The 53,390-nt window shown below is 38.6% G+C and overlaps 2 protein-coding genes across 2 annotated transcripts; one reads left to right on the top strand and one right to left on the bottom strand.

Annotated features, from left to right (window-relative positions):
- Nucleotides 1-3,629: 3,629 nt before the first annotated feature.
- CHMP5 (Charged multivesicular body protein 5) lies at nt 3,630-16,525 on the top strand (the record flags this gene model as incomplete). Its single annotated transcript, XM_035733080.2, has 4 exons — nt 3,630-3,698; nt 3,736-4,053; nt 9,898-10,140; nt 15,984-16,525. 4 exons carry the CDS (start codon nt 3,630-3,632, stop codon nt 16,026-16,028), a joined length of 675 nt encoding a protein of 224 aa, XP_035589614.2. The 3' UTR covers nt 16,029-16,525.
- A 3,435-nt stretch (nt 16,526-19,960) lies between these two features.
- MS3_00005313 (uncharacterized protein) lies at nt 19,961-50,020 on the bottom strand. The gene is made up of 8 exons (XM_051213355.1): nt 49,947-50,020; nt 40,531-40,613; nt 39,726-40,492; nt 36,166-36,423; nt 30,409-30,493; nt 25,283-25,390; nt 22,953-23,246; nt 19,961-20,502 (listed from the first exon to the last, which is right to left on the bottom strand). The coding sequence occupies exons 2-8, from the start codon at nt 40,585-40,587 to the stop codon at nt 20,257-20,259; spliced, it is 1,815 nt and encodes a 604-aa protein (XP_051069326.1). The 5' UTR covers nt 40,588-40,613; nt 49,947-50,020; the 3' UTR covers nt 19,961-20,256.
- Nucleotides 50,021-53,390: the final 3,370 nt, after the last annotated feature.

The raw sequence follows: 53,390 nt of genomic DNA on the forward strand, positions 1-53,390 counted from the left end.
TGAGTGAAATATCAATATGTATGAGTCATATATGCATAGTGAAGATATAACGGGTCTGAGAATTTAATTTAAGTGTAACACAAGTTATTGTTTTAATTACAAACTTCGTAATCTTAAGAATATTTATTTAGAGGGAAAGAAGAGAGAAAAGAAGTGAACACTTAGTGAAAAGTTTTGATCCATGATAAGAATAATAATTGTGTAATGAATATCAACCTCACAAGGAAACCAGCAATTGAAAAAATAAAATAAAAATCCGTTAAAGCACTCGGATGAATACATTTAGATTTCTGTAATAGTATACAGAGTGAAACCGGATATTAGTACAAATATTTGTGCAATAATAATTAAGATTGATGCTATGAAAGTCAAAATTGATTTTAAAGGACAATCTGGAGTTAAATATGTTTAGAAGGATAAGAAGATACAAAAAGAATATCTAATGTGTCGGGGAACTAATAATGATATTAATAACCGTAATAATGATAAACATGTACATAAGCAGACTTCATATATTAAGATAAAGAGAAATAAAACAAGATAGACGTGGAAAGATTTAAAGGTTTTATTTTGCTTTTCAAGCAATTAAATGGATGATGGACCTTGTTTGTATAAATCATTATTGAATACATTGATATTAAATAGGTGACATAATCCACTTTCGGAAAGAAAATCGTCAAGGAGACTTTTGAACCGGGTTGTAGTTTCACTGCAACGGAGGTTCACTGGCAGTCTGTTCCACATGGTTGAGTAGCGAATAAGGATAAAATTCTGACGTAAGTTTGTATGGGTTCTTGGAAACGCCAGAATATTCTCCTTATTGCGTAGATTGTGGGATGATATCATAAGATATGAAGGGGTGGATACCGAAGAGTAGGAAATACCGTTAATAAGCTGGTAGATAAAGACAAGGTTTAATTTGATACATCTGATCCAAAGAAGTTCTAAGTTGGGTTGATGACATCTTTGGTGATAGTCTTTGTTATCGGAATACCCCAGAACAGCTTTGGTGAACTTTCTTTGAACACCTTCAATTCTAATCAGGTCATTATGTCTACAATTACTGTAAACTAAAATACCATATTCAAGAATGGGTAAGATACATTTTCTGTATAGTAACAATCTCGATTCGATATTATTGATGTTTATCATTATCAATCCGATCAGCTTTCTAGCTTTGGATACTTGAGATATAATGTGTTCAGAAAAGTTCAGACTATTGCTATATGTTAAACCCAGGTCACGAACAGTGTTGAGAGGTTTGAGTGTATGTGTCTGTACAGTCAGATTTAAGTTAAGACAGCGACCAATGTGAATAAATCCACTTTTGTCAACATTAAGTGGCATATTCCACGAAATAGTCCATTCGTACAACTTGTTTATTTCCTCTTGGATTACCGCTGAAATATAGCTTTCTTTCGTGGGAGAAGAGAATGAATAAACTACTTTCAGGTCATCAGCAAAAAGGAAAGGCTTACCATACTAAAAGAGGGAACACACATCATTGATAAAAAGGAGAAAGAGTAATGGACCAACCACACTTCCTTGTATAACCCCACTGGTTACATTCACAGGTTTAGAGTAGCAAGATCCAAAGCGAACGATTTGGCTACGTTCTTCTAAAAAAGAGTTGAGCCAAGATAAATGGGGATCCTGTATACCAAATGAAGAAAGATTTAGAAGAAGAAGTTTGTGTGAGTCTGTCTAAAGCCTTACTAAAATCGAAGTACAGAATTATCACTGACTGACCAACATCTCTTCTCTGGGTAATTTGATCAGAAAATGTCGTGTACGATATAAAGCATTAGTGTTTACTCATAAACCCGTGTTGGGATGGGCTAATCAGACTAGCTGAAAGTAAAAATGATAATAGCTGTTTGTGGATGATTTTTCCATGGTTCTTGAGAGCACGCATGTCAAATTAATTGGCCTATAGTTAACAATATCAGTACGTGATCCCGTTGTGAAGTTACGGGTGATAAGAGATGTTTTCCATACAGATGGATAGGTTCGATATTCCATAGATAGATTGGAAAGTTTCAAACAAAATAGTGGAAATTCTCTACTTCCATATTTCACAAATGATGAAGGGATCCCGTCAGGTCCACCATCATAAGACTTTTTCAGGGCAGCTACGGTTCAATATCACTCCTATTACGTGTATGATTTTAATGTTTTATCGGAACAACTGAACAGTACAGCATTATTGGCTGATCAGTATGCATTTTAAACTGCACTGTTTTGTTAAATAAAGACATTCTAAGCAAGTCGTTATGTATATTATTTTTGTATACTATTGATTCCTGTTTAGATCAGATTATTATTATTATTGTTATTATTATTATCAGCTTTATTCAATATTATATTTTTGGTACAATATAGAATTCTCAGCACAAAGTATTTCAACAAGTTTCCGTTTCTTTCTTCTTGGTCGGTCCTGGCGATAAATATTGAGTGGTCGCCAGTTAGATGTTAGCAGTTCACTGAATGAACATCTGAATAATGTGCATTCTTTCCGTTGTATATTGCCAGCAACCACATTGTCTCTTATTGAGTTTTTTGTAACTCTGACAACAAAAGGTTTTACACTTTTCAGAAACGCAGCAGAATAGGTTATGCGATTAGTAGACATAACGATATATTAAAACAAACAAAAATAGATAACTTGTTGAAATATCTAGATGGCAGGAACAGGTAGCCCAGATGCTCAAGCAGGCACTTCATTAGGAATACATTGAGCACAGTAAACTCCGGTTAATTGCTAATTTGGTCTTTTTCAGTTTACTGTGTTAACCGTTTGTTTTTCTTAACCATCTGAACGTTTCTGTCACTTTTAAAGTTACTCAAAGTTTGCAGAATACTGACCAAAATGTTGATAATTAAACAGTATAACTCCACAGCATTAAATACGAGTGTTGCGACAACCGACAGTGCAGATAGGTTTGTTTACGAAACGGTGATATTTTAAAAAACTTCGCCACTACTGCATTAAATGACGATATTGTGCATATAAGTAATTTGGTTAAGGATCAAGAACAGCCCACACAGCAATAAATTGAACTTCGCAACTGACCATAAAAATTTAAAAAAATAATTACTTGATGCCACTTTGTCTTACCGGACTCCTTAACTGCGGCGTATTATCCCAAATTCCATGTTAATCGTTGTTGGCATCTCTTATATGTCTGTTCAGCAAGAGGACGAGCTACTTCTTATTGTGCCTTGACCTTACTCTAGGCTGGAAGAATGTATGACGTAAATCTTGTTACGAAATCTATATAATACCCGAAGTGCTCATATTCGTAAATAAACCAAAGGACCGATGAGAAAAACATCACCTCATTATAATGGGGAAGCAGTAAGACAACATTATTAGTAAAAGGTGATCATGATGAACATTTTTATGAGACCGGTATCTCGCTACCTAAATATGTGACTGAAAGCTCATCTGTGAACTCTTTTGAAAAGAAGATAAATCAGTTGAGAGAATAGTATTGTCATTAATAACACAGACCACCAAAGAGTCTTGTCATTGCAAAACTGATAGTGGTTTTTGAACTTTTAACTGTCTGCAGTTTTTCTGAATAGTTAAGGTTACCCGCGCAACTCAGTTGTGCCGCGTTAAAGTTATGAACCGGATCTTCGGGCAAGCTAAACCGAAACAGCCCCCTCCAAATCTGACTGATGTGATTTCCAATGTAATTGCGTCAAAATTTGAATATTTAGGTATTTTAGGTAGATAGCCGGGCCGAATCTGTTGATAAAAAAATCGATAAACTGGATGAGGAACTTAAAAAATATAAACTACAAATGCAAAAGATGAGAGACGGTCCTGCTAAAGAGAGCGTCAAAATGAAGGCTTTAAGAATTTTAAAGCAAAAGAAGGTGTATGAAAATCAAAAGGAACAACTTTCCAACCAAAGTTTTAATATGGAACAGACTAATTTTGCTATCCAGACTGTGCGTGATACCAAAGTTACAGTGGATGCCATGAAAGTCGGTGCCAAAGAATTAAAACTGGAGATGAAAAAAATTAACCTAAATAATGTGGAAGTAAGTCCACTAGTGTGGATGTATCTGGTACCATTTGCAATTTTGTAGTCTATAGAAATCTTTGCGGGAAGCAATATCTTTAGGATCATAATTGTGTGTCAATGGTTTATTCATTAATTTTGTACCAGAGGCACTTGCTTGTCTATAAAAGTAAATTTACGCCGTTAGTATCAAACAGTTTTACGTAAGACCATGCTAGTCATACTTCGTTGAAGCTCTCCTTTTCCGTCCATCGAGCTAAATGTAGCTAACACCATATGTGGACCTTTGAGCGACACAACTGACTTTGAGAGTGTTCACCTAATAACTAAGGCCAAATGAGGGTTATAAATTAGTATAAGGAGTTCGAATGATGATTTACGGTTGACGGTTAAGGTTTGAAATTAAATTTAAGGTTTTAATCACGAACTAACATCAGCTATGATGTCATGACTTTATTTAACCAAATGGATGAGCGAATTTCGCGCCAAAATCCGTTTCCTGTTATCGTATACTTGATTGGTTCGTCCATAAATTGTAGTCTCTCCATTCGAACCTGACGTTAACGTTTTGTTTTAACTGTGGGTTGTTACGTGCGGTCAGAGCTTTAGAACACAACACTAATTGATATATGCTTTCAATTCAGCTATGAACTAAATTCTTTATACTTCTGGATGCATGTTCGACTAATATCAAAGTTGTTAAAATATATATACATGTACCATTCGAATAAGACTAGAGATTCAGTCTGGTAAATAGAAATATTGGATCTATCCTAAAGAATTACGAGTATTAATTGCCAAACTTAACATCACACCTAAGAAAAGTCAGCAAGATTATTGTAGAATCATAAAGAGTCAATTAGAAGGGTTATACAATTCAAACAATTCAGGTAACCGAGATACATTTTTCAAGAGCCAAGTCACAAATTACTCGTATGTGTGATCCTCGCTTCATCATCATTTGGCTGAAAAAACAGTGCAGACTGAAACATGCGACCAACTCTTGGAGTTGCTTATTGTTGGTCTTAGAGATGTCAGAAGGTTTAGATTCCATACTAGGTCTTCAAGACGCCCTTGGCCATTGCTGCTACCTTGACGTGGTGGTTGAGTTTGCCTGACGCGATAAACCAATTGGGCTATACTGGCCGGAATTATCGTATCTCAAGGTCCTACCATGCCAGACAGGTCGGTTGGAGTACGGTAAGATTAAAAGCAGCAAACCCTTGGTCGGAGAGCGAAATCATACTGCTGACTGTACCGAGATGTGACGGCTGAAGACGAGAAACAGTCGGTAGCAAAAGATGTAGAGTGATGCTGTGAAAATGAGTGCATTCATACAATATCAGCCGTCTCTGAGCTTTATTACTTAGTTCTTAATAAGTGAATATGGTTGTCTGACACCAACTAAAAATATTACACATGTCAAGACTTAATACTGAGTCCGTTGACTAATTTCCTCTCTTGACCTAATATTTCTCAAGGTTTTGTCTGTTTTACTATCCCTCGTTGTCTTTCATATCTGATATTATAGTGAGAAATATTATAGAGAATTAAATGTAAATATGTCTCCTCTAGCTTTTGCATAGTATGTGGTATGGTCTATAGATCTACCTTGACTAATGTATTCTAACATCAAGTTGAAACTTCTAAATCTCATTAAATGCAACATGACTTAGTGGCTTATGATTAGTCAGGAGCAATTTCATCCAGGAGACTAGTTAGAAAATAACTTATTTATTTATTTATTTGAACACATAAATATTGGTACAAGAGAGCGCCAATATATATGCGCCACACAAAACAATGAGAATTCGAAGAGGAAGAAAAAAAGGTAAGGAGTGCAAAAAAGGAGAACAATAACGAAGAGGTTGGTGCAAGGTAGTGTAGTAATAATAATAATGGGGGAACGGAAAGGTACAATCAGAAGAAATCTTTCAGTTAAGTAAGATACAACCACGTTTTATGAAGAAAGTAAAAGGTTACAGCAGGATCGCCACTGGCTTCTATTCTGAGCCATATCTGATAACGTCTCTAGCCACTGTGTCGCACCATCTCTCGGACCCCAGCCAGGGAGTCGTGAAGGGCCAACACAAGCCAGCCCTTTGCAGCTTACTTTCATACCACGACACCATGTCATACACTGACCACCTCTCCGCTTTTTCCAATTAGTCCCAGAGTCGGCAAATAATGTACGACGTGGAATTCTTTGGGACGACATTCGTAGAACATGTCCAAGCCACCGAAGTCGGTGTTTCAAGATGGTGACATCGATTGCATTATCATCTCTGTGCCCTAACACACGATGCCGAACCTCTGCATTACTGACATGGTGTTGCCACTGGATGTCAGAAATTCTTCGGAGACAGCGGTGATCGAACATAGAGAGTCGTCTAACGTCCTCAACTCGGAGAGGCCAGGTTTCACAAGCATAGAGCAAAACTGCTCTCACCGACGCCTTGTAGATCCGACCTTTTACAGCCAGACTAACACCACGAAGGCACCAAAGGTGTCCAGATTGGCATAAGTCGCTCTGGCTTTCACTATACGTGCATTGATCTCATCACTCACGCAACCACCAGCACTTATGCAGCTACCTAGATACACGAACTTCTCGACTACTTCTATCTGCTCACCATCCAGGGTGAGTACAGGATTAGAATTCTGCCAGTCTTGTAGAAGTAATTTGCAATTCGAAGGTGCAAAGCACATACCATACCTACGGACACTGATTTCCAACTGATTAAGTGCAGATTGCATGCCTTGTACATTCTTACAGAGTAAGACAATATCACCCGCATACTCAAGGTCGAGAATTCCTTCTCCAGGCAACAGATCCACACAACGATTACTTACATCCATCAGAGCTGTTTCCAGAATGTCGTCGATGGCAAAGTTGAAGAGGAATGGTGAGATTCGGCAATCCTGCCTAACCCCACTGCTTGAATGGAACAATGGAGAGAGGTGGTTGTATGCCCTCACTCTGCCTGAGGTGTTTGTATATAGGGCTTTTAGGATGTTAATAAACTTCTCAGGCACACGCTTCTTCAATAGACAATCCCAGAGAACAGTCCTATCCAACGAATCGAAGGCAGACCTGATGTCAAGAAATACTACGATTGTTGGCCTTTGATAAGTATGACGGTGTTCTAACATTTGGCGGAGGGTGAAGATATTATCAATACATCCTCGACCAGAACGAAACCCAGCCTGCTCCTCGCGAGCCAATCTTGCTCGGGTTTTGAACAATCTACCAAGTATGACGGAAGCCAATAGCTTGGACGCAATCGGAAGTAGACTTATTGCCCGATAGTTGTTGCAGGAACGACGTGAACCCTTTTGAAAGATAGGGACAACTATCGACTCATTCCATGACGTTGGTACACTCTCGAGCTCCCAGACCTTTGTAAACAACGTCGTCAGTTCCTTAGTCAGAAAGTCACCACCATCTTTAAAAAGAGCCGGAGGTAAGTCATCTGGGCCAGGTGATTTGTAGCGCTCGAAGAGTTGGAGTTCTTTGCGGACTTCCGCCTCATTTGGTGGATCATTCGTCACCGGCCATGGAGGGCAGGACAGTCTGATCGATGTTGCCGGAGCAGCAGGCCAGTTGAACTGCCCTTCGAAAAATTCCGCCCATCGTCCAAGACGTCGATGGATGTTAGTGATTGGCATCCCATTATCCTCGTAGATTGTTTCGCTCACACCAGACTTCTTGCTGCCAGTGGCTTGGATGAGTTGGAAGAGCTTCCGGTAATTACCAGATGCAGCTACTGCTTCCAACTCATTAGCACGCTTCGACCACCAGGCTTCTCGGTCCTTACGCAAGCTTTGCCCGATTTCATTACGTAACATCCTTCGTTTGTGGTCAAACTCACGGTCACCCGGAGTAGACCGACGGGCTTCAATGAATTGTAAGGAGCCTGAGGAAGGCCAGTGCTTATAAGCGGGACGTTTCGCGAACCCACAACTGACTGTACCCGCCATTTTGATGGGGTCATGCAATTGCAACCAATGCTCATCTATGCTTTTCGGTGGAATGATAGCTAGCCTAGAAACTAGCTCGGTTCGATACTTACTAGCAACAGAAGTTGCAACCAGCTTGCTAACATCAATCCGTTGGTGGCGGTCACTTCGTTGTCCACTGAAAAGTAAGGTAAGATTGGCGCAGACCAAGGCATGGTCAGAGTCCAGATAGGTACTCCAAAAGGAGCTGCATTCTTGTACACAACCACGCCAGCGGTAGCTGATCGCGGTGTGATCAATCTGAGTCCAGACTTGAGATGCAGAGTGAGGACGCCAGGTGGCACATCGGCGATGACTGTGCCGAAAGTTAGTGCTAGCCAGGAACAGGTTGTGGTCTGTGCAGTTGCAGTAGACGGTCCCCGTTATCTGTCCTGCGACCAACATGTCCCCATCGACCACCTAAACAATCCTCTTCTGTGCCTAGACGCCCGACCTGAGCATTCAAGTCTCCGGCTAGTACTACAATATCTGTCGAACGCACTTTCTGGAGAAGAACAGATAACTGGTGGTAAAACTCATCTTTGATTGCATCCGGACTGCAATCTGTCGGGGCATAAGCGGAGATGACGAAAATACATCGTTTCTCACGCCGATTTCTGCTCACTTTGATGGGACTTTCTAATCTAACAGCACATAACCGACTGTTAATGAGAGTCCAATCGATTAGTGCTGCCTCAGCTCTAGCGCTTAGTGCGACACCAACGCCAGCAAGACCAGACGAAGATGCCACAGGGTCCCCGGATAAACGCACGTGAAACAAGCTTTTCGAAGCGACAGATGGAGAGCGAATTTGTAGTACTTCGCCAGAGTCTTGAATACGGGTCTCGGATAGACAGCAAACATCGAAATTAAGACTTTCCAAAGACATAGCCAGCTCTATCTGTTGTCCAACGTGCATAAGTGTGCGAACGTTGAAGGCGGCCAGTTTGAATGGTGCACGTGGTTTCAGAAAAACTCCTTCAGTACTCATATTCAGTGGTAACATACAATTTTCAACCGGACAGTGACTCGAGAACGTTTAGATACAGTGGAATTTCCACCAAAGTCGACCTGCTGTATAAGTCGAAAAAATAATTATAAACAGAGCGGAAATAAAAGAGGGTGAATAATGACGTAGTAAATAATAATAATGCGAGTCACTTGATTGTTATTTGGAGCGAGAGGAATATTTTTCAGAAGTAGACAGTTCATCATGTTTTTGTGTGCGGGCTGAGATACTGCCCGGGTGCCCAGACCGAAGCAGAAAATAGCTATCCTCATACAAGGGCGTCAGAAAATTATAGTACAGTTCACCAATTTCCGATAAACACTCGTATTCAAGTTTGTGAACCACATATCACGTAACGACAAATTCAGTTTGATTGATCAAAGTAAATTATCAGGGCCTATTTTCAGTTTATCAGTTTTTAATCATCTAGTCAAACGATATTCGTGATAAGAATTAGTATTATGAAAGTATATTAATTTCGCTCTCACGTTTCCAGGTACAAAAATATCCACATTAATGCGGAAGTACTATGGGTTTCCTTCAGATTTCTTTGTCTTTTGTTTAAACATACCTCGCATGCCACATTAAACGTACTGGCTGTATGTAAATTAAATGGTGAATGGACGATATCCAAATTAAACGTCAGGCACTATGTAAAATTATTAAATAGCTGGATGATATTTTCATGTTTCGTATAAGTAGTGACCTTTTCAAAGTTCGTTTCGATGTTTATTTTTAAATTATGGCGATTATTTTCGGTATCGTTTACTAGGTAGGTGTTACGTGTTAATCGAAGTTTCTATATTGTTTGGTGCACTTAGGTCTTACATCTTTCCTTTCATTGTTTTTCGATAGGATCTTCAAGACGATTTAGCTGATCTACTCGTCTCAACTGATGAATTACAAAATATTCTCAGTCAGTCCTACGCGACACCCGATATAAATGAAAATGATCTGGAACAAGAATTGATGGGTTTGTGTGATGAGCTAGGTTCTGATACAACGTATTTAAATGAAGACTTTAACGCACCTTCTGTTCCAACGGGGATTCCTGGAGAAAGTTTACCAACTCCAGCCATGGGTACTATGCCGTCTGCTGTAAGTTATCAGATTTAATTCATTGCCAGGGCTTTCGCTTTTCGTTTTTGGACTTAAATGATGTCAGAAAGCACTAGTAATTATGTGTATTTTTAGTTAAACTGCCAAAAGTTTTTTCGCAAGTGATATAACCCAGTTAAATGTTCCAGTGTTCGACAGTTGGACTGATTTAATATGTGGCAGCAGGTAAGGCAACATTGAGAATAATTCAGCAAAACTAAACAGCGTATTTTTCGCCAAATAAATTGGAGACTACTGTACTAGTGTGATTAGTTTTCACCCTTTTGTTAGTTTTTTATGAACAATATCGTGAGGCCATCCGGAAACTCAAGTTGAATGAACACATTCTTATCACTAAACCTGATAAAGGATCGGGCACGGTAATTCTAAACAAGACAGACTACATAGATAAGATGAATTCACTACTGAGTGATCAAACTAAATTCCAAAAGCTTGGGTCATGTAAAGACCTCAATGAAAAGACCGAACGTCAACTAACTGCAGCATTAAAATTCCTAAATCAACACCAACACATCTCTGAGCGTACCTATAATATGCTTAAGCCTTCTGGAACACATACCCCTCGACTATATGGTCTACCTAAGATCCATAAACCTGATATTCCTCTACGCCCGATACTGGATATGGCAAATTCACCATGCCATTCAACAGCAAAATGGTTAGTTAAGTTATTAGAACCATTGCACCAAGAACTTTCTAAGCATAATGTTAAAGACGTCTTTGAATTTGTTGATACAATTAAAAATATGAATATAAATGGAAAAACCATGCTATCACTAGACATAACATCTTTGTTCACTAACATCCCTCTGACTGAAACTATAGATTACATATGTGAACAACTGATAGAAAAGAAAATAGAAATTCCTATCCCAATAAACAAAATGAAAGGACTTCTCTTGAAATGCACTATGAATATCTACTTTAAGTTTAACAATGAATTTTTCCGACAAGTAGATGGGGTAGCAATGGGATCACCTCTAGGCCCGATCCTTGCTAATATTTTTCTGACCAAACTAGAAAATGGACCGCTTAAAGACATCCTAAATAAGCTTGATTATTACTGTCGATACATAGATGACACATTAATCATATGTGACGAAAATATCGACAAACAGGAGATGTTAGACGCTTTCAATAATGTCCCCCCAGCCATTAAATTCACCAGCGAGGAGAAGGACAATAGTATAGCTTTTCTAGATGTCCGACTCTCTAGAAGGATAGATGGTTCCATAAAGCGAAATATGTTTAGAAAGTGTACATGGACGGGTCAGTATACCCATTTCCAAAGCTTCACACCTCTGCAATATAAAACAAATTTGGTTAAGTGTCTCAAACACAGAATCAAGTTATTATGTTCTGAAGACAGTGTGGAGGAAGAAATAGTTATACTAAAGAACACATTACGTAATAATGGCTATCCTGATAATTTCGTCAAAAAATACCTCGTACAAAGTATTAAAAAGAGAAGACATTGCGACACAGTCAGTAAAAAGACCTTATTTCTGAAACTTGACTTTAAAGCCGACATAGCGGGTGATATTCTAACACATCGACTCAAAAGATCTGTCGAAAGGACGTTTCATGCCGCCAAGTTACACATAACTTTCTCGACTAAACCAGTACTCACACAACTAATCAAGGATAAGTTACCGAAGATGGGCTCCTCCATGTGTGTATACCAATTCAACTGCTCCTGTGGAGCTAGTTACATAGGCCGTACTCAGAGGGCTTTATCCTTGCGTGTTCGTGAACATGTACCAGCATGGTTGGGAAAAGGAGTCACCAAATCGATTAACAGCAACATTCTTTCTCACTTGGTAGATAGTGAACATCATATCAAAATAGAGGAAGCTTTCTCTGTTTTATATCAAGTTCCAAAATATCTACCTCAAGGAGCTAGATTACGACTGCTTTACACAGCCGAAGCCATCTGGATCAACTCCAGAAGACCTAATTTATGCATCCAGAAAAAATATATTCAGCCTCTTTGTTTACCTTGGCCTACGACTGTATCACCGAATACCTAGACTGAATATTATAAACCTCTTACCCCTTCCTTCATTTTTATTTATTTTCCTTATTATCATTATTTTTCATTATCTATATCTTAATCTTCATATCCATCATTCCCAATTTGTTGACCGTAATTACCTTGATAACACCCCCCTTATTACATATTATATTCACACAACATTATTATTATTATCTCAGTTGACAAAATTATTTTCAATTTTGCAATAGTACCATTATCTTATTGTGACTGAACAATTTACTGACCTTTATTGAATGACCTTTCTAATTTGCAAATATTACATTTTTTTGAAGTATATATATATATATATATCGTAACAGATGCAAACGTTCACCAATTTTTAACACATAACATTGTCAAACTCATTAATACATGCCTTATTTTTGGCCTTTGTAAAATATTATAATTATGGACTTATAACTGTAGAGCCTGATGATGAAGTTATTGAAAACAATTGTTCGCTCAAATATTCTTCGTTTTTGAATATCTGTTTTGTTTGAAGAATTTTGTCCATAATGCCCATTCTTTTAGGCTTCTACGAGTGTCTAATATTATGATCTGATAATTTAAGTTTCTGTCGAATAATCTTGGCACACATTCGCTATTATATTTTCATCGAATTAATTAATTGCCTTAGAAAATAAACATCTTATCAGCAGCATTCGGAAACTGCAAAATACCTATTTATAATGAAACGCACATTTAAAAGTTGAGTACAGTAGCTCACTAAATCGTTCATTATTTTGTTTTGGGGAAGACAGATATTACTGAGGATCTAAACTACGCATCAACGCCTAAACTAATTGTAAGATGTGCATCAGTCGCTTCAATTATCTTCAAAATTTCATCAGCCCTAATGGGCTGGTGTCTGATTAAGTCTCGGCACGAATTCAGAAACCTCGATCGGCTTTTGCCAACTTGTGGCGTAATAAGGATCTGTTTGTTAACCAAAGGATGAGTTTACTGTCCAGTAGTTCGTTCTATTCTACATAATGGCTTGAAAACGTTGCCGTAAAAGTTGGAGGATATTCGTAGATTGCTATTGTTCGGTCACGGATGTCTTCGAACAATCGCTCGTATATTTCGGAACTATTAAATTACCAATTTTATGATTAGACGTAGATTACCAGGTATGAGACATCGATTAGCAAAGTAGTGAGCCTTTGTTAACCAAGACATTATGTATTCCCATCCACAAACTACATCGGTGATGGTTGAAGTTGGGGTAGGTTGTAAACAAGCTAGGATCGACCAAACAAATACAACTCATCTGTCTATGAAGACACTAACTATTGGGCTAAACCATGTAGATGGGTACAGACTATCTTGTAGACTTTCTTCTGTGAGCTGGATGGTTTGGTCGTAAAGCTTTCATCGTTCTTGTGAACGACATCATCAGCACAAGACTCGAGCAGAAGTGAAGTGTTCGAATTTCTCCACATATGTCTCCCAGCTTGTCATGTTGGCATCGGTCCTGATTGGTTATTGTTGACCCTTGACCTGTCATTGTTTACTTCTTTATTTGGATTGCGTCTGTCATTGATTTGATTTTTAGTCCCATATTTGTCCATAATGTTTTTGATTGGTTGATAAATTGGTTCGATTTCAATGTGCTTGTTGATCGCTGATTGACCTGAGTGCCAAGCTTCCGAATAGTCTCTGGTGTTTTTAGAATTTTCTCTATCCAAGATCTCACCATTTTCCCAGTCGAATGTATATCCGCAGTTGTCCACTTGCATTGATATAAGGAGGATATGTCATGGTGTTCGACCCCTAATTGATGTTCGTTCAGGCGATGATGAGGTAGTCCACCTTGTCCGATGTAGTGTTTTTGGCAGTTGGAACAGTTTATTTTGTGGATGATCTTCGCTTCTTCTTTTGTCATTTCGTTCTTTGGTTTGCATAAGATTGATTGGAGTGATTTTGTTGGTTTGTGTGCTATACCTATTCCAAAAGGCTTTAACAATCTCGTCGCAATTTCTGATATGCCTATATATATATATATATATATATATATATATATATATATATATATATATATGGTAGGGTAATCAGATTGTTGGTCTCTGTATCTGATTTTGTTTCTGTTGATGCGTTTGGTTCATATTTTTTGATGAAGTTGATTGGGTAGCCATTCTTTTGAAAGATAGTCTTCAGATATTTTTCCGCGCTGCAAGTGTGTTGCATTGTGTCCTCGCCCTCTTGAATAAAGTTTGTACGCAGTTGATTTTGTGAGTTCTTGGCTTGTCGCTACTGTAATTGAGAATTTGGTCTGTGTGGATCAGCTTCCGACATTTTTGGGTCTCCAGTTTTCCTGTGTCGGTTCTGGTGATTAATACATCCAAGAATGATAGTTTGTTGTTTGACTCCTGTTCCACTGTAAACTTTATGTCATCGAAGACGTTGTTGATCAGAATGTAGGTGTTTTCCAGCTCGTATTTTTTGATGGTAACGAATGTGTCGTCCACATAATGAATCCAAATATTTGACTTGATCACTGATAGGGTCGAGTTTCCCAGTCTCTGTATCATTGCTTTTGCAATAATATTGGTGATCTCATCAGTGTTCCTTTCGTTCGTAGATTTTGTTGCTAAATTGAAAATATGTTGTTAAGCATAAATCGATGAGTTCTAGTAAATTTTTACTTTGAAGCTTGGTCTACGTTGGGAGATCTGTGTCATCGGTTAGCAGTTTTATGTGAGCGGTTGCTTTAACAGGTTGAGCATGCAGTTGTTTGTGTTTTCTTCCGTAGGCGGTTTCGAAATCTTGATTAGTTTGTTTTGTTCTCTGTGTCGTCTGCATGATATCTCAATGGCTGTTGTCAAGACCACCAAATGTTCTAATGTGAGTATCTTCCCTAGCTTCCCCTTTGGGTCATCCATGACGTGTTGGTATTCGCGAATCCTGTAGTGTACATTAGTTATCATTGTGTGAATTTGGTGTTGATCTTGTTGTGTTGATGAGGTGTAGCAACTTGGACCGATGTATATATGTGCCTGGTCCTACCTTGTAACTCACTTCCACCATCGAGATAGTCTGTATATGCGATTTCATAATGTCTTGGTTAATAAGGGTTGATTATTTGTTTATGGATTCAGAAGAACTATGAAAGTTTCACCACCAAATATTCCAACTCAAAACAGAACACCGAAATCATCCACCTGAGCCACAAATCCTTTCCACCGTCTCACAGGTGATTTGACCTGGGTCATTGTGACTCTTTATCAATGGTTAGAAATTCTAGGTAACGACTCAAAACCGTTCTCAATGGGGGTAGATGATTCACTTTTTGTCCTTCCTTAGATCGTAAGTTTTTGAATCTTTTACAATTTATTTTGTTTCGCTTATGTAGATTTTCTTGAATCATATCTTCGATGTACAATTTTTTCCATTTTCATTTTTACTGCTACTCTGGGATTTGGCCTAACAATTTCTGGTTGTTCTGATGTGGCAATTTGGACCGATCTATATATGTTCTGCGTTGTGCCTGACTGAAAATGCAATGTTCAGCAACTTATGTTTAGGTCTTCCGTATAGCCTCTGATGACACATACTAACAATAATGCTTCATGTGATAAGTTACTAGAGAAGTCCAAAATATGGAGCCAGAATATCGAGAACTAATTAAGTTTTTGTTACGGTTTTTGTAGTTATATTATTAATACTACAAATCACGAGAGCAGTTAATATTTCATCATTTTTCTAGGTCATTGCATATTAAATGTACTGCCTGCTTTTCATTGGGTAATTACGTACTTCTTTTTGTATTGTCTTAATCTTTTTGCAGAACAATATCAAACTGGACGAATTTGGTTTGCCTCAGATTTCGTGAATCACACTTACCTTGATCGCTGGCACAACACATATCTTGATTTATTTCAGAAGTGTTTTGTTCTCCAACATAACATTATCTTCACTCTTACTTCTAATAATATCTTATCTGCAATGATTTTTTAATTTCTTTTGTCAGTGGACGAATTTGTCACACAATGTTTCATCATTCACTAACATTGTAGTATTCTAAGGTTATCAGTAATAGAACTTTGTCAGAGAGGGACAAGCGAGTGTCGATAAACCTTCATTTAGACCCATCGTATCCTCATAATATGTTTCGTTTATATTCACTCAATCCAGTTCATCTTTCAATAACTGAAATGATACAATGCACATTAGATGTTTTGAAATTTTCTCAAAGTTGAAGTAATTCAAACTATTTACGAATAATGTTGAAATGAAATTACTTCAAATCAGAATGCAAGCCTATTTGATTGAATAGACCCCATTTTAGTTAGGACTGAGGGACTACGTGAAAATTTGTAACATAAGGAAGTGTTACCTGAGATTTTATTATATGTACTTCTAATCCCTATTTGGTTAACAACTGGGTTATAGTAAATTTTACACTATTTTAAGTGTAAGCTTCCATCCGTCCTATTGAGTAATAATGTATCTTTTGGCATTTATAAATTACCAGTAGTTAATTATAAATGTTCCAGTTATGTGCGTATTGAGATTTATTATTTACGCTGTGTTATGGTCTTATATTCTGTGTATGTAATCGAATGAGTTTAAAAGTATGAGTAGTACAAATAATACGAAATATTTGGTTCGTATTAACGCTGTTGTGGTGATTAGCAAACAAACAAGTGAAGGAGAGCATTAGAGCTAACGAGAAGAGATATGTGGAAGATCTAGCAACGACAGCGTACAAAGCTTCAACAGGAGGAAATATGAAACAAATATACGACACAACGAAGAAACTAGCGGGGAAATATTGTAAACCATAGAGACCGGTCAAGGACAAAGAAGGCAAGACAATCACTGAGATTCAAGAACAGGTGGGGAGAGCACTTTGAGGAACTCGAAGCAACACACACAGACCTACCTATAGATGTCACTCTATTAATTATCAAAGAAATCAGGATGGCCATCAGACGAATCAAGAGTGGGAAAGCAGCAGGGTCTGACAGTATACCAGACTAGGCGGTGAGGTCAGAAACAGAGATACCTGCAAACATACTCTACGTTATATTCAGAACGAGTTGAGAAAATCAACAAGTTCCGATAGACTGAAAAGAAGGATACCTCATCAAGATGCCAAGGAAGGATCTGGGCAAATGTGAGAACTGCAGAGGCATCACACTACTATCAGTACCAAGAAAGGTTTTCAATAATGTTGCTGAACTTGATGAAAGATTCGGTCAGATTCCGTAAGTATATGTCATGCACAGACCAAATCACGACACTATAAATCATTGTTGGAAAGTCAGTTGAATGGAACACGTCAGTATACATCAACTTTCTTGAATATGAGAAAGCATTTGACAGTGGATAGGAGAACCCTATGGATCCTTTTCTCACACTATGGTGTACCTGAAAAGATCGTCAACATCATACGACCGACTACATTATTTAAAAAAATACAATCTAACAGTTGTCTGTGTTTGATTTATGAAACTTACGTCAGTTACTCGTGAAAGAGCATAGGCCGCTCACCAGCATTCTCCATCCAACCCTGTACTGGGCAATCCTTTCCAGCTCCTTCCAGTTGTTATTCATCTTTTTCATGTCTGCTTCTATTTCCCGACATAATGTGTTCTTTGGCCTTCCACTTTTCCGCTTCCCTTCAGGAATCCATGTTGATGCCTGTCTTGTGATGCAGTTTGGCGATTAGCGTAATGTATGTCCTATCCATTTCCATCTTCTTTTCCTAATTTTTTAGCGAGTTAGTTTTCTACGGGATTGCGTCGCTAACCCCATGCCCAACTGTTGGGGTGATCCAGAAAATTGCTTGCAAAAGACAAGCAATCATCAAGAAACACTAAGAAGCGTTTCGTCCAATCAGCGTTCACTTGGAGTCTTGGACAGAAATATCAAGGAAGCGAAACGTCACATGCAGAGGCTCTGATTGGTTGGCTGCTACACTGCTACTATGTTTAGTAGCATTCCAGAATATTCTCACAATATTTCGCTCATCGTTTAAGCATAAATCTTGCTAATGAGATTGTATTAGCGCACCCAAGGTGTGAATTATACTCCAACACTTGTCACTAATTAGTAGGTAGTACTGAAATCCATTTCTTATTGCTGATCGGAATTCATTTTAACTAACCTCTAGTTTGGCTCTACGGTATATCAATTTCTGTATACAAATGTCTTATATATTTATAGTTCAATTAATAATTTTGTATGTTTGTTTTGCTGAGAAGGCTCAATACATATATCTCTTCAGTAGCCTTTCTTTGAATTTCTAGTATACTAGTGTGAAATTGTGTAGGATGTATTTGTTTGGTGACTACCAAACTTCATATATAAATCCCCAGACGACGATGAGAATCATAATATTTAAAAATAAAATACTACTAAAAAAGGAAATCGTATTTAAACTTCTGAAAGTAAAATCCTAGCTATGCGCAATTGATACAGAAAACTACGCTGATTTAATAATCTTACGGGGGAAGCTATCGTCCAAAACCTCTTATCAAGGGATGTACTCTTGTGAAGAGTGCTTATAGACAACTATAATTGTATTACAAACAATCGTTGGGCTATTCCAGTGCATATAAAAGCAATGATCGTTTGTTTGGGAACCAATCAAACACAATATTTAGTCCAATGAGTATGTGTGCAGAAGTTTATTTTACGTAATTTATGGTATATCAGTCTTATAATTTCCACTTATGGGAATACGCCTATCCTACCTATTTTTCATTTGTTCAAAATGTTTCTGGAAATCCTGAGAAGTCAGCTGCTAACCCACTCCATGCTTTTCTCAACACCGAACGTTTTGTTGGAATCGTGTATACATATGACCATACAAGAATCCATTTATTTCCAATCATCCAAACAGTAATCCAGATGTTAAAAGGCATTAAAGTAAACTTTTCACCATCATATATCGATAGCTGCCTTTACCTTTATCCAGTACATTTCGTGGATTTGATGTTGGTGTACTTGCTTCAAGTAACAATTCCTCATTAAAACCAAATTTATCACTTTTCCCAAAGGCTTTGGAACTGTTAATTTTTATGTTTCTTCGTTTTTCGCTAGACTATAATTTTCACCATATCTAGTATAAATATTATTGCTTTCACTTCTCCCAAAATCGTATTGAGTTGCTCTTTTGAAAATCTACAAACAAATTATAAACTATAAATACTCTTGACATCAGTGGTTCGGAAATGAATAGGAATCAACAGAGGGATTCGAACTTTGGTATTATATTATGAATTCTCCATAATTATATTTTGTCGGTCAGTGACAGCAACAAAGTATCTGGAGAAATATTATACAATATCCTCCTTTTGTTCATATACTTAGATGAAACACGAGTGATCCCGGGTCACCCAATTATATTGTCTTCAACAATCAAGAGTAGAACCAGATAGTTCATTAAAGACAGTTGTTAACAATTTCAAATTTTGTAGATTTGTTGTCAGATGCGTGTACACTGACCAAAAGAGAGGTAGTAATAATATCAAGGTAAAATCATGATAATTGGTTCAGAAATTATCCACCAGATGTTTTTGATCTTCCATTTCCACTACCGTTTAAGAAAGCACAAGATGAAAGTTTGGGGGTCTAACATATCATCCGCACAAAGTTCTGAAATTGAGATGGCTGGTCCCTATTCCACAATGAAAATGCCCCGATTGGGCTATTTAAATATATTGCGTTTCCGCTATTTTATCCGGAATGTGCTTACATTTAAACCAAAGTGAAGTATACGAAATAGTTATTATGGGGCTATTTATAACACATTTCAAATAAACAAAATGAACTATTCCAATTTTTTAGAGAGAATCTATTTTATTTCTAAATGCATCGATTACACGAGTAATAATTAAAAAAAAAGAAGTGAAAAATCCAACCTGAGAACATATTTTAAGATAAAACTTAACAGGTAGAAATCAGAAAAGGTGTAAAAAAATAAGTGAAAATATTGAATTACAGGGTATGTTCAAATGCAAACACATACACAGGGTAGAAAATTTCATCAAAAATATTATCTTATCAATAGAAATATAACCCAGTAAAAACAAAAACATTAGGGAGAAATTTCATTTAACTCGTAAGTCCCTGAACATATTTGATAGTCCATTTTCAACATTGTGATTTCGATTATTTTCATCTGGAGTTCTAGACAACTGATACTTTTCTAGTTCACAAGGCATTTTAGTTACATTATTGGAAGAACAATGCGGCAGAAGACGTTTATCATATTGTGCAGCTAAACTGGGTCGAAGCATACGACCTTTAGGTGTATTAATGAGTAATTCAAACTTCGAACGACAATGACCACAAATCTATTAAAAGATAAGTACACTAGAATAAATGTTTAAATCACTATTTAATTGGTTTATATGCACTTACGAAACATTACAATATAATCGGATTTAGAGACTTTTCCATGCATTCTTAACTCACTTCATTTAATTAGATTTTAGCAGCTAGACACTATAGATCTTTATTGATGTCATAGTGAATAAAAGGATCATCAGAACATCTCAATAATTATGTTGCTAGGAAAATAGAAATCTGAAATTTGGATAGTTACTTTTTTGACCAATTAGTTTCTATATAGCTTTGATGAGTGGCTACTAATTTTTTCGTGGAGTTGCTTTATAATAATTTATCTTTTATTATTCATAAACTACAGTCAATTGTGAATAATGCTAATCAGCTTCGCATCAGAAATATCCAACTTATGTACTTACTGAGATTTGAGGGTTTTAGTGCATTAAGGTTTTATCTTTTACTTATTCAATCATGTGAGTTTTGCATTTGATTAGTTAAAGATACTGGTGACTACTCAACTGATCTTCTTGTGCTCTGATTATAGATTTATTAAAATAGGGTTTTGCATGGGAAATACGGTAATAAAGTTTGTGGCGTAGTGACGATCAGAACAGATATATACTACCATAAATGACAACGGTAAGATTTATATGGAACGAACGACAGTTAGTTAATCATAACGTAGAACCTGAACATATGTACATCGGTTCAAGTTGTCACCCCATCAGCATAGACAGATGAAACTACCAGGGCTAATCCCAGAGTAGTAGAGATAATGACAGTATAGGTTGTAGTGGATTAATTAAAAGATTAGGAATCATATATATATATATATATCTGTGTGAACAATGCATTAATGAGTTTGACAATGTTATATGTTAAAAATGGGGAACCTTCGCATTTGTTACGGACAAATACTTCAAAACTGTTCCATTTGCAAATTAGAAAGGTCAGAATGATTCGCTGTAAGGTATCAAGTTATAATCAGTATGACAAAAAAATCGTGTGAATAAAATGCAGAATACAAAAATGTCATCGGGTTAATGGAGATAATATTGGTAATAACATGTGAATATAATAAGTAACCAGAGTGTTCGCCACTTTTAACATTTAGCATTGTTTAATTCACTACCATACCTTATTTTGCTTTTGTAAAATAACACAACAATACAAAGACCCATGAGTAAAAGTAATGTTGACAATATTTGGCAAGATTAATTTTAGACGATAAAAATACATAAACCGAAAATTGTATGTGCGGAGATTTTAGTTCTTTCTATCAAATTAACATGACTATTGACTTACTGGGCCCGAGTTTGACCAGGGTAAGAGAAGTAGGACGTATTTCTTCAGCATAAATAGCTTCAAATTTTTATCAGGATAGCTAATGCTTTTGCCATTTTAAGGACGAGTGCGACAAACTATTGAGAATCATCAATCTGTGTTGGCACTATGACCAGTTTAAAGTGAATAAGCTACTGTTGAGCTGTCTACTGTCTTGGCTACACCTTTGGTAAGCTACGCTGGAAGTTGTTCACGAGCACGAAAGTGCGAATTCCTGTATCTACCTCCACATGAGCAGTCGAATCGATAAATGCAAAACGAGGTGTTCAGTTCAGATGATTCAACTTTCACTTTCAGTAATGCCATCGGAGAAGTGGAAACTATTATCTTGATTGTTTTACATAACCTCTAGATTGGTATTTCAATGGATGAATCGCCTTTGCATTTTAGGGGCATGAATAGGGACCTCTTATTCAAAGTATGTACATTTTTAATTTGGCATTCATAGTCACATATCTATTTATTAAATCGTAGAACCTTATAAAAATTTATCGAAAACAATATTCTTACTATATATATATATATATATATATATATATATATATAGTATTATGTTTAGTATTATGTTTAAACAGTTGGGAAAAAGAATTATTTTGAAACTGAGGAAAAAAGAAGAATAGTCACTTAGGCAACCTAAGTAAACAAAAGGAACTTTGAATCACAAACAGTTTTGTATGGGAATCAGATGTTATTATGTCACTTGAACTATTGGTTTAGAGATCGTGAAGATGTGTAGCTCAGGTGGATGATTTTGATGGAGTTTTGTTCTCTGAGCTGCATGGTTTGGTCGTGGAGCTTTCATGGTTCTTCTGAACGACATCATCAGCACAAACTTCAGATAGAAGTGAAGCGTTCGAATTTCTCCACAGGACAAGCTGTGAACTACATATGGAGAAATCCGAACGCTTCACTTCTATCTGAAGTTTGTGCTGATGATGTCGTTCAGAAGAACGATGAAAGCTCCACGACCAAATCATCCAGATCAGAGAACAAAACCCCATCAAAAACTATTGGTTTAGTCTACTTAGAATAGCGGCATCAATTTCAAATAATTTATATTAGAATGCTATTAGTGAAAAACGGGAAATAAAATAAGGAAATATTTTAATCTTACCTTTTTAGTAATATCCAAAGATTTGCTATGTCGATTAATACATACACCACACCCTGTGCATCGATATGTGAATCGTGTATCAATTGTATATGCGTGACAAACAGAAACCACAGGCAGCTTCGGCCAAACTCGATGAACACGGTTAGCCCAAGATTTCCAATGTCGTCCATGACCATCATTTAAACCATTAATCAACCAAACAGCAGCGTGACAAATCTCGTGCAGCAGGGTATCGCGAACGCGCTCAGCTGTGGTGCATACTTTTTCCGATAACAAAATCTGAGCGATACGAACCTATAAGTTGTCACAAGTTGAAAAAAAACGTGGCAATAATGAAGTTGGTTATTATTAAACATTTATCGATTGATGACACATGTTTAAATAATTTATACAACAGGTCAGATTTAAGAACTTTCATCTATCTTTGGCCCATTTGTTGTTTATAATCATATTAAAATTCGGATTGATAAACATCACAATAATATGGGTTAGTATCAGTCAACTGCACTAGTTAGAATGACCATTGAAAATCAGTCAAATGAAATTAATGTTTTGTAAGAATATTTAACGAAAGACAATTATACACAAAAAGTTATACTACTTAAAAAGTAAACATTAAGGAATTTAGAAATGGAATGACTGGAAATTTCTTTTTCGAACTTCTTCTGAAATTCAAATAAACCGTGCGACTTGTATTAATTTATATGGTATTTGGTCATCTTGATGGCATTTCTATTTGTCGTATAAGTGCTTTCGAGAAGTTTGAGAAGAAAGATGACAAATTAGTAATCAAGACTCATTCATGCACAGGTAAAGGATTCTCTTTAAAAAATTTTTACTTACACGTAATAAACTTATGTTGGATCAACTAATCACTCAACAGAACACTCAGAGAAAGTAGATAAATAGTAGCCAAATCAATTAAATGATACAGCTTTATTTGAAGAAAAGCTGCATTAATGAGCTGTGATCAAATAAAAGTTCAATCATTAAATTAAAGCCAAACTCACAATCAGTTGCCGTGGCCACAACAACTTATTTACCTAATACAACTTTGTATGCTTGGTTTTGTGATACATTTATCGAAGGTCTGTAAAACTAACATGGCACTCAGACCAAAGCAGACGAAACGGAGTTCTAACCTTCAGACTCGTAGTTGAGAGTATGAAAAATTCCAACGATTAATTTTATGTAGTAGCAGCATAAGGTGACAAGAATGTATTGTGCTTTAAACGTTATGTGAAATATAGTCATTATTTTCTACGGATATCAAGGTACCCTCTGAATTTCCAGTGTTAGAATCATGATTTTTTAAAAAAAGTTAACACAAAAAAATGGGTTGACAAAAGGATTCTATATTATTGGCTTTGTATCTATGGTCACAAAGCTTTATGGTCAGAAAGACGAAACGAACTACTGAAACCGCGCTTTAAATAAAGTGTTGGAGCTATCGATCTTAGTACACTGTTTCAGACCAAATAAGAGTATCTACTCGCCAGAGCTTCCGAATCGCATGCCTTTGAAGCATTCATAGAAGAAATTTAACGTGTAAAAATCCTAGAAATAACTAGCGATGAGCAACGTAAAGATGTGAAAAAAGTCTGCAGAAACAAATAACACTAAATAACTGTTTAGACTCATCGGACACACTGAAGTTAAGAAGTCAACGGTTTGATAAATTGTCAATGAGAAAGGTGAAACCTTGTTTTTCTATTAGACAAGGTGACTGAAAAAATGAGTGGGTTACTTTTAGAAACAGTCCAACTAATCTTCATCTAATCTACAAATACTCACCACTAACTAAGTTTGTAAGAATTATTCACGCCGAATTTCCGACTCACAGAAGTCTAAAAAGAACTAACCAACTTGAAGTTGGTAAGATTAGATCCTCTTAAGCCTTCTGACCACTTAGAATAACGTAAAAATGTCCGTAATGAGTATCTTTTATTCTAAACGTAAATATTTGCTTAAAAACTAGTTTGCATCTACCCCTAGTTTGATCATAAGGAGTGCAGCAGTCAAGCCCATTTACTACCTCAGTCATTCTGGAAGTTTCACCAGACTTGGTGGGTTGGTAGTTGATAAAAAAATGGACAATGATACAATCTTTGATTGCATGTTTTTCCTTAAACCGTATTTCTCATCTTTAGCTTCAGATTAATTTTGATATTATTTTCCCTTCACTGTTTTTTAGATCAATTGCATTCTTTATTTTTCGAACTCCTTGAGAGCGCAAACCCTCATCTGATCAAAGAAAACAAAGCGCACATCAACGTATAATCTTGTTTAAAAAGTGAGATATAAATAAAGCCAGAGTTTCAAAGTTGTACCTGATTAGATGTTCCGTTTGAATGAGTGGATGTACGCATCATGTACTTGCAAAGACCAGCAGTTTTCAATAGTCGACGACTCCATATAATCTCTAACTTTGGTGGTAACTGTGGATGAACATAAGTAGTGAGTAAAGATGATATAGCAGATAAGTAGGATAGAATAGAGGAAATAAATAAACAGTAGTGAAATAATTGAATCATAGTGACTGATTTAGGATCGTCAACGATCGGTTTCAACCACCAGTGTCTATCATCAAAATAAAGTACTCAGGGGATTAGCATCTTTCTACAAAATTCAGGCTGTATGGAATGATGCTAAGTTGTAGCATATTATACTTTAGTCATGTCAGTTTGGTTTGAATCCAATTACCATGATTGTCGGGGGTGTACAATGGATTAGAATCCCTGGCTCATAACCCAACCAATTCACTGAGAACTGGCACACAACATCATCGACTGGTTGCCTTCTTAAGAATGTACACCGTAATTACAAGTTGGTCCATTAATAGGTGAGAAATGCTCTAAAGACATTGATTATTAAATAACTGTAGTATACATGTAAGCTAAATGTAAGCAGAAAACTGAATTTTCAACATTTTGAGGTTTCGTATAAGTCGCTTAACTCCGCCTGTAGCCTGGTCGTGCACAGACCAAATTGCAACACTACGGATCATCGTCGAACAATCAGTTGAATGGAACTCATCACTATACATCAACTTCATTGATTATGAAAAGGCATTCGACAGTGTAGATAGGAGGACATTATGGAAACTTCTTCGACACTACGGAGTTCCTGAGAAGATTGTCAATATTATCCGGAACTCATACGACGGATTACAGTGCAAAATAGTGCATGGAGGACAGCTGACAGATGCATTCCAAGTATGGACCGGAGTCAGACAAGGCTGTTTACTCTCTCCCTTCCTCTTTCTTCTGGTGGTCGACTGGATTATGAAGACCTCGACATCTGAGGGAAAACACGGAATACAATGGACTGCTCAGAATCAATTAGACGATTTGGACTTCGCAGATGACCTAGCCCTCCTATCACGTACACACGAACAGATACAGATGAAGACAGCCAGTGTAGCAGTAGTCTCTGCATCAGTAGGCCTCTGCATACACAAGGAGAAAACCAAGGTCCTCAAATTCAAGGCGGAGAACAGCAATCCAATCACTCTTGATGGCGAAACTCTGGAAGATGTAGAGTCCTTCACATATCTAGGAAGCATCATCGATGAACAAGGAGGTTCAGATGCAGACGTAAAGGCGAGGACTGGCAAAGCAAGGGTGGCATTCCTACAATTGAAGAACATATGCGACTCAAAACAACTTTCAACGAATATCAAAGTGAGGATCTTCAATACGAACGTCAAGGCAGTTCTACTGTATGGAGCTGAAACATGGAGAACTACAACAACCACCATCATCAAACATGTACAAGTATTTATAAATAGCTGTCTACGCAAGATACTCAACATCCATTGGCCGGATACCATCAGCAATAGCCTTCTGTGGGAGAGAACAAACCAACTTCCAGCTGAAGAAGAAATTAGGAAAAGACGATGGAAATGGATAGGACATACATTACACAAATCGTCAAACTGCATCACGAAGCAAGCCCTAACTTGGAATCCTGAAGGGAAGCGAAAAAGAGGAAGGCCAAAGAACACATTGCGTCGGATAATAGAAGCAGATATGAAAACGATGAATTACAACTGGACGGAGCTAGAAAGGATTGCGCAGGACAGGGTTGGATGGAGAATGCTGGTGAGCGTCCTATGCTCCTTCACGAGGAGTAACGTCCGAAAACCGTGCGAAATAGGACAATAAGCTTCCTTAGCTAGGACATTAGAATCAGTCAGACCTTAGAATCTCGCGCCATCGGTGTTTGCTGCGTCTCCGAAACGCGCATACAGGATCCGAGTAGCGTCATCTATTTGACCTCACCATGCCAAAATATAGAACCGACTCGATTCACACTTCGTGTATCTGGAAGCCCAGATTCTGCTTCCCGCGGCCTCGCCGGCGTAGGTATAGCATTGAGTCCTAGGGCAGAACTAGCTCTCTTAGAGTGGATCCCAGTAGACAGTCGTTTGTGCGCTGTCCGACTGAACGGAACAGTAAGGATCCGAAAAGATAGGGACACTCGTCGTTGCCTCTTCGTCGTCTCTGCCTATTCTCCCACTGACTGCAGCTCAGATGATGTAAAAGATGAGTTTTACAGAAAGCTCTCCGACCTCCTCCTTAAAGCTAGGCGTTCGGATGTAGTAATAATGGCCGGTGACTTTAATGCTCAAGTAGGTAAACTAAGCGATAGGGAAAGACACCTGGGTGGATCTTATAGCATCGTGGCTCAAAGAACAGATAATGGCGACCGTCTGTTGCAGCTATGCTCAGATAACCGCCTCTTTCTTGCAAATACTAACTTTAGGCATAAGGAAAAACATCTTTTAACATGGAGACCCCCGAATTCGTCCCAACGTTGGACCCAAATAGATCACATCGCTATCAGCCACCGATGGAGGGGCTCGATAGAAGACTGTCGCTCATTCTGAAGCACATGCCTAGATTCAGATCATGCTCTAGTACGAGCGCGTATCTGTCTGCGTCTTACTGGACGTAGGGAAGACGCTGCAAGGAAGCCTCTTGGGGGCCTACTTAATGATAGTCAAGCTAAGAGTATATTTCAGGAACAACTAGGAAAACAGTTAGGCAGCCATGTAGGTGATGCCCACCCCGAGGCAGCATGGAATGATATCCGAAAAGCTGTGGAAACTGCAGTAATATCTGCTAGTACGGTCAACCATAAGGTTAGGGAGAAACACTGGATCTCAGCAGCATCTACCGCACTGGTAGATGCTCGACAACTCAGTTCATCTGGATCTGAACATAACGAAGAGCGGAGTCAGCTTAAGCGCAAGTTGACAAGAAGCCTACGCAATGATCGCGAACAGTGGTGGGTAGCGAAAGCAAGAGAGATGGAAAAGGCAGCGGCAATAGGTAATAGCAGACAATTGTTCAGACTTGTTAAGAAAACCGGTATTAGGAACCCGACTGTTAGCGAAACAATGTCAGAGAAAGATGGACATATTATACATTCTCAATCCAGGAGATTAGATCGATGGGCAGAACACTTTAGGGATCAGTTCAACTGGCCTTCAGTCACACTTCGGTTTCCACGATCTCCAGTCAACCCGAATGGCAAGTTAATTTAGGTCCTCCGACTCTTTACGAAGTTGAAAAATCCATAGGAAATCTGAAGCGAGGGACAGCAGCAGGCCCTGACAGGTTTACTCCTGAGATTTTTAAGGATGGTGGTCCAGTATTAGCAGTGAGATTAACTGAGGTCTTAGGTAGAATTCGGGAACTGGAGGTAATCCCATCTGACTGGTCTCAATCACTGATTGTGCCAGTCTATAAGAAAGGACAAAATCCTATTGTGACAATCACAGAGGAATCAGTTTGACTAATATAGTGTCTAAAATATTAGCTTCAATAATACTTCGACGCCTAACTAAAGCTCGTGAAGAGCAGATTAGAGAAAACCAGGCTGGTTTTCGACCTGGATGTGGTTGTATAGACCACATATTCACACTACGTCAGGTTCTAGAACACAGACACACGTTCAGACGCCCCACAATCGTAGTACTTCTCGACCTTAAGGTGGCATTCGACTCTGTTGATCGTGAGGTTCTGTGGCAATGTTTGTCACTGAAAGGAGTACCAGAGAAGTACATTAACCTTGTAAAGGCTTTCTACTCGAACATAACTGGTCGAGTGAGAGCTTATGGCGAACTGTCATCAGAATTGATTACCTCAAGTGGTGTTCGTCAGGGCTGCCCACTCTCTCCATTCTTGTTTAACTTTGTCATTGACGTACTTTTAGAGATAACACTTTCCTCATCTAAATTTCCAGGGGTTGAACTTCTACCAGGAGATTCACTTGTTGGCTTGGAATATGCTGATGACATAGTTTTATTTGGTGAAGAGGCTGACAAAATGCAGAGTCTTCTGATCACTCTAAGCAACAATGCAGACATGTTCGGGATGCGATTCTCGCCCTCGAAATGTAAAATGTTGCTTTAGGATTGGGTTGCATCGACACCCGAACTAATGATAGGAAGTGAAGTAGTTGAGCGTGTCGACCGCTTCATTTATCTTGGAAGTCTGATCAGCCCTTGTGGTTTGGTGTGTGACGAAATCTCAGCACGGATACAGAAGACTCGACTAGCTTTTGTCAACTTGCGTCATTTATGGCGTAGGCGAGATATCCGTCTATCAACCAAAGGACGGGTTTACTGCGCAGCACTTCTTTCCGTCCTACTTTATGGCAGTGAAACATGGCCGGTAAGAGTAGAGGATATTCGTAGGTTACTAGTATTTAATCATAGGTGTCTTCGAAATATTGCTCGTATATCTTGGGACCATCGAGTAAGTAACGCAGTTGTTAGGAAACGGGTACTAGGTAAGGATGGCAAATCCATTGATGAAGTAGTGAAACTTCATCAGTTGAGATGGCTGGGACACGTGTTACGTATGCCCAACCACCGAGTGTCTCGACGATGTTCAGTGGTATAGGAGTAAGTTGGAAGAAAGCTAGGGGCGGCCAGACCAAAACATGGCACAAGTCCATGAAGTCACTGACAAGTTGACTGAGTCATGTTGGTAGGTGTAGACTACCTGGTTGGGGACCACGAGATGATAGCAACCGATGGTTAGAGACCCTGAATGACATGGCTGAAAATCGTTTGCAATGGCGCAGGTGCATCTACTCTTTGTGTTCTCCCAAATTTTGATCTCCTTATTCCTCCTTGTCTCTTTTTTTCTCCTCTCAAATTTATTCCACTGTATTATACTCTATAAGTAACATCTCCAAACACTAATCTTCCCGATTACTGCTTATACTCTTATTACCTCTACCACTACGGGATTTGAATCGACAACTGCATCTCTGTGCTAATGTGGTGTGGCAACTCGAACTGATGTACATATGTACGAAGTTCTACGTTGTTACTGACTTTCTACCCATTAAATATATATATATTATATATATATATATATATATATATATATATATATATATATATATATATATATATAATAGTGTTGAAAGGTCTTACTTGGTTAGAAAATATCTTTTCATTGTAAATTTGGTATAATTTTTCAGCTAATTCAGATCGATTTGGCTTAAACTTTTGAAGAAATCTGTAACATTGATAGCAAAAAATAAATAAGAGGTTAGTGCTAAACATTTACGCATCTCTCAACCTGCAAAAATTAAACAAGAAATTTAGAACTTAGTAATCACATGCGAATTCACGAGACTAATTAGATATCATAATTTTTATGCATGAAATGAGTGATAATTATTCATATGGAGCGTCATTTATCACTGCTTAATGAGATCATGATTATATTATCTGCTTACTTGAGAGAAAATAACTGGAGTGGCTTTGAATTTATGATCTAACGGTCAATTACTTATTTCAAGTTCCATTTATGTTCTCCATAACATAACGTGGCAGTCCAAACAATCAGGTTAAACAATTTTAGACTAACCAAACAATCTAGGATATTGAGCGATAGCCATCCATCCATACACCGAAAAATGACAGTGATCAAAATCGAACCTCAAATGAAATCCAGTAAACATGTGAATTTTATATTATCTTATACTGTTACTCCCATTGAAAAACGGATTACCTTTATCGCTCTCTAAGGAGTTATATAATTTCACAAGTGTAATTGGTCTAAACTCATTTCCACTGGGTAGGACTAATGATACTAAGGCCGAAAAATTACTCATGGCAGTATCAAAGTGTGGGACTTCATCGTTGACAATTGTTTATGAACTACTGAGCTTTTATAGATAAAAAACTAAGTAGTCTATTTAGGGTTGTTTCTCTTAGGTACCGATAGACTTCGGGTTTAGAGATTCTACGCTATATTCATTAAACTGATACCCCCAGTGTTTTGCGATAGAATTGTTCATCCATTATATAAAACGAAACGGTTAGTTAAGGACTCACAACAATCTCTTGAACCGTTAATGAAACTGAAAGATGTAAAGGCATAAGTGAACTAACCAGTGTTTTTAGTACATCACAAAACATCTCTCAAGATAACATACTTGCACTTTTTTCACTTTAATTAAGTGGTCGCTAAAACTGTTGCACCAATACAATAAAAATTATATCTAGCTACACGAAACTTTTGTTGACCTAGAAAATCGGTGTAAAAGTATATGCCGTAAAAGAATCAACAAACCATTGCAGACTTATCGTTATAAGCTATGTAAGCTAGTAGGCTGATATTGAGTCAGTCAATCAGCTACAACGTAGGACCAGGCACATATATACATCGGTCCAAGTTGCTACACCTCATCAGCACAACAAGATCAACACCAAATTCATAGAAGCAGTTACTTCAATGGTAGTAAAAAATACACTTAATATAAGGATTTGATACAGGGAGAAAGAATTAGTTCACAGAAAGAAAGGTATAAAGTAATTTTATTCTCACAGTTTAAGGGAAGACAGAGGGTGCATACATCTACACCATTACGATCGATTCTAAGCCATGTCACCCAGAGTCTCCAACCATTGGTTACGATAGTCACGCTGACCCCAACCAAGTAGTCTGCATCTAACAACATGCCTCAGACGAGAAGTTAGTAACCTAAAACACTCATGACACGTTTTGGTTTGGCCGCCCCGAACTTTCTTCCAACCATCTCCAATACCGATTATCATCGTTGGTCACCGGCTACCATGGGACTACATCTCCTTACGATGCTCCACTGCCATCTGGGTTAGACCTTTAGGTCAAAGGCTCGGGATGTGGCCCCCTAAGATAACCACCTGCTTCGGTCTGGGCACCTGAGAAGTAACACAGCCCACACACAAATATGATGAACGTTTTACGTGCGTTTATCCGGGGACCCTGTGGCATCTTCGTCTGGTCTTGCTGGCGTTGGTGTCGCACTAAGCGCTAGAGCTGAGGCAGCACTAATCGATTGGACCCTCATTAACAGTCGGTTATGTGCTGTTAGATTAGAAAGTCCCATCAAAGTGAGAAGAAATCGGCGTGAGAAACGATGTATTTTCGTCATCTCCGCTTATGCCCCGACAGATTGCAGTCCGGATGCAATCAAAGATGAGTTTTACCACCAGTTATCTGTTCTTCTCCAGAAAGTGCATTCGACAGATATTGTAGTACTAGCCGGAGACTTGAATGCTCAGGTCGGGCGTCTAGGCACAGAAGAGGATTGTTTAGGTGGACGATGGGGACTTGTTGGTCGCAGGACAGATAACGGGGACCGTCTACTGCAACTGCACAGACCACAACCTGTTCCTGGCTAGCACTAACTTTCGGCACAGTCATCGCCGATGTGCCACCTGGCGTCCTCACTCTGCATCTCAAGTCTGGACTCAGATTGATCACACCGCGATCAGCTACCGCTGGCGTGGTTGTGTACAAGAATGCAGCTCCTTTTGGAGTACCTATCTGGACTCTGACCATGCCTTGGTCTGCGCCAATCTTACCTTACTTTTCAGTGGACAACGAAGTGACCGCCACCAACGGATTGATGTTAGCAAGCTGGTTGCAACTTCTGTTGCTAGTAAGTATCGAACCGAGCTAGCCTCTAGGCTAGCTACCACTCCACCGAAAAGTATAGATGAGCATTGGTTGCAATTGCATGACCCCATCAAAATGACAGGTACAGTCAGTTGTGGGTTCGCGAAACGTCCCGCTTATAAGCACTGGGTTTCTTCAGGTTCCTTACAATTCATTGAAGCCCGTCGGTCTACTCCGGGTGACCGTGAGTTTGACTACAAACGAAGGATGTTACGTAATGAAATCGGGCAAAGCTTGCGTAAGGACCGAGAAGCCTGGTGGTCGAAGCGTGCTAATGAGCTGGAAGCAGCAGCTGCATCTGGTAATTACCGGAAGCTCTTCCAACTCATCCGAGCCACTGGCAGCAAGAAGTCTGGTGTGAGCGAAACAATCTACGAGGATAATGGGATGCCAATCACTAACATCCATCGACGTCTTGGACGATGGGCGGAATTTTTCGAAGGGCAGTTCAACTGGCCTGCTGCTCCGGCAACATCGATCAGACTGTCCTGCCCTCCATGGCCGGTGACGAATGATCCACCAAATGAGGCGGAAGTCCGCAAAGAACTCCAACTCTTCGAGCGCTACAAATCACCTGGCCCAGATGACTTACCTCCGGCTCTTTTTAAAGATGGTGGTGACTTTCTGACTAAGGAACTGACGACGTTGTTTACAAAGGTCTGGGAGCTCGAGAGTGTACCAACGTCATGGAATGAGTCGATAGTTGTCCCTATCTTTCAAAAGGGTTCACGTCGTTCCTGCAACAACTATCGGGCAATAAGTCTACTTCCGATTGCGTCCAAGCTATTGGCTTCCGTCATACTTGGTAGATTGTTCAAAACCCGAGCAAGATTGGCTCGCGAGGAGCAGGCTGGGTTTCGTTCTGGTCGAGGATGTATTGATCATATCTTCACCCTCCGCCAAATGTTAGAACACCGTCATACTTATCAAAGGCCAACAATCGTAGTATTTCTTGACATCAGGTCTGCCTTCGATTCGTTGGATAGGACTGTTCTCTGGGATTGTCTATTGAAGAAGCGTGTGCCTGAGAAGTTTATTAACATCCTAAAAGCCCTATATACAAACACCTCAGGCAGAGTGAGGGCATACAACCACCTCTCTCCATTGTTCCATTCAAGCAGTGGGGTTAGGCAGGATTGCCGAATCTCACCATTCCTCTTCAACTTTGCCATCGACGACATTCTGGAAACAGCTCTGATGGATGTAAGTAATCGTTGTGTGGATCTGTTGCCTGGAGAAAGACTTCTCGACCTTGAGTATGCGGGTGATATTGTCTTATTGTGCGAGAATGTCCAAGGCATGCGATCCGCACCTAATCAGTTGGAAATCAGTGTCCGTAGGTATGGTATGTGCTTTGCACCTTCGAATTGCAAATTACTTCTACAAGACTGGCAGAATTCTAATCCTGTACTCACCCTGGATGGTGAGAAGATAGAAGTAGTCGAGAAGTTCGTGTATCTAGGTAGCTGCATAAGTGCTGGTGGTTGCGTGAGTGATGAGATCAATGCACGTATAGTGAAAGCCAGAGCGACTTATGCCAATCTGGACACCTTTGGTGCCTTCGTGGTGTTAGTCTGGCTGTAAAAGGTCGGATCTACAAGGCGTCGGTGAGAGCAGTTTTGCTCTATGCTTGTGAAACCTGGCCTCTCCGAGTTGAGGACGTTAGACGACTCTCTATGTTCGATCACCGCTGTCTCCGAAGAATTTCTGACATCCAGTGGCAACACCATGTCAGTAATGCAGAGGTTCGGCATCGTGTGTTAGGGCACAGAGATGATAATGCAATCGATGTCACCATCTTGAAACACCGACTTCGGTGGCTTGGACATGTTCTACGAATGTCGTCCCAAAGAATTCCACGTCGTACATTATTTGCCGACTCTGGGACTAATTGGAAAAAGCGGAGAGGTGGTCAGTGTATGACATGGTGTCGTGGTATAAAAGTAAGCTGCGAAGGGCTGGCTTGTGTTGGCCCTTCACGACTCCCTGGCTGGGGTCCGAGAGATGGTGCGACACAGTGGCTAGAGACGTTATCAGATATGGCTCAGAATAGAAGCCAGTGGCGATCCTGCTGTACCCTTTTACTTTCTTCATAAAACGTGGTTGTATCTTACTTAACTGAAAGATTTCTTCTGATTGTACCTTTCCGTTCCCCCATTATTATTATTACTACACTACCTTGCACCAACCTCTTCGTTATTGTTCTCTTTTTTTGCACTCCTTACCTTTTTTTTCTTCCTCTTCGAATTCTCATTGTTTTGTGTGGCGCATATATATTGGCGCTCTCTTGTACCAATATTTATGTGTTCAAATAATTAAATAAATAAAGAAAGAACAACTGCTTGAGGTCGGTCACACACGACGTAGTTGTGAGTAAATTCCGTGTTCGCTCCGTACCTGCTGAGACCTTACCTCCGAAGACGAATAGGCATGGGATAAGGCGAGGTGTGCATTTTTAGAGTGGATCTTTTATAACCACACCGCTCATTTATAGGAGGGCAGCACCGCTGTTATGCTGGTTGTCTGAAGGAAACAACTTACTGCTGTCACATCTCTGTACAGTCAACAGTACGACATTGACTTCGGACCTTAGGTTTGCTACTTTTAGTCTTACTGCTCTTCAAACGACCTGTTTGGCATAGTAGGACCATGAGGAACAATTGTTCCAGGCACGACCACCACGTCAAAGTAACAGCAACAGTCGGATTGATATTAGCATTAAGAAAAGTAACTGTTAGAGTTTAGCTCCGCCAGAACGACTTCAACATTAGTTTTATACGGTGATATTCCGAAAAGTAGGTACTTCTAAAACTAACTTTACAAACCCGGATACACACAAAAGTCATCAGTAACAATAAATAGGTTTTTTAAATTCTGGAGATTTCAGTTAAATTTATTTGCCATTTGGAATAACATAAGATCATTAACTACATAACTAGATGGAATCCGAAAGTCTGCATTATGTCCTTAGCCTTCCAAATATTTACAAGGTCATTCAACCGACCAGACTAAAGGCGACCTACAATCTTCCAAATATATTAAAAAGAGATATATAGTAATTAGAACATTCACGATTTTTGTATTTCTGTTTGTCACAAAGATTTAGACTAACCTGATATTAGAAAGGATTACAAGCATTATAATCTAGCTTTCTAAGAAACAGCGAAATTTTACTGCCGGACAGAGTAAGGATAGTAATCAAAGGTAACATGACGGTAGTAAGTATCAAGATAGCTTACTTTAACGCATCAGGATGACGAAGTTTCTCGTGTGATGTCTGCTTCCTGTTATCATTATTGTCAACTGGATAAAGAGAATAAACGAATTCCTCCGTAGATACACATTGCGAATTACGCTGTTCTATCTTATATGAAATTTTCTGATATTTGGAAATATGCGGATACTTTGAAACTTGAACAGCACATGACTGAGTTTTTCTATCTGGAACAACATATTTTTTCTTAGAATCAGAAAGTTTCGATTCTGATGATCTTGATCTGAAAAGCAAACGAATAACAGTTGCGTATACATAAATCAATTCACAGAAACGTATTAAAGTACCCAACTACGATACATTAGAACGATCTTAACACTCAAATTGAGTATCCGCAAATTAACTAAATATGAGTAAACACAACGAGTCACGTACATATGAATCTGAATAAATGTGTGAACCATGCTTGTTCTTGGAAGTGCAAACCTGATTACCAAAACTTAATGTGAATCAGTCCTGAATCATTGACACAATAACTGAAAATAGAATACCCTAGCGTTGTAACTGCAGATATTTACATACAACTTAGAGCTCACTTCTGTAAAACCCTGAACCAGACAACCCAAATGAGAACACAAAGACAATGAGGATCTACATGACACCCAAAATATATCAAAAATCAATAAGTGAATACACTAATTTTTATATGGTGTAGTTCTTATGAACGAAAATGAATATTTAGACGAGACGATCGCTTTATTATATGATAAAAGAAAATTTCAAAAAATGAAATCATGGAAGCACTAAATGGCCATTTAGTCCAAGTATGGGAATCCTCAGCCGTACACATTCACAACCCAATGCACGAGACTCAAACTAGAGAACTTCGGCCACGCGCACAGACACTTAACCTCAAGACCACCGTGCCAGAATCGAACAGTGTCCATAGCATTAGAAAATAGGGATGAAAAAGACAATTTACTAAACAAATTGAATAACATTCATCCATCAATTACATCCACTCGTTTAGAAAAACGGGGTAAAAGCGAAACATTTTTAGACAAGAAGATTGGATGTGTCATTTAAGAGGGACGTACAAAGCAATCAGCGATTGGTCAATATACCCATTTTACACTTCGGTACCAATTAAATATAAAAGAAACTCAATAGAAGTCTTTATTTATCATGCTGAAATGGTTTGCTTCGATGACATTATCGAAAATGAATTAAATAATATCTATAGAATTCTTGGTAAGAATGGTTTTCCTGCTAAATTCATCAATGAACATATGAACGAGACAAAAATCAGACCGATGATTACGACCATTCAGATTGGGTTACAGCTCATAAGTGAAGCTGTGAAATGCTAACACAAAGGTTAAGAAAAGCTGTATAGAAAACATTCACTGCACCCAAGCTAAATGTGATTTCTTACAATTATTCGATATCATTTTTATAATCACTTGTGATATAATAAAATAACACCACTACTCGATTAATATGATTTTATTGTTGTAAATTACAAATATATTAGTCTGCAGCCGTAATGATGAAGAAAAATATTCCTTCTCCTGTTTATCTTTTCAATAATCTTTATATGATGTATATTGATTAACAATTAGGTTTTCATTGATAACTTAATAAATATAAATATATAGTATCATGAAATTAGCTACCTATGATCAACAGATATAATTAATATTACTCTTTCTTAAAATGTGATTAAAATTAGTCTCATTAAAATGAATAGTAGTTCACAACTATAAAGAACTTGTTTTATATTATAGGCTATTGAAAGATTGTTTCTGTGTGGTTAAGTTTCTAAGTGATCAACGTTGAGAACGCTATATGGTTTTAGGAAGATATATCATTTGATAACCCAATCCTCATCGATTTATGACTATTTACCGTTTACTAAGACTGGGGCGATTAGGATGAAGAAAAAGATAAAAACCAAACAGTGCAACTGTCCATAGATCAATTGGATGTCAATCGAAGTCGTTTAGGGAAATGTAGACGGCCTCAGTAGAACACTCAAAATATCAAGAGTCGCTTACTTTAGGCCTTAAATTATACAGACCGAAGTTTAACACCATGGTCCAAATAATACTATTCTTCATTTTTCTCGTAATTTTACGAACAATTGTTATGCCATATTTATTCATTACTTGTCTACCAAACAAAGAAATACCATTGGTCTTTGAAGTCATCCACTACTGAACTGGATTTTTTTTTCAAGAAGCGTAGACCTCCTTTTTCAACTTCGGTAGATTACATCAATCTGTGGTTGGTAGCTTTACATAATGTGTAGCAAAGTCGGTAGTAATGAAAATGTTGTAACGGGTGGGACTGCAGGTTTTTGATAAGCAGCGTTTATATCGATCGCCTCTGTGACAGTGACACGTAAACACGTAAGGACGACCTAGTGCCCTGACTGGCCCTGCTTCGCTGTCTGTCCTAGCCAGTTGAGTCAAGAACACAAGTCACAGCCTCGGAGTTATGAATCATTATATTTCAAACATACTTTGTTTATATACTAGTCAAGCAGACCACAACGTACCACAAAGTAGAAAATAACATTGTACAATATTGGCCAACAGGAAAATAACACGTTAAATAAATATCGACCAATGGGAAATGTACATTTAAGGTCCAAGGACACCATTGGACTTAACATCATAATTATTGGTCTATTTTTCCGACTACCTAACAGAAAAGTCTTAATATTATTTACTACTTTTATTCGCCAGTTTCATATACCATTCTCCAGCTATGTTCGTAGTTGTTAGGTTTCATCAATGTCACTAGTATATTAAGCTTCTTAGCTAATCAAATTATTCTTGCGTTAAGAAACATGAACGGAAAGATATTTGTAATGATTCTTATAGTGTTTATCTAATGATTTAGGTCAAGTAAGTTTGCATTTGTAAAAGTATTAAAGTATGTAATAGAATGCTAAAACAAGCATACACCGCAATAACGGTTTAATGTCCTGATAACCAATAAGAATTGTTCTTTAGCGATGTATCTTTAGAAATCTACAATATTTTTGATTATGTACACGGAGGCATTGTGTTAGAAGGCATCGCAACAACATTCCAAAATGGTCAACATATTTGAGTTCATTAGTTCTCTGTTGTTCGTGATGTTCAAGAAAAACGACCGTAACCACAGTCGGTGGACTTAAGTTCAAAACTGCGACCTACTGGTTAAAAGCCGATGAGTTTAGAAAGCAAGCCACCGCTTCACTTGAGAGATAATGGGATGAAGTGCATACATGTAGCATTTAGCTTCCACTGAACACCTTGCAAATAAAGAAGGCGTCTTGTTATACATCAATGCCCATCATTACTACTACTAACCCAAGCAAATAATACTGGTATCCCAACGTTTGTTTCGAACAACAGCTTGATAAATATCAGTTCCGAGAAAATACACCCAATATTATAGAACATAACTATAGTAACAATTATTATGAAGGATAGTCATATTAACTACCTGGAGATCAATAAAACAGGAGGTCTAACAGAGACGAAATATCATATGATAATAAACATGAGACTTTCTGTTAACTAAACAACTTACGGTAATTTTGTGGTATCAGACAAATGCAACTTGTTGTTGACTCTGTAGTAAAACGTTTGATATGGCGAATCACAAATCGACCTATCATTGTCATCAGAATCCCAAGATGACCATTCACTGACTTGATTAACCTCAATTTTATTTATCTTGGTTTGCTGGGATTTCAAAAAGTTTTCAAATGTATCATCATCATCACTACTGCTAGCATGTGATTTGATATTGTTAGAACTACGGTTAGCTGTCTGACCAGGTGATTTTTTATTTGAGTCACTACTAGAAATTGACTTGTCTACGTCAGCTTTGGAGGATTCCAGAAACGTTGTAAAGAAATTATCGTCGCTATCACTAGGGATAACATTCTCTTTGGTACTTGTATCAACGTTATATTTGAGCACTGATGTAGTTAGTGCAGATGATTGTGCAACGAGATCATCACTGAAAACTGCCTGAGTTGTCTTTGGTTCAAAGAAGTTTAAAGATTCATAATCACCAAAGTTGTTACTTTTACAGTAGGAGTTTCCCAGGATACTTGAATTACAATGCGAGTTAGTCTTTAAAAGTGCTTGCATTGGTGACTTTTTACCAGAAGGTGCGCTGGTATTTTCTACAGTGAACGACGAATTTTTTCCTATATCAGATTTTTCGTGCTCGAAATGAAAACTATGTGATTCGTCCAAATGAAATGTAGAAGGGCGTATTTCACGGGAACTCGTGATCAGATGGTTGCCAGTGCACAGAGGATGTACGCTTTTTTTCCTTGAACTGAGCTATATGAATAGCGCAATGGTAAGAGAAATAGACTTACGTGTCCAATAATACTCAAGATATCATTTTTGATAGGTGTTCGGTTAAAAAAATCCATTTGACCGTCTAGAATTTTATACGCAGCTAGTATAAAAAATAAAGACATTTTGGGGATTAAATTCAAGTAACTATTCAGAAAGCTAAACGAATTAATAAGATATTTTTAGTAAACGATCTACAGGCTAAATAAATTAATTTTTGTCCATCAATCAATCATAGAGATTACATGTAAACGTTAACTAATGAAAACTCCTAGCCTTTGCAAGTACATGACACGTACAACCATTTATTTTTAAGAAACATTTAACTAGATACATGTTTAAAATTCACCAGTTGTACAAATGTCTAAACTGTTAGGAGCTTTATTCCTCTGGTCAAACAAGAACTACCATTTAAACAGATATTCTATTTGAGGAATATATAAAATTGAAAACGAACGTTGACCATTTCAAAATGTCAGAACCTTTGTTGGTTAAAGTCACCACAGGTGGCGAATTTCCTTTGAATGTTTTGCCGTACTTTTCTTTATTTAAGAATCATATATGCTTCCTAAAAAATGTTCCGAAGATTAACGAACATTTTTAAATTTACCAGCTTTGTGTATATGATAGATTTTTCATTAGTTGGCAGGAAGTCTTCACTTGTTGTTATTGAATAAGAATGCATTACTTAAAAGTGGTAGTTTTCAATTGCTTGGGAGTCCTATTAAACCCTTTTCTAGTAACAGAATCTAGAGCAACTACATAGACCGGACGACTAATACAGAACACCTACCCCATCCAAGGATGACAACGGGACTTTTGTAGAGATTTTGTATATATCGACTAGGGGTAATCAAATAAGTAAGAATTATGACACACACAGTGTTCTATGAAATGGACTAAATAATAGGGATACGCCCACACTGAACCTGCCACTTTAACATGATCAGACGTAGATATTGTAATAACTTGATCAAACCACACTATCTGGAATTGATACGATGACCAAGGACTAGGCCTAACAATCAAGTTCTAGCTACTTGGAGATTGACTTACAAACTAAATCGCTACGATGGTCGATGACATGGTACCTTGCACATTTTATGTGAATGTTTCGTACATAAGGTCATTTCGTTACATAAAAAATTGTTTCGTTGAGGTCTTTTCCAATCAATCTTCCTTACTAGACTTCTCTTCCAGTAGTCCATGGAATGATCGTTGAAGTGTTGTGTATTAAACCCCCGTCCACTCTATTCAGTTAGTATAGATCTCCTTCCGTTTTAGAGTTTCGGAAACACCGGTTATTCAGAATTATCGTACTTAAAATCAAAATAGGAACACTTATTTCTTTACGTTCTACCATACCAGACAGGTCGATCAAGCAACGCTAAGCAGCAACTTAAGTTTCGAGGGTGAAATCGTACTTCCAACTGTATTGAGATGCGAAGACAATAAGATGTTTCCTTTACATAACTGAGGTCTGCAGTGACTACTTTTTCTCAATAGAAGGAAGAGGTTAGAAAACGTCACGTATAAAAAAATGCACCCTACAGATTCTCGCTCCAGCCAGTAACAAAGTATGGAACTAACCAAAAGTAACCCATAAAAAGGCTCTGTATGATCATCTGCGATTAGTTATTTCTTAAGTGTAAGGTCACGCCTTTAGATCGATGAGACCACTACTAATGAAGTTTCTCTTTCAAGTTCCTCAAGTACCCCCACTGTGTTACAACTCCAAAATTCACAAAAACTGGCACACCCCTAACAAGATATAAGATAATTTTATTTACGATCAAATACCTCCACTACATGATAATTCGTCGATCATTATTACAAATCCTTTCCTATGGTCGCATCTTTTTTCCACGCGCGACCAAAATAAATGATTTAAGTATGGTGCACTTACCTATATATACTGTTGCAGGCTCAAACTAGTTAAGTCACATAAATATTTGCAAGGCAACAATGTCCTACTCCGTCTTCTCGTGGCGGGGGCGTTGTTTGCTAACTTGAAAAGCGAATTTGCGGTGCTTAAATCAAATTGGTGAACACGGATCCATATAAGGGGAGTGAAAAATCCTGATTCCAAACCAACTGTGTACATGGGTTGCAAGACTTTGAGGAAACAAATGTGGTGTGAACTCGTTGTTGATCACCGGCCATCATGAGGTCGCATCTCCTAAAGTTCTTGTGGACGAGACCACAAGGTCTTGGGGAGCACCCAGACAGTATTCCACCCCATACACAAATTCAACGATTTATGAAGTGCAAATTTATTTTGATACCCCTTTGTACCAGTATGTGTTTACATAATTTTTAAAAAATACAAGAGTTTATTCAACGTTACTCCTGGTTTCCTGGAGTCGCACTGAAAATTACATTTTCGAGCCAATATCTCAATTTTCGTTCAACTTCATCATAGACCTACTGTTGGAAATAACGCTCTCGTAAACTGCATTTTAGGGAATTGATCCCCTACCAGGAGGTCCACTTATCGACTTAGAATAAGCAGATGATATAGTCCTGCTTAGTGAAGACGCTAATAAAATGCAGTGTTTTGGTAGCTCTGAGCAACAATGTCAGAATGACTGAGATGCGTTTCTCCTCCTCTATATGCAAGTTGTTACTTCAGGACTGGCCTGCGTCAACACCTGAACTAAAGATAGAGAGTGAAGTAATCGAACACGTCGACAACTTCACTTATCTTGGAAGTCTGATCAGCCCTAATTGGTTGGCGTTTGAAGAAATCTCTGCACGAATTCGAAAAGCTCGTTAGGCTTTTGCCAACTTACTTCACCTATGGCGAAGGCAAGATAACCGTCTATAAATTAAGGGACGAGTATACTAGACAGTAGTTCGTTCTGTTTCACTTTACGGCTGTGAAACGTGGCCATTAAGCGTAGAAGACAATCGTAAGCTACTAGTATTTGGTCACAGTGTTCGCGTTAATCTGAACAACTTCTTATTGAGTTACGAATATTGTTACGGTAGTGAATACTTAGTCTGTAATGTGCATGGTTTAAAGCACATTGCTGAAGAGGCGATTAAACAAGGCAGTCTAGAGTCATTTTCTGCCTTTCCTTTTGAGTCGTACATACGGAAATGAGGCGTTCAGTACACTGCGGATATGCAGCGCCTAAACAAGCTACACAGCGGTATACCGAAGAAGTTCCCTTTCAAAGTCTACTGACTCAAGGCATGTCAGAAAATGTGACTGAGTCTGAGGTAAGTTATGATTTCTCTAAGGAAATCATCACTTGCAGAAATTCAAAACTGTCAACTACTAGGCCTGACAACGCAGTTATTGCAAACGGTCAACCGGGGTTCATCACAAATTACTGATGGAGGCAGGGATGGGTTTAGGGCATTCCATAACCCTTTAGACTTCGTTATTGACCCCTTTCCCTGCAGCAATTACTTATTTACCCCTGTTATTCCTTTTAGAGTAGTATAGGCCGCCCACCAGCCCTCTCCATCCAACCTTGTCCTGGGCAATCCTTTACAGTTGTTATTCATCCTCTTCATATCTGCTTCTATTTCCTGACGTAATGTGTTCTCTGGCCTTCCTCTTTTCCGCTTCCCTTCAGGATTCCAGGTTCGGGCTTGCCTCGTGATGCAGTTTGGTGGTTTCTGCTATGTATGTCCTGTCCACTTGGAACGTCTTTTCCTAATTTCGTCTTCAGCTAGAAGCTGGTTTGTTCTCTCCCACAGAAGGCTGTTGCTGATGGTATCCGGCCAATGGATGTTGAGCATTTTGCGTATACAATTGTTTGTAAATACTTGTAACTTACTGATGATGGTTGTAGTTTTCCACGTTTCAGCTACGTACAGTAGGACTATCTTGACGTTCATATTGAAGATTCTGAATTTGATAGCGGTTGACAGTTACTAAGAGTTCCATATGTTATTTAGTTGTAAAATGAGACCCTTGCTTTGCCAATACACGCCTTTACATCTGCATCCGATTCTCCTTGTTTATCGATGATGCTTCCCAGGTACGTGAAGGACTCCACATCTTCCAGATTTTCATCATCAAGTGTGACTGAGTTGATGTTCTCCGTATTGTATTTGAGGATCTTGCTTTTTCCTTTGTGTATGTTGAGGCCTACTGATGCAGAGGCTGGTGCTACATTAGTTGTCTTCATCTGCATTTTTTCGTGTTTATGGGATAGGAGGGTTAGGTTATCTGCGAAATCCAAATCGTTTAGTTGATTCTGAGCTTTCCCTCAGATGTCAAAGTCTTCACAATTCAATCAACCATCAGAAGACAGAGGAAGGGGGGAAGTAGACAGCCTTGTATATTCAAGTGTTCAATCGTAAGCCACGAGTGTATGTAGATTAGGCTGGCAGATATACTTTGCAAGTGCATCTATATACCGACAAAGCAATATGGGGTTATTATTCCCCTGGTACATACATTTCAATAGATAACGTGACATCATTTCTCAAGGTCGGTCGCAAATATAATAGTTTATGTAGTAAGTATGCCTGTTGGTTAGTGCTTTGACCTCGTTCACCAGGAACGTATTACGAATGTTCTTGAATGTAATAAGTTTATAATTTTTAACGCTATAGCATTGATTTTTAGCATCAATCAGAACAGTACATCTTGGCTCACGACAACGGGAGAGTCAATTTCTAGTCATCCCTAGCAAATGGCTGCTGAACAACGAACTTGTTGTGTATCGCGATGATGTGTAACCGATATTCTTGATAGTATCGATTGCGATAGTCGCTTTTGTTCGAGAAAATGCACAGTATTACATCGTTGTGCTAAGTTGTAATCACTTTGATTTCATTGTTTTTAGGTGACTACCATATAGCCGAGGGACTGAAAGTATCTTTCACTACAGTACTCGGTTACAAAAGCACAAATGCACCCAATGATGACACGCTGCCGTGTGGAACAGAGAAGCCGAAGAGGTAACTTGATAAACATATACAATTAATTCGTTGTTAGGGCTGTAAAACGCTAAATGAACGACTAATTGGGCACCTCTGAAGAACTAAAGGTTGTTGAAATGGAAGATGCATCCGTCCTGGTCGATTTTCCAGTTGTCAACATATTGATTGGGAACTTTTCATTATAGCGAAGTAGGTACGTATTGAATAAATGTTAATAAAGCAGTTAATCGAAAACAGAGCTTTTCTTACCACCACTTCCATCTACTTCGACGGAAGTTAGTAATTAATGTAAACATGATAGCAAAAGGTTGTACAATGATGACAGTTAAACATTGAAAATGATTCTGAAAGCAGTCACTGGACTGTCTAGCAAGATGAATAAACTGATTGCTCACATTAAAAGCTCATCCATGGTTGTAAAGGACAGGTGTAGCGACAATATAGACACTTCAAGTTTCGCATTACCATTGAAAATACCAGAGGAATTGTGTACTTTTGAAGCTGCTTTGGAGGAGCTCAATTTTCGTGACCAGATCGTAAGTTGTAACATGTGTTTAAAAATAATTTAGGTGGCCAGATTGTCCGAAATCGTATGTGATGATTATCGGAAATCAACCAAAGTATGTCTAGCTTACGTGCTGACGCCTGGACTGGCAATCACTTATACCTTACATGTGACTAAAAATAAACTAGGTATCAGTAATTACCGATCCTACATGACGATTTAAAGTAAGTTCACGTCATAGCACTAATTTATTTGCATACGTTTTGTGTCAACGGTTGCTCAGTGAAACCTGTCCAGAAAGAGAAATAACACAAGTCATGGATGTTGCAATCCAGGCTTTCTCACACGACACAAGATATAGTAAATAAGCGTGGATGGCAATCCGAAGAAAGTGTGAGCTAAATGCACTTTAGACTACATACCGGTTTTTGTTTGCATATTAGTTTGTGATAAGCATATATGCTGAAATAATTATTTCTTGCCCATCTTATTTTCAGCTGGCTTCGAGAGTTTTAACAGACGTAACTGTAAATTTTTTATTCAGAATGCATCATTATTATAACGCTGGTACGTAACCAACCTTTTAAATTGCTTTCAGGATTCATAAGTTGGATGATTGCCATGACATTTGTTTGTTTACCAAAGAGTAACTTTTTTTCGTTCTGTCAGTCAGTCAGTCAGTAACAACATACAACTTCGTACGTACGTACATCAGTTCGAGTTGCCACACCACATTAGCACAGAGATGCAGTTGTCGATTCAAATCCCGTAGTGGTAGAGGTAATAAGAGTATAAGCAGTAATCGGGAAGATTAGTGTTTGGAGATGTTACTTATAGAGTATAATACAGTGGAATAAATTTGAGAGGAGAAAAAAAGAGACAAGGAGGAATAAGGAGATCAAAATTTGGGAGAACACAAAGAGTAGATGCACCTGCGCCATTGCAAACGATTTTCAGCCATGTCATTCAGGGTCTCTAACCATCGGTTGCTATCATCTCGTGGTCCCCAACCAGGTAGTCTACACCTACCAACATGACTCAGTCAACTTGTCAGTGACTTCATGGACTTGTGCCATGTTTTGGTCTGGCCGCCCCTAGCTTTCTTCCAACTTACTCCTATACCACTGAACATCGTCGAGACAGTCGGTGGTTGGGCATACGTAACACGTGTCCCAGCCATCTCAACTGATGAAGTTTCACTACTTCATCAATGGATTTGCCATCCTTACCTAGTACCCGTTTCCTAACAACTGCGTTACTTACTCGATGGTCCCAAGATATACGAGCAATATTTCGAAGACACCTATGATTAAATACTAGTAACCTACGAATATCCTCTACTCTTACCGGCCATGTTTCACTGCCATAAAGTAGGACGGAAAGAAGTGCTGCGCAGTAAACCCGTCCTTTGGTTGATAGACGGATATCTCGCCTACGCCATAAATGACGCAAGTTGACAAAAGCTAGTCGAGTCTTCTGTATCCGTGCTGAGATTTCGTCACACACCAAACCACAAGGGCTGATCAGACTTCCAAGATAAATGAAGCGGTCGACACGCTCAACTACTTCACTTCCTATCATTAGTTCGGGTGTCGATGCAACCCAATCCTAAAGCAACATTTTACATTTCGAGGGCGAGAATCGCATCCCGAACATGTCTGCATTGTTGCTTAGAGTGATCAGAAGACTCTGCATTTTGTCAGCCTCTTCACCAAATAAAACTATGTCATCAGCATATTCCAAGCCAACAAGTGAATCTTCTGGTAGAAGTTCAACCCCTGGAAATTTAGATGAGGAAAGTGTTATCTCTAAAAGTACGTCAATGACAAAGTTAAACAAGAATGGAGAGAGTGGGCAGCCCTGACGAACACCACTTGAGGTAATCAATTCTGATGACAGTTCGCCATAAGCTCTCACTCGACCAGTTATGTTCGAGTAGAAAGCCTTTACAAGGTTAATGTACTTCTCTGGTACTCCTTTCAGTGACAAACATTGCCACAGAACCTCACGATCAACAGAGTCGAATGCCACCTTAAGGTCGAGAAGTACTACGATTGTGGGGCGTCTGAACGTGTGTCTGTGTTCTAGAACCTGACGTAGTGTGAATATGTGGTCTATACAACCACATCCAGGTCGAAAACCAGCCTGGTTTTCTCTAATCTGCTCTTCACGAGCTTTAGTTAGGCGTCGAAGTATTATTGAAGGGCCCTAAGAGGCTTCCTTGCAGCGTCTTCCCTACGTCCAGTAAGACGCAGACAGATACGCGCTCGTACTAGAGCATGATCTGAATCTAGGCATGTGCTCCAGAATGAGCGACAGTCTTCTATCGAGCCCCTCCATCGGTGGCTGATAGCGATGTGATCTATTTGGGTCCAACGTTGGGACGAACTCGGGGGTCTCCATGTTAAAAGATGTTTTTCCTTATGCCTAAAGTTAGTATTTGCAAGAAAGAGGCGGTTATCTGAGCATAGCTGCAACAGACGGTCGCCATTATCTGTTCTTTGAGTCACGATGCTATAAGATCCACCCAGGTGTCTTTCCCTATCGCTTAGTTTACCTACTTGAGCATTAAAGTCACCGGCCATTATTACTACATCCGAACGCCTAGCTTTAAGGAGGAGGTCGGAGAGCTTTCTGTAAAACTCATCTTTTACATCATCTGAGCTGCAGTCAGTGGGAGAATAGGCAGAGACGACGAAGAGGCAACGACGAGTGTCCCTATCTTTTCGGATCCTTACTGTTCCGTTCAGTCGGACAGCGCACAAACGACTGTCTACTGGGATCCACTCTAAGAGAGCTAGTTCTGCCCTAGGACTCAATGCTATACCTACGCCGGCGAGGCCGCGGGAAGCAGAATCTGGGCTTCCAGATACACGAAGTGTGAATCGAGTCGGTTCTTTATTTTGGCATGGTGAGGTCAAATAGATGACGCTACTCGGATCCTGTATACGCGTTTCGGAGACGCAGCACACATCGATGGCGCGGGATTCTGAAGTCCTAGCTAAAGAAGCCTGTTGTCCTATTTGGCACAGTGTTCGGACGTTAAAAGCTCCTACGTGTAGTTTAGAGCGTGGTTTCAGGAGACCAGGAATAGCGTTCCGCGTACTCGAATCGTTTGCCCTAGCGGTGCGAGATGATAAAGAGACGTGAGAAGGGTTAGTCGTGGAGATAAGAGAGGTATTAGGAGGTGTAGGAAGGATTTGAATGTGACCAACTTGTTCTCGTGTGCTGTTACGGGTATGAGGGCTGATATCACTTCCTGGCTGCCCACAATGTGAATGAATGTGCAATATCTAACTAATGTACTTCTACAAAACACATGACCAATAATTAAGCATTGAAAGATATGTATTAACGGACGATTTGTATTTTATTAAACTTTAATGAACAAATCAGTCTTTTAATTACGACAGTGGTGACTTATCGCGACAGATCGGTTCTTACCAATTGTAGTTAAACTGCTTTGGTACTGCGTTTGCTGTGCGAAGTTATTAGGGAAAAATGAAATACATGAATAGAAACTTTTGGGTACCTTATTATTTAAATCGCTAGGCTTTTCTGTGATATCGGTTGAAAATTGTGGAGAACTATTGCGTTAAAACGATAAATTTTGGAGAATTTCCCCAAAAATGCGAAAATTTCTGGCGTTTTATCAAAAATGTTTATGAATTTCCACAAAGTGTCATAAGATTCTGAGGAAATACCCAAAGTTTTGGGGAAATATTGGGGAGAAAATCAAAAGTTACCCAGACATATTAGGGATTTTCCCCAGAACTTCCCTAAACTTTTTTATTGCGGCTTCCCCAAAATTTACCCAGAACGTATAAAATTTCCCCTAAAACATGGAGATTGGGATGCATGAACTTGTACATGTACATGCATGCATATGCATAGGTTACAAGCGAAACATTCAATGTCAGCTTCTTACTCTATAGAGTTAGCTATCGTTGATAACGTAAACGCATAAACATTCATGCTATTGTGAGATTGAATTAACGCGAATATATACCAACAGTAATCACTCACACTCATGATCAGTAAATCTGTCGAGAATGTTGACCCATGAAGGTCAAAATGCCGTATAACGATTTGTGCGCCACTTTGACAATCTATACGTTTATTCAGAAGCGGGCAAATCGAGACAATTCTAAATTTGATTTGAATTCATCCACACTATGTCTAATAGCCTCCATCCTTCAAGTACCGAAAATGATTTCATCGTATTAATGCATGATACAGAGCGAATATTCAATTATATTATGCTACGATTTACCTTTTGGGATAATTTTGAGACTTGTCTGAAAGAACTATATAAGGTAACAATATATGCACAATAAGAACGTCATGTCATGTAAAAAGGATGACTGCAACCCAACTCCTAAGTACTTTATCTGTCAGATATGCTTATTCACATGAATGTAGACGCAGGGCATCAGGATCAGATGCTCTCCTTAAGGATGTAGATGGCAATAGTGGTCAAATTTCTTCCAGTGACTACGCACCTTCCAACTCGTCACCACAATCCAGACAAAGAATACAATGTCGTTCATCTGTTTATGTTTCATCCAAAGCAAATTTATGCTTTGGGTCTAAGTATTGTCACTGTTAATTTGGGTTTTTTCTGTGTGTAGTAAGTGGTGAGCTAACTGTCATTTATAATTAATCCGTCTACAACCAATCTTCCACAGAGTAATGTAATTCTATCGAGCCTTTGAGGCGAGAATTAACTTCGACTGAACGATTGTAGTTAAAATCTTTTTAAGTAAGACTCCAACGCGTTGCACTCGATATTTGACTTCCCAGAATTCCCACGAACGGCTTACCAAGGATGATGTTTCCAGTATACGGCCACAGTTGTAAGTAGCTCGTTAAACGTACGTTATAATTAATTGGTTTTAGACACTCAACATTTAGACAAAGATGAACCCTCGAAATGAATAATAACAATAATCTATTCACTAATAACAGTCTGTTATATGAGGCATGCCGGTTATCAGGCCAAATAAAGTTGATACAGAAATACATTTGTAAGTGTACAACATTGATGATAATATCATTATTTTCACTGGGCACACGCTAGCTGAAGGCGGTAAGACACGTATCTGCGCCATATCATCAGTGGTTATGCTGCGTAATGCATCTTTAACAAGCCAGTTTCCATTGAAGATGGCACAGGTATTCAGTGTTTGACAACGCTTTTACCAGTAACACCTTCTAATATGAAACGTACCCACCAAGAGAAATCAAAAGTCAGAACCGAAGAGATCAGAAGTTGTATTTGACGATTGCCAATATTTCGGAATTGTCTGATCTAGTCTGGCTAGCGATTGCAGTAGATGTTGAGCACGGCGTTCCCACACATGGTCTGGTTCGGATGCATGACCGGGCGCCTTCAGCTACGTGAGTCCATTAAAACTAATCTGGTCAGCATCCAATGTCGAAAACTTACAGAGCTATTTATTTTGGGGATTTATTTACCGCTACATATCACTCTCCCCCTAGTGAGGTAGTGATGACCCTAAGACGTGGCCAGCCAGAAGTTTAAACCCAACGAGTTTGTCTTTGGTAAACACTCTTCTGATAGCGTCTAGTCGTCTTTCCCTACTATAAGGGACCATGAAATACAAAATAGTAGGAAAATAATGTACAATCAAAGTTTCGGTTCCTAGTAAACCTCGTCGTTCTTCTTATGGTCTTTTTCTGACGTCCTGGAAAAGAAAAAAAAGAAAATGTAAGTGCATGTCGAAATAAACTGTACGCACTTTAAGACAAAAAAATGGGCGAAAAAGTATAAATAACGTAAAAACGATTTTTACGAAATGTTTTTTTTTAAAATTTTATAATATACATATTAGCCAAACAATAATACATTAATATAAGCATATAAAAATTGGTTCTTTTAAAAAAATATTACATATGGTAAAAAGAAAAATTGAGATAATATAAAATGTCAAGTAGTGCCTTACGTGCAATAATACTTTAAATGTTCTGAAAATCTTACTTTTCTTCCAGAACGCGTCGTCTTAAGTTTATTTTCTGATATTATTGAAGTATCATAGGGTGTGTTGCCTGTCGGTGAAGCTTTTAGTTTTCGGTGAAAGCGTTCTGCCAATCCGTTTGCTTGTGGGTGGTAGGCAGGTGTTCGGAATCGAGCGATTCCTAAATGCGTGGTCAGACAACGGAAAAGTCTAGATTCAAACTGACGTCCGCGGTCTGCAGTGATGGTTGAAGGCGGCAGTGATTTCCTTGACAGGTAATGCTCCTGGCCATCGAGTGTCTTCTTTTTGAAGCTGGGCGAGTTTAAGGTCTATTCTTTGGAAACTGTTCAAGGAAGTTATTCGAGAAAAGGCGTCTGTGACTACATTGTTTGCTCCAGAAATGTGTTGAATATCTGAAGTAAACTGCTAAATTTAGTCCAGTTGTCGAGACTCACGAGGTGAGTACTTGTCTGAAGAAGAGCTTAAGGAGAAGTAAAGAGTTTTATGGTCAGTGAAAAGGGTGAATTCACGACCTTCGATATAATGTTGAAAATGCCGTACAGCACAATACATAGCTAGAAGTTCCCTCCCAAATGTGCTGTACCTCGATTCGGTGTCTAGCAACCTTCTAGAGAAAAATGCCAATGGTTGCCAGGAGTTGTTAACCCATTGTTGTAAGACTCCTCCGATTACCGAGTCCGATGCGTCTACTGAGATACTAATGGGTGCTTCAGTGTCCTGATGTGCAAGCATTGTTGCTTTAGCGATAAGTTCCTTAACTGTGGAGAACGCTTTTCGCGCGGTGTCGTCCAGATTGCTGGATTGCGCATTTCCACGACGTTGGTCCGTTAGCGGTTTCATAAGTGACGCGCATTTCGGTACGAACCGTCTATAAAAACTTACCAGGCCTTTAAATGTGCGTAATTGCTTGATGGTGACCGGTTTTGGGTAACCTAGAATGGCCACCACTTTGGTTGTAAGGGGTCGAACGCCTTGCGCATCTATAGTGTCCTAGGAAGTCTAAAGAGTCTGTTCCGATTTGGCATTTCTGAATGTTTACGGTAATGCCATGTTTTCGTAGTCGATCGAAAACAAGATCCAGATGCTGGAGATGCGATTTTCTGTCCGGACTTGCTATAAGACGGTCATCGACATACGTATGTACAAAGTTGAGACCTCGAAAAACGTCATCTATGAACCTTTGGAAAGTTTGTGCAGAGTTTCTTAGACCGAAGGGCATTCACAAAAATTTGTAGTCTGAAGGGAGTTATGATAGCTCTTTTCAGAATATCGTCAGTAGCCATAAAGATTTGTTATGCGCTTTACTTAAGTCGATTTTCGAAAAGACAGTTGTACCATTCAAGGCAGCTGTCGAATCGTGAATGTGAGGCAACAAGTGACGATCGGGAATGGTTTTTGCATTCACTTGCCGATAGTCACCAGTTGGACGCCAATCGCTGCTGTCCTTTTTGGGGACCATGTGAAAAGGAGA

Source organism: Schistosoma haematobium, chromosome 3, assembly GCF_000699445.3.
Source record: "Schistosoma haematobium chromosome 3, whole genome shotgun sequence".
Classification (NCBI taxonomy): domain Eukaryota; kingdom Metazoa; phylum Platyhelminthes; class Trematoda; order Strigeidida; family Schistosomatidae; genus Schistosoma; species Schistosoma haematobium.

Coding starts and splice junctions, on each gene's coding strand:
- MS3_00005313 (XM_051213355.1), bottom strand. CDS start 40,587: ATGGATTTTTTTAACCGAACACCTATCAAAAATGATATCTTGAGTATT. Junction 40,493..40,530: donor TCTTGAGTATTATTGGACAC/GTAAGTCTATTT, acceptor CTATTCATATAG/CTCAGTTCAAGGAAAAAAAG. Junction 25,391..30,408: donor AAAAGATATTTTCTAACCAA/GTAAGACCTTTC, acceptor GTTCATCCACAG/TTACCACCAAAGTTAGAGAT.